This window comes from Phyllostomus discolor, chromosome 7 (assembly GCF_004126475.2).
Source record: "Phyllostomus discolor isolate MPI-MPIP mPhyDis1 chromosome 7, mPhyDis1.pri.v3, whole genome shotgun sequence".
NCBI lineage: Eukaryota > Metazoa > Chordata > Mammalia > Chiroptera > Phyllostomidae > Phyllostomus > Phyllostomus discolor.
In genome coordinates, this window is record NC_040909.2 from 108,607,334 (window position 1) to 108,679,422 (window position 72,089).

The following is a 72,089-nucleotide window of genomic DNA, read 5'->3' on the forward strand; positions in this document are numbered from 1 at the left end:
ACAGGTAGGAGTGATAGACCTGGCTCCCGGCCTCGGCATCTTTGTTCCCAGCTCCCAGGAACCTACATTTGTTTCCCCTACTTTCCCTCCCTCACTCACCCTGCCTGTGGTCCTTCCTCAGCCTGAGAACTTATCTTGGCTGTCAATAGGTAATGCCACTGCCAGTTTGGTCCTTTTAGCCGAGCTGGCTAGAGGCCAGAGTTTCATCAAGAAACTTTTCCCAGAGATTCACAGTACCTCAGCACCTGCAAAGCTTTTGTGGTCTGAATTGCTGGAATGGAGGAGAGTCGCCAGGTATACAGAAGGTGTTACAATGAAAAGCTTTCTTTGTCTTTAGTTATTAGCTCAATGAATTATGGCCTATTAAGAGAATATGAGTGGAATTCTTTCACTTTCTCTTTCATCTCCCTGACTCTGGCAACTACCTCTTCATATTTATACTCAACTGTTGAATAATTCTTTCAGATAGTTTATTATAGCTCTGTTCAGGAGCTGGCCCCTATCACCTCTCTGTGAAATATAAACACTTCAGCCCACTGTTTAAACTCCTCAGTTTTACTGTATCAAAGAACTTTACAACCAGCAAGTCTATTTCTCTGAAAAGACAACAGGTGGAAACCCAGAGAGGTGAAGTGCTTGCTCGAGGCCACACAGCTATAAATGATAAAGCTCTGGGGGGAGTGGAGGGAAGAGGTCAACCTCCCAGCCAAAGGATTGTTTTTTGTTTTTTTTCTCCCTGAAGCACATGTGCCTTCTCAATCATAGCCTAGTGAGCAGAATATGCAATGATACACAGTTATCATTGAGCTCTGTGTGTCTATGTTAGGATTTGGGGGTTGAAATTTGAATCTTGGAAGCTCGTGTTTATGCTGAGAATATAACCAAGTGGTTATGTCTATAGAACTTTGGGGTCAGAGAGGCTGTTGTTAATCCAAGATGTCATTTATTAGCTGTCTATACACTTAGACAAGTTGTTTAACCTCTCTGTTCCTCAAAATGTTCATCAGTGAGGTGGAGTTATAGCTTTCTTGAAAGAGCATTAGGATGACATTGCTAAATGAATAAAAAACTTATCCTAACAATGATCATTAAAATTATTTCACAATGCTTACATAACACTGCTGTCATCCAGGATGTGTTATCTCCCCTCACATGTCCTTTCTCTCTGAACTATTTGTAACTTTCCTCCTGTTTGCCTTTGAATATACCACACTCTCTTTCTTTTTCTACACATTAAGTTTCTCACTTCCCAATATCTCTGCTCTCCCCCAGTCTGGCTGCATTGTCTTGCTTGCTTCCTACATTATTTAGTAAAACCTTATTAAGCCAGAATCTTTGAAAGAGCATCATCATAGGAAGTCAATAAAGAAGATACCTATTGCTAGGTAGTTTGTTACCCATAAACCATGATTTCAGCAGTGTATCAACTAAGATTCTTTTAGTTTACTTATTTTTAAAAAGATTTTATTTATTTATTTTTAGAGAGGGGGGAAGAGAGGGAGAAAGAGAGGGAGCGAAACATCAATGTGTGGTTGCCTCTCATGTGCCCCCAACTGGGGACCTGGCCTGCAACCCAGGCATGTGCCTTGACAGGGAATTGAACCTGTGACCCTTTGGTTCACAGCCTATGCTCAATCTACTGAGCCATACCTGCCAGGGCTAGATTCTTTTAGTTTAATAATAGCAAAATTAACTCCACTCACCTAAATTTCTTTATTATATTAATTTATTATTTCTGCTGTAACAAATTTATGACAAATTTTAAAACAGTCCAACTTTATTCTTTTCATGTTCTAGGGGACAGAAGTCTGATAGGGGTCTCTTTGATCTAGACATATCGTGTCGGCAAGGCTGTGTTCCTTCTGTAGGCTCTAAAAGAGAATTCTATTCTTTATTTTCCTGCCTTTTCCAGCCTCTAAAGGCTGCCTGTATGCATTCACTCATGGCCCCATCCCTCTGTCTCCAAAGCCAGCGACAGTAGGTGAGTGATTCTTATGGTTCCATTTTCTGGTTTCCTCTCTTCTACCTCCTTCTTCACTTGTAAGGAATACTAATGATCACATTGGACCCACTCAGATAACCTAGATTAATCTCCCCATCTCAAGGTCAGCTGATTACAGTCTTAATTCCCCTTTTCCATGCAATCTAACATATTCACAGGTATAGGAGATTAGGACATGAACACCTTTGAGGCCCATTAACTATCCTGTCACATTTATATGTACTTTTTGGTTTTGCTTTCTACCTATTGGTTCTATTTTTAGGCAGGTAGTTGCAAAATGTCTTCTAGAAGCTCCTAAGTATGCATTTTTCTACTGTCATGTCCAAAAGAACATAGTGAATATGTTTGTCTTAACCATTCTCAGTAAAGGCATTGATGTTTACTTCAGTTAGGTCAGCAAAGGTCATGTGCCCAGCCATTACTATAGTTAGTAGAAAAGATATGTTGATTAACTTAGGCTTGAGTTACAAGTTCCACCCCTTTGGGTAAGAGAGTGGGCTCCTGATTAGACCTCAGAGCATGAGAAGAACAAATTAGTCACAACTGAACTGAGGAATTTGGTGAGAATTTAAAAAATGATTTATTTACAAATGTACAGGCAAGTGTATTGTAAGAAAACCAAAAGGAAGAGTACAGTGTCTTATGGCCAATAGGAGCAGAGTGGGGAAGTAGGAGAGTGGATCTGGAGATACAAAGAAAGAGACCCAGCTTAATCACCACACAAAAGTCAGAGCTGTCATTATTAGAAGAGAGACAGGTTATTGGGGAGGGTAATGACAACCCCCTTTATGGGTGAACAGAGGAATCTGAAAGCATTTGAATTCGGTAAAGGTGAAAGTGAATTAAGGCTTCATATAGCCATTTTCCATCCCACTAATTCAGTGCTGTTGATAGAGTTTATTGTAGAAATGTTCTTTGGATATTTGTTAAGAGGGTGACTGTTTATTGGGCCACCTTCACACGCTCACTGAACTCCACACACAACATGTACTCTTTAATGTACTCTTTAGCGACCAAAAGTACATTAAGAATATTCTAGAGCATGTCTGATAAGACTAAGGGAAGATTGTTCAATTAAATACGATAACTCTATTAAGCACTTGCTCTGTTCAAATCAATGTAGGAATTGACTGGGGGAGTTGGAGAAGGTTAGAGTTAGGGTTAGGGGCATCAAAGCTATCGGTGATAACAGTACAATGTAAACCCTTCCTTACTTCCAAGGCCTTTCCTCATTTTTTTTTTTACTTTTTTCCAGATGACCTTGACCTTTATATTCTTCATCATTCCAGACCCACCTCAACTGTCCCCTGTCCAGTTAGGATTTTTATGAGTGACTCCCACCTTAGCAAAGTAAAGAGTTCCTAAGTCTATATGCTACAATGTGATATAAACACAAAAATGATGACACATACATGTAATCTTGCCTAAGAGTGTATTTCCTAAATAGACTGGAAGCTCTTAAGGGTTAGAGTCTGTGACCTACTCTTCTCTCAGAGGAGTTCTATGGGTCACAGAGGACTTGGATGGATGGATGTTCTGAGGGGATTTCTGCTGAATGTGATGAGATAAAGTTTCTTAATAACAGAAATGTACTGGAATAATTTTCAAAAATATCAATCAACATTGCCCATGCTCTGAATATGTTTCCTCCATTTGTCCTTCACACTGATTCAAAAAGCATCTGACATATCTGTGATTATCAGCTTATTGATGAGAGTAAGGGGGATGTTACAAGCAAAAAGCAAGAGCTGGAGAAATGGAATCAGATGCTGAATCAGATGCTGAAACCTTCGGTGAGGTGCGGGGATGATCAGAATGTTGGTAGAGATAAAAAATTGGGTAAGGCTGAGATTGGGAGAGTGAGGTACCATTGGCCTCAGAGGCACAGCAATCTTATTTGAGAGTGGAGGAGTCATAGTTTTCAGGGAGCACTGGAAGGAAAAAGAAGGTCAAACTCATATTTCACTAGGTAAGCTTCTTGCCTATATTCATGTGTAAACAGCTTTCAACTTCCACTTGTGTTTCCATTTTCCTCTGTTCCAGTAGGTGCCTTGGGTGTTGAAATACATAGGAATATTTTCCCTTGTAAGTTTTCCAGTGGATACTTACATGTGATCTGTACTTTCCCACCATAAGTGTACACCAACATGAGACGACAGTGAGGAGGCTTCTCACTCTTCTGTTTTGCTATTACCCACAGGCCCGACAGAAGGAAGAAGAGTAGAGAGGAAAGCATTATTGTTCTCCTTGTTGGAAATTTTCACCCAACAAAAAGGGAAGAAAACTGGGCTATGCCTGCATGTTTTCTCCTTCCAAACTCATCAGTCCGTTGAGTTCTCCCTGCCAACCTCCACTAGTGAAGGGTAAGAGAAAACAGAGAATTGCCAAGAGTATCATTTTAACTTAGCTCCTTCACTGTGAAAGGAGGACTTCCTCCTGTAGTGGGTGCTGTGATACGCCACCCAATCTCCTGCAGGATGGAGGCACTATTCTCCCAGTGTTTAGCACTGTTGCTTGCTGAAGGACCATGGCTGGATCCATCTTCAGGAATTGTCTTTCTCTCTAAGGGAGTTGACACATCTAAGCTCATGCTTCCTCTCCAGGGCTGGCTTTCATCCAGTGGATGTTTCACGTAGAGGACAAAGGACTTGTCCTCTTACCTTGACTGAAGACAGATCTGCAGGGCTTCCTTGGAGTCGGAGTTCCTAATAGCACTGGCTTTGTTGCAACTGCACACCAGTTCAACTTCTATCTTTCTATGCTGCCATCAGTCCCTCACTATTTTCTGCTGAGTACATTCCTCAAAATGCTTTTGGCTTGCAAATCTCTACCTCAGAATCTGTTCTCAGAATCTAACCTCTGATATTTTTTATATTAATAGTTTTTATATCACAAAATGCAATTATCCTTTCAGTCTCTCTGCCCCATCTCTCTCTGTATCTGAGGTCAGAGCTCATTCAACTCTGTCTCTGGGTTTTCCATATTGAATGTAACCAAGACACTTTCATAGAACAAAACACTATGAGCTCTAGTTTCTCTTCCTCCTCCTCACATATCAGGGACTATCCCAAGTCAAAGCCCTATGATTTTTGGAGAAGGGAGAGTGTTCTATAATTACATCCTTGGGGAGAAGACAAGGAGTATTTGTAAACAAGTCTCTCTCCAGTTTCCATCTTTTTGTAGACATTGGTGTGTACACATTGGCTGGTAAGTGCATGATATCTGATGCCTGTAAGCTACTGTGAGGCCTGAGTGATCATTTTTCACGAGTTGGATTTATTTAATTGATACTGACACTCACAGCATGCCTCAGGACTTTTTGCTTCCAGCACAGACATATTTGCATCCCAAATTACCACATTAGTTCATGGGAAATTTCATTTTAATATTGCATATGAAAGTATAGGTTATACTTCAGTGTAAAAGACACATGTACCTAATACCCCTAAACCTTCCATTAGAGGTAGTTAATATGTTTGCCCAAAAATGATGTTAATATAAAGATAACTTGCAATCCACTCTGTAGCCATTAACTAAACCCTTTGCATTTTTGCCACCAACTCCTCTCTAGGTCCCATGAGGCCAGGAAAATGGAAATGGTGGGTGATCTGACACGGAGCTGCCCTGGAAGGTCATTGCTGTTTCCAGATGTTTTAAAGCATTCCCAGGATCCCAACCTCATGTCAACCTTCTCAACACCCTGGGTTTTCACAATAACGGAGCAGGGTGGGGCTTATATACCCAGGCAACCAGCTTTTTGAGGACCTCTAAAGGCTCCCCTCCCCCAAATGCCTGCTCTTGAAACTCTCAGTTGTCACAATGGCCCTTCATCAGCATTAACTGCTGGGACTTGGCTGGTGCCACCCCCTGCCTTGTTTCTCTCAAAGCATGCTTCCCCCTTACAGGAGTGAGCCTTGCCTTCTTCTTTCCTGTCCTTGGCTGATTCTGAGAACTGAAAACAGCAGCAATGGTGGCCAGATTCTGTCTGCTGAAGCTTAGAGAAAAAGTTTTCACTTATTATAGCTGTAATCTGCTCTGTATCTGCCCTACATTTTCTGACTTCAGTTTCTCTCTCTGGCAGTAGACTCTGCATTTCTAAACAGAAAACTATTTCCATGCCCTGTCAGCAATTAATTAAGAAATTAGTATAAGCTACCACTGTCTTTCAGAATTCTTAAGCCTGTTCTAGAGCACCAGTACAAAATTCCACCATCACTGATGGAGGGTCAGCTTTTATCCCAGATGCTGGCACCCTACTGACTTCCGGAATTTCTGGGACTCTGTTATCATTTTAATAATATCTTTGTTCCAGGTTCATATATGGCTGACAAATTATTAAAATGTCAAATAATTTTCATTACAATTAGTAAATGGATGATATCCTGTATCCCCTCCCCACCTTAGATATGCATTGCCTCCCTGGGAGCCTAAGCCCCTCTACTTACATAGCCCCACACCAGCTCTCACAATACAACTAAAGGGTTAATGCCTGGAACAGCAGAAGGTTGCTGAAAACCTATAAGTGCTATTGCTGGTATTCACTTGTAGTGAGTTAAATAATGACCCCAGCCACGTGCTAAATAAAAAATCATGTCTACCTGGAACCTCAGAATGTGACCTTATCTGGAAATAGGGTCTTTGCGGAAGTAATTAAGATAAGGTCACACTAGAATACGGTGGACCCTAAAATCAAAAAATTGGTGTACTTATGAGAAGGAGGGAAGACACAGAGAAACACACAAGGAAGAACTCCAAAGAAAGATGGAAACAGAGATTGGAGGTCAAGCCAAGGAATATTGGAAGTCAATAGAAGATAAGAAGAGGTAAGAAAGGATTCTTCTCTTGAGTCTTCAAGAGAAGGGTGATCCTGCCAACTTCTGGAAGGACTTCTACCTTCCAGAAATCTGAGAGGATGAGCTTTTGCTGTTTTTTTTTTTAAAGATTTTATTTATTTAGTTTTAGAGGAGAAGGGAAGGAGAAAGAGAGGGAGAGAAACACTAATGTTTGTTTGCCTCTCATGTGTCCCCAGCTGGGGACCTGGCTTGCAATCCAGGCATGTGCCCTGACTGAGAATTGAATTGGCGACCTCTTTGGTTCACAGACCTGCACTCGATCCACTGAGCCACACCAGCCAGGGTGAGTTTCTGCTGTTTTAAACTACTAAGTTTGTGGTGATTTGTTTTGGCAGCCTTAAGAAACTAATAAGCCATGTGAACTGATTAATGCCTATGCTATATCAGTTATACAATATTATAAATTTCAACTCAGGCTGTATGTTCTAGTCAACATGTCAGAATTCTTGTTTTTTCTCTTGGGCCAGTCTGCCATTTGGGCCAATAGCCTTCACATAACATTTCCTTTGGTTCACTACTTTGCTGCTATATCTAGCCCAGAACTGCACATTCTAACTTGTTCTAATGAGGTCACTTACCTACTTCCAGTCCCATCACGCCCAATAGGAATTCCAACCATTACCATTTTGTAGAATGGATTAATTTCTGTCTTGTTGTATCACTCTTCTAGCAACCTAATGTTCATCCTAAATAGATGTTAAAGGGATGAGAGAGAAATGTTGGCTCTAGACTACAGGCTCTACCAAGCTTATTGTGTAATGCACATTGCACCAGATTCTGAAATTCCTCACCTCATGAGCCCCAACCATAGTGAAGCTATGTTCTTCAGTATCTTGGCTCAGAGAAGATCTTCAGCTGACTCTGGTCAGCAGCTGAAAGAATCCCGAGGACTTTTATTTCCAACACTATTACTTCAGTAGTGTTAAAAGACTTATAGGTGTCCTAAGAAATCACAAAGGAATCATTTCTTCAGATGTGGATCTGGCATCACTTTTGTTTGATGATTACTGGAAAAGTCACAGGCATAGGCAAAGTATAGTCCTCACCAAGTACCTACATAAGGATCAGCTCACCCAGGCCCTAGAGCAGAGAGATGCTCAGTACAGAGGAGGCTGTGCTGATCAGGGTGCTGGCTCAGCTTCCCGTGGTGCATGGGTGCTCTGACAAGCCCCTCACAATAGCCCTTTGCTGAAACAATTCTTGTTTCTATCAAACAGCCCCCCACCTTTCTGCTCTCCTTACTTCCTCATGTGTTTCACCTTCTACCTTTTTGTAACCTACATCTGACAGGTAGGAAATCTCTCTCTCTCTCTCTCTCTCTCTCTCTCTCTCTCTCTCTCTTTCTACCCCCGCCCCCACAGATATTTCTCTCAAACATTTTACCTACCCTCAGACATTTTTTTCTTCCTTCAGTGGCTGAGGTTCCTGCAAATAGTGCCCAGAGAATCCTTTAGCTCTCCTCCTTGACACGTTTTCCCCTGAGTCCATGAGCCCAGAATGGCCTAGCTGTTTCTGCACAGAGAAAATAAAGTGAAAAATTGCTTTGGAAAAACAACCACTAAATTTGCAAAACCATTATCCTATACCATTGAAGATATTCTAAAAAACTTTTTATAATTAACCTACAATTTTCAAACATTGTTCCCCACATCTATGAAATACCTTCCAGATAGATGTATGAGTGACCTATGTACTGTAGAGACTAAAAACTTGTGGACCGTGAAGAGGTTCTAGATGTGACCTCTTCAGGCACACGAGTGGCATCTGTTTCATTAACTTGGGACAACACCCAACATGGGCGGGCTCTTAAAAATGCTTCCAGGTGTCTCTGGATTCCCTGGGCCTGTGTCCACAACAGAAAGGGATCTAGTTGCTCTTTTCATGGAAGATAAACAATGGTTTTGAGCCAGCTACAGCATTCTGAGCACACTGGGAATGGCAGCAGGAAATAAAGGTGAGTGAGGCACAGCTCATAACTTCTAAGAAGGGAAAATCTCCTTTGCTGTGACAATTTCATGTTTATCCCAGCCCAGTATGAAATCAGCTTCTTATTCCTTGACTTCGGTATGAGACATCTATCTCTGACACTCCAGGGATGTTGCTCTTTTCTCCACTGAGGTGGAAGGTAGGGTGTTTCTGGCACATAGATTATGGAGTCGTTAGTGATGGCTACTTGGCCTTGCAGCTGTGCAAGGCTTTTGTTGGTCTTCCCAACACACTTTCTTCCTGGGGTCCTGAATCTCTTCCTACTAGCCACTGAGGACCACATAGGCAGCCAAACGACTGAGTGGCAGTGACAGCCCCAGCTCCGTCAGGCCACATGTGGCCCATGTTCCTACACACAAAATTTCCATCCTAGACTGCAGGAAACTGCAGCTTTGCTGGGCCTTGCAAGTTGGAAAGGGGATTATAGAATCCTCTTTTATAACATCCTCTGAAATTATCTGGTATTTCAAAGAACGTAATTTTTGCCCAACACAACAAACACATGAATGTAAAAGAGGATTTTACATTGGCTCTGGCTTCTCTACTACTGAGGTCACTCTACCCCAGGTTTACATGGTATTTTACATTTGAACTCCATCCTCGACTCTTACTTTCAAAGAAAATTTATATTTAAAAAATCAGTGATCTTTTTTTATGAATTGTGTAGACAGGCTTGCTCAGCCGTTGTTTCCCTAATCCCTCTCAGAGTCCTTATTTCATCTTTGGGAAACGCTGCTTCCAGTGGTAAATCTGACAGTGTCTGCCCTTTGATGTCTGACACATCACTGCTAACATAGACCTCGGAAAAATGTAAGAGGTTTTCTCGTGCCGCTCCCTCCCCCTTCCAGTTGTTAATCCTCCAGCCGCTCTCTTTTCTGTCTTAGGCACTAAATTTAGTTTTCATATCTTTCAAGTATTCCTTTGGGTTAATGTTATCTTTTTTTTTAAGTGCAAAACCATTTTTATTATCCATAAACATCCTCCACTTAAAACAAAAATTTAACATTCTTATTAGGCAACCAGATACTGTGTGTGTCTGTTGTGACACATCACTCATGATGTGTTCAAGCCAAAAATGTTTAACTTGAATCCTTTAAGCCTTTAGCTGCGGCAAAACATTTCTGAGTCAGTGTCATAAAACACAGTGGGCGGGGCAAAGTGCTAGATGAGAAGAGGGAAAACAGACAAAACAACCCCGTGCCACTTGTAGTCTTGGATTGAACCTGGTCTGAACATCTCACTTCCAAAAACATTTTGGTACAACTGGGCAAAATAAAAATTAGATTAGTAATTAGATGAAATAAATGTTTGCTGGTATGGAAAGGTAGAGATTGGTAAATGAAAAAGTAGATTCCAATACAGCATGTGTGATGTGATCAAATTTTAAGTTAAAAATACACAGGTATTTTAATACCCATGTGTATATATAAATATATGTATGTACATATAATATGCATAAAAGATCTGTAAGATATACAATGTTTAGTGTTAGTGTGTTAGTGTAAATACCTTGTATTTTTATTTCAATATTCTTTTCGATCTATATTTTTAACTTTTTAGAAGACATTATTTTGCAAAATTATACTAATCAATCAATTAATAATTAATAAAGTAAGAAATTTCATTAGTAATGATGTGATAACATATACTGCTTTTGGTGAGATATCAAAGAGTTGTGAGGATTTTAATAAATGTGGTAATTCAATTACTTTCATTATTGTGATTCTTGAGCATTAGGGGAAGATAATTCTTCTGGAACTCAGGTCTTCGTTATTGCTACCCTTGGCCCCTTAATTAGTCTTCTGAACATTTATATGATTGATTAAAGAGGAGTGAAAAGTGTAATCACTGATAAAAATAGCCCAAATCCATATGTCTGAAGTTTTATTGTCATTCACACATCTCTCCTTTTGTCAGAACAACTATTTACCACAGCTTTTTTATCCACACATTTGTTGATGGGCACATGGGCTGCTTTCAAATCTTGGTTATTGTAAATAACATTGCAATGAGCATAGGGGTGCATGTATTCTTTTGAATTAATGCTTTGGGTTTCTTCAGATAAATTCCCAGAAGTGGAATCACTGCGTCATAAATCAGTTCTATTTTTACTTTTTAAGGTAACCCCACTCTACTTTCCAGAGTGGCTGTACCTATCTGCATTTTTACCAACAGTGCAAAAGGGTTCCCTTTTCCCCACATCCTTGCCAACACTGCTGTTTGTTGATTTATTGCTGATGGCCATTCTGACAGGTATGAAATGATACCTGATTGTGGTTGTAATTTGCATTTCTCTGATGGTTAGTGACATTGAGCATCATTTCAGATGTCTATTGACCATCTGTATGTCCTCTTTGGAGAAGTGTCTATTCAGATCCTTTTCCCATTTTTTAATTGGATTTTTTTTCTGGTGTTGAGTTGTATAAGTTCTTTATAAATTTTGGATACTTGGCTATAAAAATGAAGGAAATATTACCTTTTGCAACAGCATGGATGGGCCTGGAGAGTATTACAACAATGAACTAAGCCAGTCAGATAAAAGACAAATACCATATGATTTCATTTATATTGTGGAATCTAATGAACAATATAAACTAACAAAACAGAATCAGACTCATAGATACAGAGAACAGACTGACAGCTGTCAGAAGGAAGGGGTTTTGAGGGGCTGGGTAAAAAAATGAAGGGAGTAAGCCAAAAACTAAAACCCCTCATAGACACAGACAACAGTATGGTGGTTAGCAGAGGGGAAGGGGATACGGGAAGGTAGAAGAGGGTGAAGGGGGGATAAATGATGATGAAAGGAGACTTGATTTTGGGTGGTGAACACACAATACAGTGTACAGATGAATATTATAGACTTGTACATTTGAAGCCTGTATAATTTTATTCACCAATGTCACCTTAAGAAATGTAATAAAAATAAAAGTAAAATGTAGAGCAACAGGTGTTAGGGAGGCTGCCTGGCTACCTGAGAAAAAAGCACAGAGGGCAGATGACTTCTAAATGACAGAGGTGGAACTCTTAATTTTCAAACTTGGGTTATACATTTTTTTAGGTTTAAAGGAAAAAAGAACTAGGTAAATACTGTAGTCTCAGCCCTAACTGCTAAATTATGATCAATAATAATCTCATCTGTCTCATTCAGCAGACTTTTTTGAAATACAGAATCATACACATATGCCTTTAAACTGTGCCACATTTATCTCATTGTGTTAAGGGTTTTTTGCATTCATTATGCAAAAATCCATGCAATGTTATAATCTTTTCAAAGCTTCTGCTCATTTACAGCTATGATCAGTATGTCGTTAATAAAATTCTTGGTGACATTTGGTTGAAGAAAGAGCCCTACTGTGTGTTATGAGAAGCCTTTATACAAGGAGAGTGCAAAAACAGTCATTAAACAAGTTATGAATCCACCTAACTATTCACATTTCTTGTTTTGTCTTCAAAGATGCCTTGAGACATTGTTGAAAAGCTCACTAAAATCCAGATGCTCTGTGCTACGTGTTCCCTTAATTTATTATTCTAGAAATCCTGTGACAAAATGACTTACCCTGAGAAAACTCTTTCCAATGATATATTATCGAATCTTGCTTGTGTCTCATTGATCTATGTTTTTTAAAATCAATATTGTTCATCATTTTGAAAATACTTGAATTCTTCTTAGTACTCTACTAAGTGTACTAAGTGATGCCACATCACTAAGTGATGTCAGTTGTCAGTGACAACTGACAGAAGTTAGCTGCTCTCCTCTTACTGTCTGTGATTCAGTTATTTCCAGTTAGGATCTTTGAACTCATCTCGAGCATCTAGGTTCTTACCTATAAGCACCAGGACTACAGCAAGCTTCAATTCCACTTTTCCCAGCATCAGTTTCATCCTTTCTAATGGAAAGATCAATTGTTTTGGCAGAGGAGATGGATGTCTCACAAGTTTTGCTACCTTTCTGTTACTTATAAAATTACAGTTAAAGCCTTGCTTTATGATTCTTTCCCCCAATATTAAAAAGTGCTTTTGGTGTTTCTTTTCAAATTTGCAAGTCTCAGTTTATTCCCAGCATTAACTTTTTGGAATTCATGCTGCATTCTTTTGTTGATCCCTAGTTATTTGCCTTTATTTCTATTATTGTGTGTTTTTTTTCTGCTTTAAGCTACTTGGAATGTTCTCTGTGTAGCCATTAATTTTTAGGCATCTTTGCCCATTTCTCCTCATTGGAAACACTTGCAGTTGCCTAATCAGAATTATGGTTTGGAGGACAACCTGACCCACTAGAACAACATTTACATCATTTCATGGAACTGAATGATTCATTCTGATATTCATGAAGTCCACTGTCCCCAGGACCTATGGCTGTGATAATAGACATTGGATTTAGCACTTTCATGCCTCACTTTTGTGCCCATGGGCAGCATTTCAAATCAATCCAGATCTTCTTTCCCACGGGCTGCCTGCTTCCACCGAGTTCTCAACACTGGGCTCTATAGCTGCTGCCACGTGACCTGACTTGACACTTGATTTTCTATCCATGCCCTAGGGCACCTGATTCTTATAACGCTCCAATGTTCTTTTTATTCCCACTTCAGTAATATATTCCTCCAAATAAATCAGATTTAAGAGATATGAAGTATAAGGAACATAACTCAAGAAAGTAATTACATAAATAATAAATAGCATGGATTACACTAACAATCCAAGTAGGTTTACCTCTTTACATGTCTAATTAATTTCTTAATCAATTTATAGAACATTTCAGATGCTTTATTACTCCTTATATTCCCAGAAGTCTGGATTCTTTAAAGATGTGATTCTCCATTATATATAGCACTCAAATCTATCCCCTGGTCTTGTCCTCTAGTGTGAGTTCCTAATTCTCATTTTCCAGGGGCTGAATCCAGGCATATACTATAACAAGCTGTTCATAGTGGCTATCTGTGTGTTCAGTAACTCTTCTGGTTATCTGTTACTGCATAGTGAATCACACTATTTATTTTTTTATGAGTCTGTAATTTAGATAAGACTTGCAAGGATGAAGCCTTCTCTGCTCCATGCAGCATTAGCTGGGGCAGCTCTACTGGGAGCTTGTAGATCCATTTCAAAATAGTGCAAAATAGTTCACTAATAAGACTGCTAAACTGATGCTGGTTCTCAGCTGCAAGTTCAACCAGGGCTTGGCCAAGGGTCCTTAAGCCCTTTCTTTATGAGCTTTCTGCAAGTTGCTTGCATTTCCTCATAGCAATATTTCTTGGTTTTAAACATGTCACAAGAAGAATGAAGTTTATGATTTTTTAAGACCTAACCTTGCAAGTCACATGGTGTCTCTTCTGTTGTACTCTATTGGTCAAGGTAGTAGACTAAACTGACCCAGTTTCAAAGACAAAAGACATATACTCCATCTGTGGATGGGGGATAGAAAGGGTCTAGAAGAACATGTGGTTCAGGAGGTATTATTGAGACCATGTTTGAAACATATTATCTGCTACACTAGCAAAGTAAGTCTGTCAGTGCTCATTGTCTCTTAATAAATCATAAGTTGAATGGCATGGCTACCCCATATGGCATCAACACCATGATTTGGAGAATGTGTCTTTAGTTTCCCTCACTCATTTAACACACAGATATTGACAGCCAACTATGTGTCAACACTGTTAGATGCTCTAGTGACTCTTAAAGTCTTATTTGAATTTAGAGAAGTTAATTTTTATCATTCCCTCACCCTTAAATATTTTATAGGAATTTAGTACTTTGTTTTATTCTCATATAGCAAGAATTTTTAAGGAATCTTTAGTCTTTGGTCTGGAGCTAAGAACAGATTTTCTGCAGCTGTAGTGTACCACTGCCTACTTATTAACAGACCAACATTCAAGATAATTGACAACTGTTCTGGCTCAGGCACTTACCAATCAGCATGGGTGCTAACCAATGAGATCTGAAATTGACCTTCAACAACTGATATATCCTAATGTTAACAGTAGATATAACAACTGAATACCTGTCTATTATTATTGAGTCTTATTTTTATTTTTCCCTCTCCATTCAAGTCAATGAAAAAAATGCCAAACACGTGCTGTGTACAAGTGCCTGGGTTTGACATTGAGGAAACAGAAAACAAATAAGTACATTCTGTGTGTCTGGTCTTCATTGGATTTAAGAGGCACTTGAAAAAACCATGTCCTCTGCCTAGAATGCTCTTTCTCCAGATATCCACAGGGATTACTCTATTACTTTCTTCACTCATCTGTTCAAATCTTACCATATCAGAGAATTCTTTCTTGTTCACCCTAAATAAAATAGCACCATTTTCATCCTTAATGTATTTTTTCATAGCACATATAAACACCCAGAATATTGTAAATGAAAAGTTGTTTCTTTCATAAGAACTAAAGTACATGAAATCATGTTCCTAGAACTAGAAAATACCTGGCATACAATAAGTGTTCATTCAGCAAATATGTTTTGAAATGAACTGAATACTTGTTGAGATGTGGAAATGGAGGCAGATGGCAGAGACAAAGATAATTGACATTTAAACCAGGGAGTCAGCAGGGATAGTGATGCAATACACAGAAGTAGGGATGACATGGAATAGAAATATTTTCATTGTAGTTGCTGTATTTGCTCTGTATCCAAAGATTTGTCTCTTTGGAGGCACAAATTAGCTTGCATTCTGATATACTCCACAGATATAAAACCAGTCAGCTAAATGTTCCAAAGTATTTCCTGATAAGCATGATACTTTGTTAGCTATTTGGTCTGATGTTGCTTTACCTTCCAACATCTTCTGGGACATCTTTACTATAGAAAACGTTACTCCAACTGTCTTCAGATGACCAGTCCTTATGTTAATTAATCAAAGAAAAATGATAGTGACTCCTGTTAGCCTTTTATCCTTTGGCACAACTGTTTCCTAGAAGAAATATACAAACATGATAAGGTGTAGAATCTCAGTTGCCTAGCCTAAAGAAGGTTAATGTTGGTCTCAGTTCCCACACAGGTATATAGGGTGAGGGAGATAATGCAAAAGGGCTGGGAATCCCAGACACAAACAGGACCTTGGGGGTCAAGGAGCGAGTGCTCCTCAAAATACCTGTTCAAGAGCCAGGGCCTTTCAGGGTGTGAGTTGGTGGACATCAATAGCACACATGGCACTCAAGTGAGAACAGAAGTGAATGATTTGGCAGTTGTTCCCTGACTGTATAAAACTATAAAAAATACTCTATTAACATAAAGCTAGAAGGGACTTTTGCAGCTGTAATGTGACTACATTTCACATATTAATCCTTGAGGCATAGAAAGATGTGGATTCTAGGTGGCTTTATTTTGCATGAAGCCCTGAAAGGAAGCCGTAACTATGGTTCCAATGATTTTGCAACTTCAGTGATCCTGAAGGTGTGGAAGGCTTCCAGGAGTGTCTGCTGGGGAAGGCCAAAGGGGGAAGATAATAAACTGTAATGAGTTTTCTCTGCCAACACCAACCTGGGTCTCCTGAACAGTTGTTCTTAAGCCTTGCTGAATATCACTTGGCAAAGCTTTAAAAATGCCTATTCTCAGGCTGTTCTTGAGATCAAATGAATCATAATCTTGGGCTTGTGCCTGACATGTAATTTTTAAAAGTTGCTAGTGCATTAGTTTCTTTCTTTCTTTTTTAATTGACCTTTTTAAATTGTATTTTTTCCATTACCATTTATCCCCCCATACCTTCTTCTACCTCCACCCCCAACCCCATGTGCAATCACCACACTAGGTGTATTAGTTTCTTAGGGCTTCCATTAAAAAGTAGTACAGATTGGATGACTTTAATAACCTCAATTTATTGTCTCACAGTTCTAGAGGATAGGAGTCTGATATCAAGATGTCAGCATGGTTGGTTCTGAGGGGCATGAAAGTCTATTCCCTGTCTCTCTCCTAGTTTCTTATAGCCTCAGGAGATCCTTGGCTTGTAGATGGACTTTTTTGTGTGTCTTTATGTCATCTTTTACCTGTAGGATCTGCCTCTGTGTCCAAATGTCCCATTTTTATAAGAACATCAGCCATATTGGATTAGGGCGCATCCTGCTGACTTTATCCTAACTTGATCATCTGAAAGACCCTAGTTCCAAATAAGGTCACATTCACAGGCACTGGAGGTGCAAATTTCAACATCTTTTTGGGAGATCCAATTTGACCTACACACCAGGTTTTCTACTGTACAGCCAATGAAATCCCTGATTGAAATTTGATTTGGGCTTCCCTCCACACAGCCACTCTGAGAAAATGAGAAAAAGGAGGCAAAAGAAGAGAAGGACAATGTGAAAGGAAAGTCTAGAGCAGCTCATACTTGGTCATATGTGAGGCAGTAGAAGGACTGCTTTTCCTCCTGCCTCTCACAACTCCTCCTCCCAAGAGATGATCTCTTCCTGAAGACGAGCACTCTACGACTTCAGCCTCTTCCACTTATTCTGACCACATCAACCCAATATTTCCTACAAGACTGAAGCAGGAATTTCTTCTGGTCAGTGGCTTTTGGTACAAAATAAACATCAAGATAAACTGGAGAACTTTTAAATAAAACACCAAAGCTTGGGCCCAATGTCTAGCAAGTAAGTTAGAATCTCTGGGGATATAGCCTGGTCATAGAGATAATTTTTAAAGTACCTTAAGTTTCTATCCATAATGTGGTGATTGGAACTGGACTTTTCCTTTGCTGTAAAAAGTTAGAAAACTTGACAAAATATGTGCAATAATAGTTTTCAGATACTGAACAACATGAAACACACAGCTATGATCTTTGAGAGCAGGGAAACTGAAGAGATGAATACTCTACTTTCCCAGCTCTCTCCCTCAAACACAGGAGACTCGGGATTTAAGGGGAGTGTGAAGCACAGCACACCTAGTTAAGGAGATAGAAATCAGTGTTTGGGGAAGCTGAAGCATCCAAACTTGTAGGGCAAAGTGTCAGAGAGGAAGGGGCCATATAGAACTACTGTAAAAGTTTTTTTTTCTTTGAGCATTACTAGATATGAAATCATAAATGTGTAGGGAGAAACTCTACAATTCCAAGGATGACCTGCCAAGTAGCAGCAATCTGAATAGTTCCTAGAGCGCTTAAAGGCTTAGAGATACCCAGTTCTGACCAGCCAGAATGGAGAGTCCTTATTGAACACCCAAGACATTCCATAGAAACTCCAGGTGGGATATGCTTCAAACATAGTGCTAGCCCTAGAGTTAGAGATACTGCACCTACCACAAGAAAGCTTAAAAACAAGCCACAAAAGGATCAAGCTGATCCATAAATAACTTCTGTGGACCACTGTTGCACACTTAAAAAATATGGTGATTACTTTCATCCAGACTTTTTTCACTTTTTTTCAAAAGCAAAGATTCTTATGTGTCTATTCCTCACTTTATCATTGTGTTGAAATAAATAGTTGCTTGAAAAGTATAAAAGATGATTGATAAATTATGTTCTATGCTAACATGTCAAATTTTAATTATATCCAATACAAAACTCTTTTTAAAATAATTTTAAAAGATTTTATTTTATTTATTTTCAAAGAGAGGGAAAGGAGGGAGAAAGAGAGGGAAAGAAACATAAATGTGTGGTTGTCTATTACATGTCCCCTACTGGGGACATGGCCCGCAACCCAGGCATGTGCCCTGACTGGGAATTGAACCAGTGAGCCTTGGTTCACAAGTTGGCACTCAGTGCACTAAGCCACACCAACCAGGGCCCAATACCAAACTCTTTATAATAAAAAAACTAAAATTCAAGAACTACAATCAACATGTATTTAAAAAGTGATCACAATATTTTATAATCCATTAATTTCTGTTCTTATATTTTAGATATTATAATAGAAAATATTCTAGAGAAATAGAAATAACTTTTAATTATTCTATCCATTTATTTCAGGTTTTATGTTTTCTGTAGATCTTTGATTTTTTTCCTGGTATTTTTCTTTGGGGTGTGTGTGTGTGTGTGTGTGTGTTAGTTGACCAGGTAAAGAACAAAACAATAGAATGCTGTTTTGTATCACACTTGATTCAAATGTGAATCAAATTTACCTTGTTTGCTTAAAATAAAAACCTAATAAAGGAAGACAATTGAATCCATTACTCAACAATTTAAAATATACAATAAATGTATCCAATCAAAAATTTATAGATGTGTGAAGAAGCATGAACATGTGACCCAAAATGAGGGAAAAAATTAGTAGAAACATCCTCAGAAATGACAGATAAGAACTTGATGACAGCTACTATAAATATGGTCACAGAGTTAAGTAAAAAAGAATATAATAAAGAGAGGAATTAACCATAGTTGGTGTGGCTCAGTGGGTTGAGTGCCTGCCTGTGAACCAAAGGGTTGCTGATTTGATTCCCACTCAGGACACATGCCTGGGTTGCAGGCCAGGTACCCAGTAGAAGGCATGTGAGAGGCAACCACACATTGATGTTTCTCTCCCTGTCTTTCTCCCTTCCTTCTCCTCTTTAAAAATAAATAAATAAAATCTTTAAAGAAATAAAGAGAGGACTTAAAATAAAGTTACCCCAGATGATTATAAAATGCAACTAAAGCTAGAGGAGCTGTTACATGTTCTGTCCTAAGGCAAAGTATGTAAAAACAAATTATTTTTGGAGGAGCTTGGGGGAGACATTGAACAGGGTAGATAACAAATACTGCCATGGTCCATTTATCACCCAGCTCAAGCATTGTGAAGTTTGCATATAAATGCACTTGATAAAGGGATATTAACTCTTTGACTAATAGTTATCATGTACAAATGCTCCCAGATTTCTGTGTGTTTGTATATTCCTAACTAACAATGTGTTGTATCTAACATGAAATTATGACAATGAATTTTAGTTCTGTAAAAAGATTAAACATTTTTATATTTGGCATAGTATTATAACCACTTTAAATCCATTTACAGAAAATGAAATGTGAACATCTGAAGACCCCATTCATGGGTTCTCTCTGGAATCTTTATAGATACATAAAACTTGAGTCTCTGATGAGAACATCACAATCACATGCACTTAAGAGAAAAAATGCAGCAGTACCCTAAAGAGGGTCCCCAGGAAAGAATATGCTCTAAGTAGCTTCTTAAATCCTTATCTGGGTGTAGAGATGGGAAAGTTGGCTGTTTGAGAATATATTTCCCACAGAATACAGGAGTTAAGTCTAACTTTAGAAATGAAACTAACTTTAGAAATGAAAACACTGAGTGATTTGAAAAAGCAGTGGCTGTGCAAATAAGTGACTAAAATTATTATTGAAGAATCAAATTAAAACCACAATGAGATATCAGCTCACATGTGACATAAGTCAACAAATAACAAGTGCTGGAAAGGATGTGGAGAAAAGGGAACCCTAGTGCACTGTGGTTGCAATGCAGACTGGTGCAGCCACTGTGGAAAACAGCATGGAATTTCCTCAAAAAAATAAAAATGGAACTGCCTTATGACCCAGCGATTCTACTGCTGGGATTGTACCCTAAGAATCCTGAAACACCAATTCAAAAGAACTTACGCACCCCAATGTTCCTAGCAGTGCTATATATAGTAGCCAAGTGCCCAGCCCCAGTGCCCATCAGTAGATGAGTGGATTAAAAGATTTGGTACATTTACACAATGAAATACTACATAACAGAATAAAGAAGGAATTCTTACCTTTTGGGACAACGTGGATGGAACTGGAGACTATTATGCTAAGTGAAATAAGCCAGTTGGTAAAAGACAAATACCATATGACCTCACTGATAACTGGAATTTAATGAACATATAAACTAACAAGAAAATAGAACCAGAGACATGGAAACAGGGAACAGACTGATAGCTGTAGGAGGGGAGGAGGAAGAGGGGAATGGTGGAAGGAAGGGGAAGGGATTAATTAAAGAATGTGTATGAATGGCCCATGGACATGGACAATGGAGAGGGGATTGCCTAGAGGAGAGAGGTAGGTTGGGTGGAGGGAGGCAAAAGGGAAAAAAATGGGACAACTGTGATAGAATAAACAATAAAAAAGAATCAAATCATGATGTGTGATTTTTACCTCAGATTTGTTCTTGAAATCCCCAAACTAATCAATGAAGCAGTGTGTAAAGAGCTTATATTTAACTTAAAAATTACCCAAATAGATGAATGGCTTGTTCTAAAAGCTGTGATTTTTTAAATATGGATCAAACATTCTGCCTGTATAGTTGATTAGAATTACACTCTTGTATCACTTAGATTGGTAACATGAGTGAGGATGTTTTTAAATCAAGTAAAACCAACATTAGCTATATTGATAATCTGAAGTTAAAAACCCAGTGACTCATGTAAAAATTGTTAATCATAACAGAGTGATTGTTATGCTATTTAAAATAGTTACATACGACATAAGGCTTGAGTTCATGCAGCTCCCTGCCTGGAATGTTTTAAAAGGTCTGGTGATTTTTCCCAGACTCCAAGAGAAAAATGCTGAATTGGAAAATATTCAATGAATAACACTGAGATTAATCGTCCCCCCAAAAAATCATGCCATAAAGAATATTTATATATGAACAATGAGGAGCCAGCTTCTGCCTTAAAATAATATCATGCAAAATCCACTGAAGTCCACTGGTCTCCAAATTCTGAACCCACACTTTTTGGGGGAGGTGGAGGTGGGGCAGGGGATGTTGGGAAATAATGATGAAACTGAACCTCAGATGATGAATTCCTTTCATGGGAAAAATGTGATCCCCAGAAATATTTTTATCTGATACGGATAATAAGACAAATAGATATTCAGAAACAAACTAGAAAATTAAAAGCAGCTATCAGGAAGTAGTACTAAACCAACAAATCACAAGGTTGTGAGAAAGATTATTATGGAAGAGGGCTAAGTGGTAGTGGGAGGAAAGAGAGAGAGAGAGAGAGAGAGAGAAAGGCATCATAGAAACAATCTGAAGACAGCATAGACCATGTGAGACATGTACAGCCTTTTGAAATGCCATTTCTTACTGTTAATTTTTCATGTCTTGAGCTCTTACTTTCAATAGGTATCTGATGGATTTAGTCATACCCTATCTGTTTACCTTCTCTTCCCATCACTTTGTGGAAATGTCACTTATTGCCCTGCAAGACTTGCCTAGAAGTTATCTGTGAATGAGCAAAGATAATATGCATCCTTAGCTGTAAAAGCACAAATAAAGGGTTTTACTAACACTTTATTATTAGGCAAATTCCATCTTTTTCTCCTTTAAGCCTGATAGCTAGTATACTGAAATCAATTTTTGAACACAGTAGAGAAGCTTCAGTATAATTTTTATTAGTCCTGCTTATTAATAAAACCTCACAAGAGTTATTGACTTGCCCCAATAATATATGAAAAGTCTGTGTCCAGACACATACAATGGGAATTCTGTTCAAGAATGTTTGTATTTCTGGCTCTTTAGTTTGTTCTTCATCTTTGCTGTCTGACTCTGTACCTGTGTGAGCAAGTTCATAGCTCTTCATGTATTCAGTAGTCACAGCACATGCACCAGCTATTTCACTCCACTGGGTGTGATGCAGGCCTTGGTAGAGGGGGTATCCTCTGGATTCTCCCAAGGATATAGTGAGGGTGAGTGGGCACCAAATCTGGGATGTAAGGGGGCTGAGGCACCTGGGGGATTTGATGTTTTGCCAAAAAGCTGCATGAGACATGATGCATGAGTGGGCTCATTGTCGCAATGAAGCTGCTGATCACCAGTTGCCCATAGCTGCAGCCTTCTGAATCATCCAAATAGTTTCTGCAGAGGAATGTTCAAACTTAATGTAAAATTTGATGCAGATTCATTGCTCTACATGCTCAGTCATTTTGAATGCGACAACCACATGGTACATATGCACATTCAGCAGTGTCTACTGTCCCCACTGTCTAGTACAGTGAAGTTGTCATTGTTCACACATGCGCATTCCAGTTTGCTCTCCTTGGCTGCCAGGTCACATCAATGTTGTGCAAACTATTCTCGTTACATTCTCAATGACTCAACTTTTTTTTAGACAGACCTCAAGACATATATACATGTATATCTCTATACATACACAAATCTAGAAACATACACATGTATATTTATATATACACACATATATGTTTACACATACATAAACTATATATATATATGACTACAGTTAATATTTATTGAACATATTTCTGGAAATTAGGTTACATGCTTTACATGGGGCTTTTTGTTCGAGTCTCTCTAAAACACTTTAAGGGTAGATGCTAGGATTGTCCCTATTGGAGGGTAAAGAAAAGAGGCCTGAAAAAATTAGAAGGTTTCTCTGAGATCACAGATGAGTAAAGACATAGGTAAGAACTGAACCCAGACAAGACTGTGGCAGGTCATGCTATGCCTCTTCTCCATCAGTGCTTCTTCTTGCTTGTGTGACAACAGTGAGTGGTGTGAAAGAGTCTACTATATTCCAGACCTTGTGCACAGAACACCATGAGGATTTTAAAACAAATAACTTCTTTGCATCTCCAGGCTTTAAGAATTACACTATTTTTTCATGCAAGATTGATAATATAATTTCTCATGTTTGATGACAGGAAGACAATTTATTTCTGGAGTCTTCTCCATAAGGTCCATACATTATCTTGGTTTCTTTTGTTCCTTCAGGCTTGGGTCTGAACCATGGCCTCATGTCAGTGGGTGTCCCCTTTCCACCTGGAAATCAGCTTTTCTCATGCTGCTGTGTCCCCCCCCCCCCACCTTTTAGCCCCAAATGTGCACATAGACTTGAGCCTTAATTCCCCAGGACAAAACAACTATGGCTAAGCTCTATTGTTTAAGAAAAAATTATTAAAAAGTTGAAACAACAAATGGAGTTATAATACAGGAAACCATAGATGGGTCAAGTTCTTTCTTAGAAGTTCCATTTTTAATTTAGTATCCCTAGCCAACTGTCAGGTTGCAGGGGGCAGGACACATTTTTTTTTTTCTGGGAATGCCCTCCAGCCACTTTCCTCTATTTCAATCCAAATTTTCTTAATTCTAAGAGTGCCACAAAAAAAAAAATACACACATTCTGTATACATAGACTATAAGCCTCTGAGATGCAGCTCTGTCTATTAAGATGACAATATTTAAGCTTATTATGTAAGTAGCTGAGCTACTTAGTTCCTCCAATCTTTCCACCTCAGAATAAGAATGTTTATCTTTGCACAAATATAGCCTCAGCAAAGGGACCACTCTCACAATTAAAATACAGTCAGCCCTAGAGGTAAATCTTCTAGAAACAAAATCTCCTGTCTTGAAAGAAAAAAACTATTCATAATTAAAAAATTGTAGCCTCTTAAAGATAGATTTTGACCATCATAGCTCTCCTTAATTAAAAATTTCAATAGGCTTCCGAGAATTAGCATAGCTGCAGAATGCTGTCATTGGGTTTGGTTTAGAGTCAGACCACGTCTCATCCAGTAGGCGTTAATCCAGCCATGTTGGGTTTAGCCGCGCTGTTTTTGTAATTGCTGATGTCCATTATGTTTGGTCAATTGTTCATTCTGATGGACCAGTTCAGTACTGCACCAGTTGTTACTAAGTTAACCCCCAAAGTGATAGTATTAGGAGGTGGGGTATATGAGAAGTGATTGGGTCATGAAGATGGAGTCCTCATGAATGGGATTAGTGACTGTATAAAAGAGACCCAAGAAAGCTCCTTGGCTCCTTCTGGCCCATGAGGGTATAGTGATAAGATGATTGTCAATAAGAAGCATGGGCCCTTACCAAACACTGAATCTACCGGAGTTATGATCTTGTACTTCTCAGCTTCCAGAACATTGATACATAAATTCCTATTGTTTGTAAGCCACCCAGTTTATAGAATTTTTGTTGTAGCATCCATCCTAAATGAGCTATGACACTGGATCTGGCTGGACATGGCTCCACAGTCCTTATCACAGTTTTCCACGCAGCCCCTGTGACATGATTGCTCTTGGCATGCAGAGTATGTATTTGTCCTTTCAGATGAGATTTTCAACAGAGAAAAAAATGGCTCTTCTGAAATGTAGTTGGTGACAAAGTTGGGAGAGTGAGCAAATATAAACATATGCTGTGCCACATAGTAGGCATATTAAATGTTGGCTTTCTTCTTCAAAACCCACATCTTTATGATATTTCTGGCATGTAAACCTGCATTTTATAGGATTTGGTTTATTAATTCCTTTCTCCTCTGATTTCTTTAGGAAAGGGGAATATATATGCATATATATGTAAAAGTCACTGTTACATATTCAAGCATGCCCTGCTTTCTATGTGGATCCATTGTGATTTCTCTTTTAATTCTGTCCCAAGCCTCTCTGGAGGCTGTCAAGTGAGCTAACTTGTACAAACTAGGTTGGTGAATGTTCTTTGTGAATACATTCAGTCTGGGACAAAGTACAACACTCATTTCTTAGATGGAAATCGATCTGCCAAAATAATTTCTTTACTGCTTTAATTAATATGTCTAATTTATTCAAATATGGAAATACCAGTGTATAAATCATTGTTCAGAAATTGCTTTTTCCATTATGTATTCCAATAAGTTGTTTTCCAATTTTTGAAATCAATGACAAAGACTTTTCAAGTGTAAGAACCTGAAAACTTAGCTTACATTTTGTTCATGGGCACCTTAAATGGAAGATGAAAACTTTGTGGTTGGAATCTTTAACCTTGGGAGGGGTGTTGATTATGCATAACTGTTATTTCTCCCACTCATTCTGTAGAAAATTTACAGAAATATTCTCACAAAAGGGAGAATGTTCAAATCACAGAGCAGAGATCCAATGAGCTGTGTGCAAAGTCTGAGGTCAAGAGAACCTGTAAATATACTTGTAGAAGCTGCTCCTGAGCTGCTGCCATATATTTTAAAAAGTTTGTCACTGATATATATTTTAAAATTTCACTTACTTATTTTTGGAGAGAGGGGAAGGGAGGGAGAAAGAGAGAGAAACATCAAAGTCTGTTGCCTCTCATGTGCCCTCAACTGGGGACCTGGCCTGCAACCCAGGCATGTGCCCTGACTGGGAATCAAACCAATGACCCTTTGGTTTGCAGGCTGGCACTCAATCCACTGAGCCACACCAGCCAGGGCTACTGCCATATTTTGATCTAGTTTACTGAACTGAAATGGTACAGATAGTTCCAAAGCAATGGGAATTGGGTTCGATGCAGCTTGCTGATAAACAGATCCAGCCCCAGCTCTATCCTATAGGATAGTTATTTTAAATTTACTGCCTGATAATTCCAACATCTATGTCATTTCTGAATCTGGTTCTGATAATTACTTTGTCTCTTCAGAAATGTTACTGGCATGTCGTGTGATTTTTTTTGTTGTTGATAGCTGGACATATTGTGTAGGACAATAGATAATGAGATAAATAGGCCCGTAGTGTGAGGATTTATGTCAAGCAGACCAGGATTTGAGGTGTTTGATGTTTGTCACATTCACTGATGTCAGAGGGTTCAGATTCTTCTAGTGGCTTTATTCTGTCTCCCTTCTTTTCTTTGGGGTTTCCTTTTGTGTTGCTTCTCTGAGAGCATCTGCTTCCTGCAGCTCTGTCAGCTGTATCTACTGCTATTATTATTGGAGGTTTATTTGTGTGGGAGTAGGGTATGTGGGGGGAGGGGCCATTCTGTAATGATTAAGTCTCAGTTATTCGAATGCACAGTGAACATGTGTCTCAGGGGTGTGGTCTTTGCAGGTATTTCTGTCCCTCTTCTAGGGATAGAGGTATTTTTTTTTTACCCCTAATCTCTTTCTAGTTGCAGTGTATATTCTCCAGTCTTCCCAATTCAGTACTTTGAAGTCTTCTGCCCTATAGACATGGATTTGTTTGTTTAGGTAGACTATAGGGGAATAGAATTACCCAACTCTAGCTAAAATGGAATTTCATTACTGCCTTGTGGAAATCTTCCCTGGAGATTAAGCCTAAGAAAGAAGGGTCTTAGTGATTTCTTCAGGGCTACTCTTCCTCTCTCCTACCATGCTTCAAGGAGAACTTTCTCCAGATTCTCCCTGATCCAACCAATGTCAGCCTTGTGGGGTTCCTCAAAGAAAGGCTGCTTATGTACAGAGGCCCCCAGGAGCTTCTCAATCTGAACCTATCCCACACTTGACTTCCAGCAAGTCATCAGAGTTTCTAGTTTAATGTTCCAGAGGCATCTGCTTCAGGTAGGCAAATGCTCAGATCCTCTGTCTCCCCGCAGGTACCTCTCCGGAGGTTGGCAGGTAGTTTGTTCTGTGATCTCAGTTCTCTAATGGGTCTAAGAAAAGTCATCACTTTTCCCCCCACAGCTTTTTCTTGTTATAAGCCTGGGAATGACAACTTCTAAGCTCTTTCTATATCTTAACTCAAACTAGAATCCCTTCCTTTCCCACACACATTTTTTTTTTGTAAGTCCCATTTTGATCTACTTTTAGTGGTTTCATTGCATTTAGATTCAGCTGCAGGTGACACAAAACCTAAAATAACAGTGGCTTCAACAATATGGAAGTTTATTTCTGTTTCAATAAAAGGTCATCTATGGAAGCTCTGATGTCCATGGGTCAGGGACTCAGACTCCCCCTTATTATGTTGCTCCACTAACCTTAGCAAGTAGAATCCACACAATGGCCCCATGCAATGCTAACCTCCAGCCATCATACCTGCATTGAAGCCAGCAGGAAGGAAAGAGTGGTAAAAGAAGGTTCTCCTTTTAAGATTTTCTGGAAGCATGTGACACGATTGCCTACGTCCCATCAAGTAGCTTATTCACATGGCCATAGGGCCATGCCTGGCTACAAAGAACACCTGGAAATGGAATAAATGTCTTTATTCTCAGTGCCTTATGTGCCCAGCTAAAAAGTAAAAGTTTTCTTACTAAGGGAGAAGGCAAGAATGGATACTGAAAAACAATGAGCAGCTTAGATGAATGTTTATGTATATCTGTGTGTGTGTGTGTGTGTGTGTATTATATATAACTTTGGAACACACTTTGATCTGGGGTATATTTTCAATAACTGAGTTCCCAATTTTCCTTTTTACCACCAACATTTGACCAAGTCTGTATATGCATTTCTGCTTTTTTTGGAAAGCAGAGGCTGGGTTTTCATATCCGAGACAGTGTTTCTGATAAATGGTGTGCAGCGTGTTGTCAATTAAACCTAAATAAGGGTTCTGGTGACAAGTACAAGTAAGCAACAGTGTAAAGCAACTGGCTTAGGGATTAGGAAGCACAAGTTTGTGAACCAGGTTATGACTTCCAGAGGAACAGCCTATTGGTTGCTTCTACATCAACTTAGACTCAATCAAAACAAATGACCAACAAGAAATTAATTGTGGATTTACTGTGTTTCCAGTTAAGAGCTAAATGTAAAAAACAGGCATGGTCCCTTTCCTCAAGGAACAAAGGCTAACCAATAAAGCAAAATGATGCAGTGAATAGCATTTATCTGTGTGTACAGATGATAATTCTTACAGTAGTTGTGGAAACGGGGCGATCAGTGCAGGCGGGACATTCGGGAATGCATGGCTTGCCCCACTCCTGAGTGGGCAATGATGGGTCTGTGATGTTAGGGTAAAGATCCTCTCACTCTCTACCAGACAGGATAAAATAAAGCATTATACAAGGCATAGGATAGTTTTATAAAATACAAAATAAAGTATAAATAAGAAGAGATTATCATGATTATCTAAAAGCTATGAAGGTCATTGTTTTCTTCACATTTGTTCTAAATTCTAGAACAGACAAGGAGTTAAACCACATGGCAATTAATAGTTATGTCTAAAAATAGTTACTAATTATAATAGGCTCTTATTCAGAAAAGGAAAATATCAAGACAATCACTCACTGAAGGAAAATTATTATCTCAGTTTCCATTAAGTGCTTTTTCCTTTAAAAAAAGAAAGAACCTTGCAGTTGGGCTATGGGCTTCCTGCCTTGGTAGGCTCCACTTCTTTGAGTCACTCTGCTGTTTCTAACATCTCTTACTAATCACAGTCACAGAAATGACAGGTCCAAACTGGACAGCTGTTTTTTGAAAATAAAATGTCTAATGGCAAAAACGGTTGCCTTTGCCAATGAAAAAGCAAAGGCATCTGTATTTCTCAACTGAAAGGGGCTGTTTCTTGGTTTTTCGGTTCCTTTGTAGTTTCAGTCCACATTAGATGAATCTGTTTTGCTAAAATACTGAATTTTCCAGTGAAATTGGTTGTGTATTAGCCTTTTGTCAGGAATAAATAACAGAATCACGACACGTTTAAATCTCCATGATGCTTAGTGTAACGGTAATGTAGTTTGTTTCAGTTTTCTTAAATTCTAAGGGAAACAAGATATTACAGTCTGATTGTTCAGAACAGTTTTGAAGCCAACAAATAACCTTCATTACCATTCATCTGTTTCTATAATGAAGTTTGACGTGTTTCAGCTTACACGGTACTGCAGAGGAGCTGAATTGGAGTAGCCAAAACCATGGTAGAGAGCATACCCAGGGGCAATCAGAAACTACATATGTAAAGAGCACTGTGATTTCAGTTTTACTAATGATAAGATTTAGACTATTCCACTTTTTTTTTAAAAGATTTTATTTAATTATTTTTAGAGAGGGACGGGAGGGAGATAGAGATAGAGGTAGAGAGATAGAGAGAAACATTGATGTGTGGTTGCTGGGGGTTATGGCCTGCAGCCCAGGAATGTACCCTGGCTGGGAATTGAACCTGGGACACTTTGGTTCGCAGCTCGCGCTCAATCCACTGAGCTACGCCAGCCAGGGCGACTATTCCACTTCTAAATTAAGATTAAGAAACATACAAGTCTAAAAGTACCATAAATCATCATCATTATCATCATCACAATGGCCTAGATTTTCCATTTTAGGACAATTAAAAAAAACTAATAGGAAGAGAGAGACAAAAAGAAAACAAAGTAGAAAAGCTGAAGATAAAAGAAAAATTACCAACTCCCCCTCCCCAAACAAACCATTAATGCGGGTCCAAAAGATACTTTCATGGAGCAATTGCCCCAAGATGTGGCTTTTTAAAATTTTTGTTGCTAAAGACTTTTATAACTCCATGTGTTTTTTGTTACTATTGTTTTGATGACAGCAATAGTATTATCTTTTTATATTTATCTCTTCTCAATGAAGTACTTTGAGTTATCGGAAATTCCTCATCCAGGCCTACAGTTTTTAGTACATTCTGTCTTACAAAGTGCTTTGAAACTATATGAAATAATACATAGGAGTTAATGTAAAGGCGTTCAGGTTGTTATAGAAATGTCTTTTTGCCCTTCAGCCTTCCAAACACATCAAGGAGGCTAAAAGATAAAGCAAACAAAGCTATATAAACAATAATAGTGTTTTAGACATGATGGGATTCAGTGTTATTCCAGCACAATACTTTCCTTTTGCAGACAAATATACCAGATTCCCTCAAAATTAAAATTACTTATTCAAGCATTATAAAGGTAAATGGTGGTATGGAACCCAAGTCACAGCTCTTATTTTTTATTTTCTTGCCTTTACATAGATAAAAAGGTTATGGCATGCAGATAGCTCCACAGAGTTTCTCACTACATTCCACATTCTCCCTAAAGAGACACCCTGAATAACTGAGCCAGAAGCCTAGTAGATGACAAAACTATGCTTGCTTTTCCTAAAACTTCTGAATTAAAGATATCAATTATTTTTGGATATAGTTTCTTGTCAAATGTCTATAATAACTAGAATTTCTTCTTATTTCTTCTTACAACAAAATTCAAAAAACTAGAATTTTTATTTTTACTATAGCATTTTAAAGAATTGGATGAGGAAAATGAACGTGTCCTTTCCTTTTTCTTTGGGACCTGCAACATCAGCTTACATCTGGACCACCACCAGGATAAATAAGGAGTGACTGTCAAACAGCTGAGATGCACGGGTCAAGTCTGGTGTCATGCACGTACTGCAGTCAAATATACATATTAAACTGCAAACATTCTTTTATTGGAACACTCAGAACACATAATCAACAATGTCATTTTTCAATAAGCTGACTTCCAGTTAGTTGAGGAATCCACTTTTTTTTTTTTTTTTTTTAAGATTTTATTTATTTATTTTTAGAGAGAGAGAGAGACAGAGAGAGAGAGAGACAGAGACATCAATGTGCGGTTGCTGGGGGCCATGGCCTGCAACCCAGGAATGTACCCTGGCTGGGAATCGAACCTGGGACACTTTGATTCCCAGCCCGCGCTCAATCCACTGAGCTATGCCAGCCAGGGGAGGAATCCACTTTTAATTTCATACTACATTCATAGTAAAACATTTTAGCTTAACATAATTGTTCATCAATAAGATAGGTATGACTTGAATTTACCTCACTTGATGTTGGAACAATCAATGAATGACAAATTCATTGCTCTGATAATCTTGGTCTGTACTCATATGCTAGATACTATGACTGAGGTGTGAGCCACTTTTTAGTTCATTAAATTCTGATTCCATTAAGATCATTTAAATTGATTGCTGAAGCTTCCCCTAAATTTAATGACATGTTGTCACTTATGTACAATTGATACATTATTAGAAGGTAAACTTATAAATAAATATCCTTGTACACAGTCTCTTGTTCCCAAAGTTCCAAATAGTTAGGAGATGAAATGTAAGTATTAATATTCTACAAGAATTTATGAAAACAGTTTCCCCTTTGAATTTGTTATTTTATAAGAGTACATCATATTATCCATAATCTTGGAAAACTATGGATTTTCTAATGATCAAATAAAACAGCATATGGAATCATCACTTCACGTTAACATTTAACATTGTGAAATGCATTTGAAGAGTGATGTGTAACATAATCGGTGGGACACTGACCATCACAGTAAGAAAGTACTGGTGGTCCATCTTGTATTACATTTTTCTCTTCAAAAATGGAAATTGGAATTCACCTATTAAAAGAGAAACTACAAAGTATTTTCATTTGCAGAACTATCAAGACATGGAAAATTAAAACCTTAAATTTCTAATTGTGAGCAACTTCAAAAGTTTGACAGGCACCATTTCTAAGTATCTAAGAGTTGTTAAGTATCCAAGAGTTGCTAATAAAGTGACATTTCTACTGCACATTTTGGACTTCTGGACCTTTGTATTGTTTATTTAAATCTGCATTAGAAATTATACCAATGGGCAAAAAGAAATTTAGAGTTAGCAATTATAGAGGTTAGCTATAGAGGTTAGAACTTAGGCCAACTGAATAATTCATTCAATTTCTAAAATGATATCTGGTTTAACTATGTATATTTTTTAACACATGTGAACTAAAACTAAAACTACATTTCTATTTTTTTGCTTTGGGAACAAAATTTTGATAAATCCTTCTAAGTGAGAATGCAGGACTCATTAAAATGTAATTAAATTTACCTAAAATTATTTTCCTTTTGGTATACTTTATGGTATAAGATAGCAATAGCATGTGAGAAATTGGAATGCGTTTGCTTATTGTATGAGCATTTCAACATTCGGTGCACACATCTAAAATACAAAGTTTGATTAAATTCACTTATCAAACTACATATTCCACTAAAACACATTGGGATTGTAAAAGCCAAGGGTAAGATCAGTCTATAGAGAGAAACCTGAAATTTCATTTGTCTACTAACACTAAAAAGAAGATTCATCTTTATATTTATATTTTTCATTTAATCTAGGATTAATAAAAGCCCATCAACTCTGATATTGTACAGAGTGTCAGCAGAAATTTTCTTTATACTCTTCATATTTTCCTCCATTCTTTCATCTAGCTATATATTCCACACAGTATTTAAAAGACCTCTACTTGCCATATTGAAACTCCCACAAGTTCATCTCTGATGAAGATATTTTAATTCTTAGAGGAACAAACCCTAAACAAATAGGAAGAGAAATAGTGTTTTAACTGTCTTAGAATTTACAAGTCTGTCTGTCTGCAATGAAAGTGATTCAGGGCAGGGGAGAGTAATTGGGGAAAATGGGGACAACTGTAACTGAACAACAATAAAATAAAATAAAACCTAAGAAAAGTGATTCTTCATATTAGTATGAAAAACTATTTCATTTCCTTCATTCCCACCTTTTCCTAATTTTAAATTTTATTTTTACCTCTTTCTACTTTCAAATTTTACTTCTTGGGCCTGACAGTTGTAAAAATAGACCCTTTGCTGAGTTGGTTAACTATTATGAGATAATCCCTTAGATACACAAAGATCGGAAAAGCTTTGAAATGATCAATTTTAGGGATTCCATTAAAGTTTTAGCTAAGGCCTGGCTACCCTCAGCTAGGAGTTGAATGGGGTTAGGAGCATTAAAATGGCAAAATGAAACAATAGTTTTATTCTCCCACTTTCTTGTACTTCGCTTAACAAATATTTACTAATTTCCTAATTTGTGTCCAACACCATTTGAGGACCCAGATGGTCATTTCCATCAAGTCCTCCTCATTGACCAAGCCCATAAAAAATTTCTGATTTCCCCCAGATTCCACTTTAGTTCTTCTTTTTCTCACTAGATGTGGACTTCTCAGTCTTTTTACTGGATTTAATACTACTGTTCTTGTCTCTCACTATACATAATCAATTGGTCTGTAACTTTAAAAGGTCAGATAAATAATTAATATAAAGAGGTTATTAGTTGAACAATTTTATGTGTTTTCTCCTGAAAGCATAAGAAGTTTTACTAATAGATAAATATATGTAAATATGTGTAGATAATAATAAATACATGTTCATAAATACATGTAATGGAGGCACACACACATATTACATGTACATATGTAGCTCCGTTATATACAGAATGGTGTGATTTTAGGTCCTGGCTGTGTAACTGAAGGAAGAGAACTTTCTGCACCAGAGAGGTTTAAAAGTCTTGTCCTTGCAACACACAACATTTAGGCCTTCTTCTCTAGTGGGTGAAGTGGGACTATTTCCCCAAACCTCCTTCTGGAGATAGAGTAGTTTAGAAGGAGGTAGATTTCTTTTTACAGAAAAAGTCCCACCAGCCTCTGAACAGTAGCTCCACTACTGTGTAGAAACATTAGCAACCTGTTTATTTAAGAAAGTCACACAAGGGCTCCTATTTATAACAATATCTTCCCATTGCACAACCCTTTCTTTCTACTGTTTCCTGTGGTAAATTTGTTGTTGGATTACAGAAAAAGAAATAACTTGAGAGAAACTAAGATTTCTAGATAAGATTGGAAGAACTCAGACTCCCTCTCTAAGGAGAAAATGCCTCTTTAGAGTAGAGCGGAGGAAATTGGCCTGACTTTGAAAGGTCCCTGGCCCATAGGGGAGGACATGGTGCCCTGATGGGGTCGGGTCAGCGCCGTTGTCTCCTTAGGCACCTTACCATCCAGGACTTTTGAGGCTGCAGGTGGATGCCTGTGGCTGATGACGTGACTCAGAAGCAGTGGCCAAAATTCCATGAATCTGTTCTCTCTGGCAGGTGGTCGAGGTATTGAAAGGGCTGGGCCTTGACAGCAGGAAAACTTGGGCCAAAACCTGGAAGAGTCTTAGCATGGAAAAGCTGACACTTGGCCTAGAAATCAAATTCCAGGCACATGTGGCAATGTGGTTGCTGTTTTACAAGAATGCTCAGGAAAAAGTCTCAGAAGCTGCCAGGCCCAGGTCATATGCGTCCTGACCCGGATCAGCCAAGGGTCACAGGCTGGAGAGCGCTGAGTTTTTCACCCCTAAATGCCTAGTGCCCTCCTCTGGCAGAGTTCACCCTGCTTTAGTCCCTCCGCTGCCCACCCCCACCACTGCCCGAGTCCCCTTAGTGCAGGAATTCATTTTGGGCCATGGATCCCCCTTTGTAGTTGCTCAAGTTCAGGGGCTTGTTCTTCAAATAATGTTTTAGGTACAACAAATAAAAAACAGGATTATAAAAGAAAACAATTTTATCAGAGTTATCAAAACATTGTTTAATATCACTAATCATCAGGGAAATGCAAACCAAAAATGCAATGAGATACCATCTCATATCTGTCAGAATGGCTGTTATCAAAAAGTCAACAAATAGCAAGTGCTGGTGAGGATGTGGAGAAAAGGGGGCCCTCACGCACTGTTGGTGGGACTGTAAAGTGGTGTAGCCATAATGAAATACAGTATGGAGATTCCTTAAAAAATTAAAAATGAAACTACCATATGATTCAGCAATTCTACATCTGGGTATTTATCAAAAAGAAAATTAAAACACTAATTTAAAAATATGTACATACTCCCATCTTCACTGCAGCATTATTTACAGTAGCCAAGTTATGGAAACAACTTAGGTGTCCATCAGTAGATGAATAAAGAAGATGTAGTATATATGCAATGAAATGTTACTCATTCACGAAAGAGTATAAAATTTTTTCATTTACAACAATGTGGATGAACCTGGTGGGAATTATTCTAAGTTACATAAGTCAGACACAGAAAGAAAAATACCACATGATTTCACTTATATGTGGAATCTAAGAAACCAAAACAAACAAACAAAACAAAACAAAAATGGACTCATAGATACAAAGAAAAAACTGATGGTTGCCGTAGGGGAGAGAGGGGTAAGGGGATGGGTTTAAAGAAAAAGGGGAATAGGAAGTACAAACTTGCAATTATAAAATAAATAAACCACATGAGGTAGTGTATAGCACAGGGAGTATCATTAATATCATAATATTATTGCATGGTGACAGCTGGTTAATAGACTGATTGTGGTGATCACATAGTAAGGTATATAAATGTCAAACCACTATGTTTTGCACCTGAAACTAATATAATATTTTATTTCAACTATACTTTAATAAAACTTTTTAAAAAGAAATGCTTGTGGTCAACTCATTACCTTTTAGAAATTGTTGTTTTGCCCAGTCATTGACAGTTATCTAATTGGGACATAGAGACTGAGAGAAAGTCTGTTGGAGGCTCTTGGAATCCAAGATGAGAATAGTTTCTGTACTCATTTCCAGAGTTTGATGTTCAAAAATAAGACACCTGGAGCTGCCCTAGCCAATTGTGATCATGAGTGCTAGCTTAAGAATGGCAGAGCAGGAAGTTAAAATAATAGGGTTTCCTAATGAATTTGTGGAACCTTTGAATTAACCTTCTCCACCCTCCCTGCAGACATTTTATGTGACATAATAAGGGACTTAATGTTTGAAATATACATGGCTTTCTGGTTTTTTACTCCTGAAAGCCTGATGTGTTCTCTAACCTATTGTTGTTTACACTTTTTTCTTTAGCTAAATCATTCTTTATGTGTCACACTTACTCTTTACCTGATCAATTTCTTCATAGATAAGTACTGAATTTCCCACCCTCCCTCACTGCTGGTGGCAGCTATATGAAAGCAGGGTGAATTAAATAAAATCCAGAATTAGTCGAGAAGTTTTGAACTACAAAACTTCTGACAAAAAACATAGTTGACTTTCCTGGTCCTTCTTTCGGTCTTCTTCTTGTCCTGCTTATAGAAATATCGTTTGAAGCTGTAGTTATATGGTGACTTTAAGATGAGATGCTTTGGGGAAATGCCAAAGAACTTTTACAGGCATCATCAACACTGACATGACTGAACTGCTGAAACAATTTTAGTAATTGTCTAACTCTTATCTTCTTATTAAGTGAGCAGGTGAAACCTTTGTTTGTAGCCAGATTTTCTGTTATGGTCAAAGGTATTCTTTATTGATAGAAAAGTACTCAGTAAATTTGTATTGAGCACTTGATTAAACATAATGCATCAAGTCTTTTAAGAAACTTCTACCTTCAAATAAGATCAAGTAGGTAGTAGCAGGTCCGTTATGATGAACATAAGAACTAAAATTTTAAAGAGTGGAGAACTGCTCAGAGTTTTAATGAGAATCACAAGCCATTTTCCCCCTTGAGACAATTTGTTGATATTGGGTGCAAACTGAGAATCAGGACCTCTTCTTGGGGAAACAACTCACAAGGCTTTCTTGGTCATTCAGTAACAAATTGGAATCTTGAAGTTTTTTCACATGGGCCATTTCTTTAGCTGCGAGGCTATGCAAAGGTTATAAGCTAAGACAAAAACAAAAATACAATATCCTGCAGTCTTTTAGAATTTAAGATATGAAGAATCTCTCTCAGGATGAAATCTATTTTAAGTATCCTGCTGGCCTTCTCTTTAAACTTGCAATATTTGGAGGCTGATTAAAGTCGAAGGCAAAAGAGCTAAGATAGAAAACATTGAGGGCCAGGGCTCCAACAATCATATAGATCTGAGAAGATGGACAACTACTAGGTTCTCAATGAAATCCCTGAGAAGTCCACTCCATAAAAACATAGACAAGTCAGAGAAAGATAGAACCTTAACAAAATTGAGTTTTAGACCCATTTAGCTCACTCCTTAAGCCTATCTACCTAATAGGGGGAAAAGAAAACCATCTTGAGTAGATCCTCTAGAATGGTGCAATGTCCAGAATAAAATAAAAATTATAAGACAGAGAAGAGGAAAAAATATGGTTGATAATTAAAGAATAAGAAAAAATAGAAGCAGATATTACAGCTAGCCAACAATGGCTTTAAAATAATGTTTATTATATGTATAATGAAAAAGAAAAAAATAGATGAAAGAAAAAAATGTAATCAAAGAGTGGATTTATATTACAAAATAAGTAAATAGACACTATAGAACTGAAAAACTGCAGTATCTGAAATTAAAAACTCACAACATGAATTTAGCAACATATTGGTCACAGCAGATGGAAAGGATTAGTGGCCTAGAAGTTAGGTCAATAAAATATACCCAAACAGAAGCACAGAAAATTATCACATGAGAGACATGTGGGAAATGCTTAAGTAGCATTATGTATAAATGATGTTCCCAAATTAGAGAGAGAGAGAATTCAAAAGTAATGACTAAGAATTTTCCAAAATTAAAGAAATACATAAATCCATAAAAGAAATACATAAATACACAGATTCAAAAAACTCATCAAACCTGAAATAGTACAAACACATAGATAACCAACATAGTCACATGATTATCAAACTTCTAAAATTAAATTAAAGACAGAAAGGAAATTTTAGAAGTATGCATAAAATAAAGAAAAACAAATTAAGTTAAAAAAAACCTAGAAATGATTTACATCTGATTTCACAGAGGAAATGATGAAAGGCAGAAGAAAATGGAATATTTTCTTTAAAGGGCCAAACAGGGAGTGGAGGTAGGGTGAGGAAATACTCTTCAAAGATGAAGGTGGAATAAATATGTTTTCATTTAAAAAAAACAAAGAAAATTAATGACTAGTGGAACTTTCATACAAGAAATACTCAAGAGATTTCTTCAGCCAAAATAGAATTACCCCAGGTAGGTAAATGGGAGGGCAGGAGTCAAAAAGAGAGTACCTGAAAGGACATGTACAGGTAAACAAGCAAATACTATATCTAAATATCTACATGGGCATATAAGTAAATTTTGAATGTAAGAAACAGTTACTATGTTAGCTTTTGAAGTTTTAAATGAGTATACAAGTAAATACAATATATGACAACAATAATGCAAAAGGAGGGGAAAGAGGAAATTTGAGTTTAAAAGGTTTAAGTGTACCCAGGAAGTATCAAATGTATAAATTTTATTAGAATCCAATAAACCATGCCATAACCTCTAGAATAACCACTCAAAGAAAGTAAAAGAATATACAAGCAACAAATTGGAGAAAGGAAGCTGGAATAATAAGTAAATGTCTGATTGACCAACAAGGAGACAAGAAAAAAGTGAAGTAACATAAAACAGATGGCCTAAATACAAAAAAAAACCCACCCTGGCAAGATGGTAGATACAAGCCCTACTACATTAGTAATTACATTAGATATAAATACTGTAAACAAAATAAGATCGTCAGGCGGGATAAAAACAGAAGTTTACAACATGCTGTTAACAAAGGAAGCATTTTAAATGCAAAAACAAGAAAAGGGTGGAAATGGGTACACGATGCAAGAGTTAACCAAATGAGATTGAGTAGCTACACTTGCATCAGATAATGAGGACTTAGAGGAAAGAGGCATTATTGAGGATAAGCAGACATTTTATAACGGTAAAGGAATTAATATGAAGTGAAATAATCATGATTTTAAATCTGTATACCCAATTACACAGATTCAAAATATATGAAGCAATAAGTGACATAAATAAAAGAATCCACAGACAAGTCCACAGTCATAGGGGGACTGTGATGGGTGCTGGTATATATTGTAAGCCCTGAAGCAGGGAAGACACAAGTTTTCTGTCAAGGGACAGACAAAGTACTTTTGTTTTGCAGGCCATATATTTTCTGTCACAAGGACTCAATTCTGGTATTATGGTGTAAAAGCAGCCATTGATATTAATAAATAAGTAAGTGTGGCTTATTCCAATAAAGCTTTATTTATAAAAACAGGCAGTGGAATTGATTTGGGCTGCAGGCCTTCATCCTTTTTCCTAAATGAACCACTTAAGTTAACTAAAGAACACAAAAATATTAATAAGCCAATATTAATGGCTTATTAATTAATTAATTAATTAATTCCATTATTAATGGAATCATGAAGTACTCTCAATTGATCAAAAAGAAGTAAAAAAAAGAACACATGTGACCCAAAGCAAAACTGAATAAAAGAAAAAGAACTACCTGCTTACTAATGAAAGTGACATTCTGAGCTCCATTTTCATATCTCTTATGTTTATCTCTCAATTATGTCTGACACATAGTAGGGAAAAGAGAAACATTTATTGACTTCCTAAAAGCACTAAAACGTGTCAACTTCTAAACTGAACTCTGCTCTGTATTTTTTTTCTCTCTCTCTCTCTCTCTCTCCTTCTCTTTCTCTCTCTCTCTCTCTCTCTCACACACACACACACACACACACACACACATACACCCCCTACTCACGGAAGCCTCTGTCTGTACACAAAAGTTTACAGAATGTTTGGGGAAATGAAGAGGTTTTACATCACAGGCACTCAAGGACTTTAAATTGCATATTAGACATGATCATTCTTTGAAGTTCTCCTTCCAGCTAGGATGGCTTAAATCTTGGAGGCTACGTACCTTAGTGAAGAACTAAAAATATTAAATAAATTACAACAATTTTATATTTGAGGGGCTGGCAAACCATACCCTGCAGACCAAATCCAGTCATGCTTATTTTGGTTGTGCTATGACAGAATAATTAAACAGTTGTGACAAAGACCACATGACCTGCAAAACCAACAGTATTTACTATCTAGTCTTGACAGGACAGTTTGCTGTTATATTAAAGGTGCCAGAGTGCTTCAGAAGTATTGAAGACAACAGGGAGTAAAACTGATGAGAAAAAGGAAATCTTCAGAGAAAAGCTTAGGAACTACAGCTGTACTGGGGGCATTATTGATTCTTGGTGAAGACTGGAGTCTGAGAACATAGATTTGGCTTGGACAGAAGGCCATGAATGGGGGACAAAGAAAGCCAAGAGCAATTTTGGTGGTTGAGTGGGACAGAAGCAACAAAACTGGAGAGTTGAGGGAACTTTTCTGTGAATTCTAAAGCTGCATGGGACAAAGGGCTACAAACTAAGGCAAAAACTTCTGCAAAGGTCCAACTGAAGAAAGGAACTATCTGACAACTGATGAAATTCTGAAGCCCTAGATTAATTAATAGTCCATTGACATTCATGATCCCAACCCACAGTTCTTTTACCTATGGTAGGGAAGCTTGCTCACCAGGGGCATCAGGAGTGGAGAATCCAGGCCTTCCTCGGTGGAGGATTGTTACTAGGCAACAGAGAAACAAAACATCCAACCATCAATACCTCCCTTGATAGGGTAAATACCAGAAGGGAACAAAATAGGGGAGAGGTATTGATAATATTTTTATTTCATAGTGTAGATATGTTTATTTTCTAAAACTTCATTGAGTTGTACACTTTGGATTCATGCACTTTAGTGTATGTACATGATATTTCAATTAAATTTTCCAAAAAATTAAGTCCTTCAGCTAACCATCCCTAACTCTTCCCCAATGCATAAATTCTATTAGTTTCCAAGCTAGAACAATTTACTCTTTTGCTTACTTGACTCCAAATAACCCATGCGTTCAGGAGCGCACATCTACCTCAAGCTACTTATTAGTTCAATTTCCTTGAGAGTTTCTTTCTTTAAATAATTCTAACTTAAGTTATGAAAACCATTTATTTTTACCTCTCCTCAGAGATAATAGCCACATTGCATTCTGTATGGGTCAGATAGCAGAGCACCACATTTGAAAGAGAGCACAGACAGACTGGACCGTAATGGTATACAGTAAGTCTTCAAAAAGGGGCGCAAGTGAGATAAAATAAATACATGGGAATTATGTTGTCTGTGGAACATTTGAAAGGACTGGGGATTTTCAAACTGAAAAACAACAGGAGGGAGTCAGTGGAGTAGTGCAATCTCTACTTTCAAATCTATAACATATTTTGTGGGAAAAGGATCTGTTTTATTCTAAGAATTTTGAAGGCAGAACAGGGAGAAAGTGTTGAGCCTTAAGGGAAGTGAGTTTCCTTTGAATGTTCAATTACTTAGATCTCTAGTCATGAAAAAAATGCATGTTCTTCAATAACTCATTTCACAAACATTTATTGAAATATATATAAAACACTCAGTTGCCAAGGAGCGCATAGTCTAGTGCCAAAGACAGGTATATACAACTATAAAACTAGGTGAAGATCCAAATCATGCCATCATAAGATGGTGCTGGGGCTCAGGGGAGAGAGGAATGGGTGAGGAGCAGGAAGCAAGGAGGTGAGTTGCAAAGCAAAAGTCAGTCTTCTCACTCCTAGCTCCCCATCCCATAGTCTTCATGGAAATGAACAGCACTGCCATCCACTCAGTTACTCAAGCTGAGAACCCACCACAACCTCACCCATCCCTACATCCTCAAACCCAAACTCAGTCAGCCTCTCACTTCCATCAGTCTTGACACAAAACATTTCTCAAACAGATCTCTCCGTTCTTGTTACCATGTTCCGTTTAGACTCTCATATCTCTTGCCTGAATAATTTGATAAGATCCTAACTGTTCTGCCACCATCCCTGGCCCCTTCAAATCTGACATTACTCAGGACTTAAGATTACTTTTCTAAAATAAAAATGGGTCATGCAAATGTCCTGTGTAAAGTCCTTCATACACTAAAGGCAGGTAGAAAAGACCTCATTCTGTGGCACAGGATGTGCCCTTCCCTCTTTGGCTCCTGCTCACCAATCCAGCTCATCTCAGAATAGCTTCCTGTTTGTATCTGCCCTACATTTTGGTGGTCACTGACTCAGTTTAGTGACCCTGTCACTCCACACTGTTGCACACATCCACATTTGTGTTCATCATGTTCCTTTCCTCTGAAACTCTGGTTCTCAGCTCATCCCTCTGGAAATGCTATTCACCTCCCATGCATCAGATTTAACATCAATGCTATGAAGTCTTCCCTGACCCCAATATGTGAAAAATAGATAACCTCTTCACTAGTGCATTTACTTTCTTTCTGCAGACCTCTAAGATAATCTGGTTTTGCCTCTCTTCTCACCAGGCTATGAGCTCCTGAGGACCATGAACAAAGTTGTACAACAACTCCAAAGTCAGGCTGCCTGGGTTTAATTCTGGCTCCATTTCCTATCTACATATCTTTGTTTTTTTTCTCTTTGACTCTCAGTTTCTTCATCTGAGAAGTGGAGGTAATGGAACCTACCTCACAGGATTGTTGTAGGAACAAATGAGATACTTCCTGTAAAGTAATTAAAGCAGAGACTGGAACATAGTAATTCCTTAGCAATGTGACCTGTTATTACTACTGTTACTACTATTATCTCTACATGGGAGCTGCATAGCTCAGAAGATGGTATGTAGTAGACCTTTGATAAATACTTAATGTATTTTTCCAACTGTTTCAAGAAACCTTAACATTGGAGTAAACACACACACACATGGTGCTCTAAGAACCAGAATCTGAGAAGTTTACTTGTCACAAGTATTACTTATAATGATCCATTTCTGGTCCTCAAAAGGAAACATTTTCCTCACAGCCCAGTCTCCCAGTTTTGCAGTCTTCTTGTTGCCCTGCACAGGGCATTTCTGAAGAAATTCAGTGCTTTAAACTAAAGCTCCTTCAGCAACATTAATCTATAAAGTAATAGTAGTAGGAAGGAACTTGGAGATGAAAATCTTAATCCACGGACAGCCTTTTGACTGGTCTGATTAGCAGTAAATTTTCATATAACTTACACTAAATCATGTTTATGCTCCAATCTGAAATATAAAAGCTGTCATTCAAGCAAAAACCAGTAACCATGAGCTTTCATAATATTAGAATTTTATACAAAGGGTCATATAATGCAATCTTTGTAATGGCACCACTCATTGCTGGCTGTTGTCACCTTGCCACACCAAGACCTTCAAAGTCTAATTAATGGTAAGGTGATTAAAAAAAATTCCTGGATTCCGAAAAATTTTGTTTGAGGCACAGGGTGTTTTTTTTCTTTATATTTCTAAGGAAACTTTCATAACATGATGGCCAAATTATTTGAAAAATGCTTTCCTGTGATGATGTCATTGTGAAGGAAAAACATACTTGGGATCTGAAGTATTCTCATCAGAAATCTCCAAGATCTTACATCTGCACTCTTAACCCCAAGAGGTTATCAAATGATAGTAGATGATTGTAAAAGGGATGACTTCTAATGGGGTGTTGGCAGGCAGGATGGCCAACAGTCATAGGTCACTGCACAAATATTTATAGAGGAAGAGAGGGCTTCATTTTTGCTTTCACTATCAGACAGCTTTCACAAATGTACAAAGAAAGACTAATACTCAGGATTAAGATACCCTGTGCATGAGAGAAATCCATATACCAAAAGCCCTGTTGGCAGATTCTTATGAGGTGTCAAATGCCAACCTATAATGATATAGTATGGGCTGCCTAAAAGGTTTCCTCAGTGAAAGCAAAAATATCCCAGATAAATAAGGAAAGCCAGGCCAAGAAGTTCAAAGAAAGATGCATCATTTACCAAAATAGAACATGAAGAAGCTTTTCAGAAAGTGTAGGCATTGATTATAAACTGTGTAAAATATTTATTCACTGATGATGTTAAGATGCTTACCAATAGAGAGAAACATTTTTATTCCCCCCAGGCCAAAGGCATATTGTGGCAGGTCTCCTGATTAGCTCTGCATTCACAGAGCAAGATGTATATGCTCAGAAATACTTTTAGGTGACAAAAATGGAAAAGAAAAATAGGTAATTTGGTTTTAGGTGGTCCTTTGTTTAGCTCATTGTGGAAGCAACATGGAATCATGGCTAGGGTAGAGATGTTAAAGCAAGAAAGACTCAAGTCAGGAGTCTTTTCTGCTCCTTGTTAGCTCTGCCTTACCCGAGCCCCTGAGCTTCTCCATTTTCCTCTTCTGTAAAATGGAGACAGTCTAAGGGGCCTTTGTGAGAATTAAATGAAACCACAATGATTAAATCTTTGTCATGTGTCCTGACATTCAAACATTATTACAAAATGTTGTATATGGAATCAGTGACTAGAGAAAGAAGTCACCCTCTATTTTGTTTAGTTCACAAAGTCAAACTTGATTTTCCTGATAGTGTTGACAAGCTTCTCAGGAACGGGTGTCAATGTTTTCAAGCTCAATGGGAGAACGAGAACCCAGATACAAGGTTTCTCAGCTATAAAGTAGGAGAAAGGGTTATTAAAGTCAATAGCAAAAGCTGTTAGTCGGACTTACCAAACAGTGTATGTTGATTCATTGATTCATTGCTATGGGTGATGACTACTGCAAGAAGTACAGGGCCAAGGTAATGGCAGCAGAAACGAGAGTTCTGAGATGAGTCACAGAATAATCACGATATGAGCTAGCATTGCACAGCCCTGCTGGACTGCTGACATTTTTCATTGTACAGACTGAAAGACTATAGCTGAGCATTTATTAATCTAATTCCAAGTATCAAAGAGAACACAATCAATATGGTAAGGCTTACAGCTGATTAGCAACCCATGAATCTCTGGTTTTGATAGTGTTAGAAGAACCACAAAATACAAACTGTATGGAGCAAACTCTTTTACACTCACCCACTGGGAAAATCTATGGCAAATACTTTCTCCATATATATCACAATTAGCTGACAACAACAGAAGTAAACTGTTACCTGGGTACTCTCTAACTTTAGAAAAACTCAAATTTTACTACAACCAAGCATTCCCTAATATTCAACTCTACTTGCTAATTTTATCTTGAATTGGGTATTTTTATAAAAAATGACAACTTGGACATGTGTTGTTTATTAATAAGTATATTATATGTGCCTCACCCCACCCAATAAATACACACTGTGCCCATGTAGCATTAATTACCTGAAGTTTTCAAAGGACTAGACCAAAACCAGGTTCTGCTCTTTATATTAAATGTGTAAAATTAGTTGCCTTCATCTACTAATGATCCAAAACATGCGACGAGTATGCAGCAAACTCAGATAAGCCTTTCTCTCAGAGTACTCTTAAAGAGCAATCCACTGTGTCATGATTGCAGCTATGAGCACATATATGCATTATAAATGCATGTGCACACATGTGTGCATAACTGGAAGGAAAATGCAAAACAACTTACAGCACACAGCAAAGCTAGGTTTATAGCATGTGGGAAATAATGCAGTAATTAATGAAAGAGTAAACTCTGTGTTTCATGTACTCACAACTGTACACCTACTTTTGCCATATGCTGTATTATGATAAGTAGTGACATTTTAAGCAGGTCATTTGTCCATATAACAACATTGTCATTATGTTGCTTTTACATTTAAAATAATATAAAATGAAATGCATTGCTCCAATTTTCTGTCTGAGTAAACAGAATATAGTGACCTCTCTTTCAGACAATTTAGGATTATGTAGAGAATCACAGTTAACATCCTGAGCGTACACATTCACATGGAAAATGGAAGAGAGGGAAAGACAATAAATTATAGTGATCTCAGAATATGATGTCCCCTGTGGCTGTTGTAACAAATTGCCATAAACAGAGGGGCTTAAAGCAGCAGAAATGTATTCTCTTTCAGCTTTGGAAGCCAGAAACTCAAAATCAAGTTGTCAACAAGAGTTGGCTTCTTCTGGAGGCCTTGAGGGAGAATCTGTCTTATTCCTCTCCCCTAGCTTCTGGTAATTGCTAGCGATCCTTGGTGTGTCTTCTCTAGTGATGTTTCACTCCAACCCTGCCTCTATCTTTACTTAGAGTTCTCCTCTGTGTGTCTTTATCTCTTATTTTTTCTTATATGGGCACATCATTGACTTAAGGTCCATCCTAACCCCATATGATCTCAATTCAATATCCTTAACTTCATCCCGTCTGCAAAGACCTTTCTTCTAAATATGGTTAGATACAGAGGTTCTGAGTGAACATTCCTTTTGCTAGTTCACTATTCAACCACTATAATAGGTGATTTTGGATTAAACCCATTACACCACTCTCTAAGCAGATGGCTGTCACAAATAAAACAAGTCTAGATTATCGGCCTGATTTCCTCTTAATGTTGACTACCCAGGAGTGTTTAGATAATTTAGAGTGCCACCTGAGTTTCCATGAAAAGTCACGATAGAATGCTTCTATTGAACTCGCTCCTGGTTCCACTTTGTGGCCATGATTGTGTTTCTCTTCTTTTTCCCGTTTTGAATTTATGCAATTTTTGCTGGACTCTTGGGAGCCAATTTAAAACCTTTCTCAAAAAAGGCAGGATATAATATATGTGCCTGTTATATGCTGAATTTTGTACCCCCCTCCACTTCATAGTTTGAAGTCCTAACCTTCAGTACCTCAAAATGTAATCATGTTTGGGGATAAGGCTTTTAAGGAGGTAATTAAGTTAAAGTGGGTTCATTAGGGCGCACCCTGCTCCAGTATGATTAGTTTCCTTATAAGAAGAGAAGATCAGAACACAGGGTGACAACCATGTGAAAAACAATGAGAAAAGGGCCATCGGTAAACCAAGCAGAGAGGCCTCCGAAGAAAACAAATGAACACTTACACTCGGATGTCCATCCTTCGGAACTGTGAGAAAATAAGTATCTGCTGTTTATAGTCTATAGTATTTGTTATGGCAGCCTTCACGGATTCATACAATGCTTAAGTATAAGGAAGTCTTTTTTTTTTCCCCAAAAGTAGTATTCAGAAAGGAAGAACTTGCCTTATAGTCAAGACCTTAGAATATTATAGGGCACTCTGTGAAGTATTTTTTATTAGACAATGAAGTACAGTTTGGGGGAAATTAGCCTTAAATGACTATAATTAATGCTATTTAGGATGTTTTCTGAAGGTCACCTGACAAAATTAATAAAAGGAATAATAAGAAAATGAGATGAATTATTTCACAACTATGTACTAGTGTATAACTTCATAATTACAAATGTTAAATGTTATTTTAAACAATGTTTTAAAAGAACCCTCTAAAACCAACACATTAATTAAAGTATATATGTCTTCTCCTGTCAAGATGGCAGTGTAGGTAAATGTGGTACTCAAATCCTCCCACAACCACATCAAAATTACAACTACACTACAGAACAGCCATCATTCAGAACCAATTGAAATCTAGCTGAACAGAAGTCCTGCAACTAAGGATATAAAAAAGAAGACGCATTAAGACTGGTTGGAGGGGCAGAGATGTGGAAGGAGCTGGCCCCACACCCACATGTGACAGATAAAAATCAGGAGAGATATCTCACTGCAGAGGTCTCCCTTGAAAAATGAGGGGGCCCAGTCTCACACCAGGACCCCCAGCCCTGGGTTCCAGTGCCAGGAAGTGAAGTACCCATAACTTCTGGCTGTAAAAACCACCATGGATTGTGGCTGAGTAAGAGGGAAGGCTGTGGGAGTCCCAGGAAATTAGAGTTTTGACATAAATTCTTGGGGGACAGAAACATTCAGCTCATGGCAGATAACTAACACAGATTTTGGTATCCAGAGGTGGGGTAGAACCAAGAATGAGAGAGAGTATATTTATATCAGGTAGTAGCAGTAAACTTTTCAAGATTTTGAAAATAATGTTAGTGAAAGCCTAATGTTTCTTGAAGACACTGTTATTAGAAGCTTGCTGTCCTTTGAAGAGTTTAAAGGAATGCAAGGTTAGCATACTAGAAATGTTTAATAACTGCAGGAAAGGAGATTCCTGCAGTTTTTGTGTACTGGCAGAGTTTAGCCACACTGACATCAGTAAGAACATGGAAGAAGAAAATATAACTAAAGAACCATATGATTTAGATAAGATTTGCACATAGAGTAATGAAGCTGGTACCCAGTTTCTTTGTGTTGCTAAAAGCAAAGTACAGGAGAAGAGTAAAGGGTACAACGTTAAATGAAAAGAACCAATGACTTGTTTATAAAACTCCCAGTCTTTCTGAAGTTCGGTGATGTTAAAATTAGTAATTCCTAGGAAAAGATCAAATCTAGAGCCTTGCTGAGAAAATGTTTTAATAATAAAGCTTTTGGTATGCCTGTAAAAATCCTTCATTAAGGCTTCAGAAGAATTTAATATGGTGCTTTAGAGAATTGTTCGAACAAACAAGTCTTGTAGAAAGATCAGAAATTTCGTCAGAAGCCAAGGTTTAGGACCACTTATCTTCAAGAGATCTGTGGATGTGTTTTTTGTTTAATGAGTAAACAAAAATATGGATTCATAGAAGACTCACAAAGATTTTAAGAGACTAGCAACACCACTAGCTTGCATTAGAAAAGATGGGAACAGTAAGAAATAAAAGGGGGCCTTTGGACCACCAAATTTCTACAGGCTGCGAATGGATTGAAAAAGGTACTTATATGAAAACATAGTTTACCTTCAGGGAAGAAATATTTAAAAAGATGGAACCAAAAGCTCAGAGGACGGAGCCAAGAGTCATGACAAATAATTCCTAAGAAGAGGTAGGATAGAATTCTAACTAAGGAACTTGCAACATAATAAATAATAAATAATAAAGGAAGGCAGCAGCTAAATTTATATTATTACTATTACCTAGTATCATTTTTCTGTTTAGCTTTTCAATCTCTGTTAAATGTTTCTTATTAGAGTTTAAATAATCCAAAATGTTTTTACATATACATGTAAATATATGTAAATATATATATTTATATACAGGCTAAGGTCAGTCTGGAAAAAGTCCAGACATTGTTAATGTAACAGGAAAGGTTTGTGCAACATCAATATAACCTGGCAGCCAAAGAGAGTGAACTGTAATGCGCATGCATAAACAATGATGACTTCACTGTACTAGTCAGTGGGGGCAGTACACACCACTGAGTGAGCATGCGTGTGGCTGTCGAATTCAAAATGACTAGGCTAGTAGAGCAATGAACCTGCATCAAATTTTGTGCTAAGTTTGAATATTCCTCCTTAGAAACTATTTGGATGATTCAGAAGGCTGCAGCTATGGACAAATGATTGGCAGCTTCATGAAAACATGGTGCCCAATCATACATCACATCTCCTGCAGAGTTTTTTTGTGAAACATCAAATCACCCAGGTGACTCAGCCCCTCTACAGCCCAGATTTGGTGCCTTGAGACTTCTGGCTTTTCCCAAAACTAAAATCACCTTTGAAAGGGAAGAGATTTCAGACCATCAATGAGATTCAGGAAAACATGACAGAGCAGCAGATGGCAATTGGGAGAACTGTGTGAGGTCCCAAGCCTACACATTGCTGCCTACTTAAAGGAGCACTGAGGCATCATTGTCCTATGTACCATATTTGTTGTATCTTGTGTGTTCTTCAATAAATGTCTCTATTTTTCATGTTACATGGCAGGATACCTCTGGAGAGACCTTGTATCTCCAACTGTATTTCATAATTGTATAGATTAGTGACCCTTGTGTGCGTCTTTTACTCTCACTTTTTGAGGAGGTATGTCTATAGCAATGTAACATATGTAACATTGCTTGGTGTATAGGGAGATAACCTGTCTCTTTAGCTCAGATTGAGAGGAACTGTATTTGAGGAGCTGTACTGAATGAGGTATACCCAAAATGAGGTATGACTCACTGCTTATGGACCACATTTAGGTTCCCACATTATGGGAATCCCACATTATGGGAATCTATACTTTGAAATGATTCTGTAACAAGGGATGAGACTCATAGGTAAGAGTCCTATTAGGTGTTTGTGTGTTGATGAAGTTTCTTTTCCACAGCATCATTCGGGGACTCAGGTTGATCAAGGCTCTGCCATCTTCAACATATTACTTTTAGGGTCACTTTGCATATTGAAATCCCACTGGCAGAGAGATAAATGTTGAAGATGTAAAAAGATGCAATAAAATTGTTTTATTAAGAATGGTATGACCATGGAATAAAACATTTCTCAATTTCCACATGTACCTATGTACAAATCAATTAAGAAATTAACTATTGTAAATTTAAAGCTGATTATTTTAATTTCATTCTCTAAAAATGGTCTTTTACAGACTTGAACAAAATAATTATTTTTTAGATATTGTCATTGGGAAAATGAAAGATTGCTTTATGGGTGGCATCATCTACTCAGTGTACACCAAAAAAATTTTTTAAGTCATTAATTCACAGTGCTTCTCAAAATGTGTTCTGAAGGACAGTATTCCTTGATTTACTCAAAAAAGGCTCGTTTCTTCATCAGGTAAGTTTAGGGAAAGCTGTGCACAACTGTGTCTCTCCTAGGGAATCCAGTGCCTATCAGCATATTAGCGGCTCTGGAAGTTCTTTTAAGAAACTGGTTTAATTTCATTTGAGCCAGCATCTTCTGATCATGATTTATTCAAAAGACACCCCTCTCCAGTTTTTAAAAATAGGCTTTATTTTAGAGCACTTTTATATTTACAGGAAGATTGCCTAGAAAGTACAGAGAGTTCCCATATGCCCCATCCCCCCTGCACACAATTTCTCCTATTATTAACATCTTTCTTGCATTATTATGGTGCATTTGTTATCATTGATAGATCAATATTGATACATTATTATTACTTAAAATCAACAGTTTACATTAGGTTTCAGTCTTCATGGCGTTTGAACAATCCTCCCCATCCCCAAGGCCCACATAGAGGCAAACATTCTCCTGATTTCTTTTATCACAGCTCAGGTTTGCCTCTTACTGACCTGCCTATAAATGGAGTTGCACATCCTGTACTGTTCTGTGTTTCATTCTCACCCAAGGTGATGTTTTTGAGATTCATCTGTAACGTTATGCCTGTCAGTAGATCATCCATTTTTAAAAAGATTTTATTTATTTGTTTAGAGAGAGGGGAAGGGAAGGAGAAAGAGAGGGAGAGAAACATCAGTGTGTTGTTGCCCATCATGTGTCCCCAAATGGGGACCTGGCCTGCAACCCAGGCATGTGCCCTGAGAATCTAACCGGAAACCCTTTGGTTTGCAGGCAGGTGTTCAACCGTCCACTTTTATTACTGAGTAGTATTATACCACAATTTGTTAGTCCACTCTCCTGTTTATAAACATTTGGGTTATTTCCAGTGTGACATGGTCATGACTAAAGCTGAAAGGGACATTATTCTAGAAATACTTTTTGGACATATGTTTGCATTGTGGTGTTTGTTTGAGGGGGTATAAATATCTAGAAGTACAATTTCTCAGTGATGGGTAGATGTGTTTTGAGGTTTATGAGCTTTATGAGTTTTCAAGGATGGTTATACCATTTCAATTTCCATCATCAGTGTATGAGCATCCCGGTTCCACATCCTCAACATTTGCTATTATCAGTGTTTTAATTTTTTATTAATTCTAATAAAATAAAAAATTATTGTGGTTTGCTTTCCATTTTCTTGATGATTAATAGTAATCATTTGTATGTCATCTTTTGTGAAATATCTGTTCAAGTCTTTTGCCCATTTTTTAGAGATTATAGAATTTCTTTTATTATGTTAGATCCTAGTACAGTGTCAATTATATGTGTTACAAATATTTCTCCCAGTCCATGAACTTACCTCTTCATTTTATTAAGGACTATGTATTCATGAAAAAATAATTGTAATTTTGTAAACTTGTATTTTTTTGAGTTTTTCTATGAGGGTTTTGTTAGGCCCATAAAAAATTAGGTAATAGGCTCCCATCTACTATTTTCTGTTCAGAACTGAAATAATTTTTTCTTAATTGTTTAGATCTCTCCAGTGAAGTCATCTGGACCTGGAGGTACCTTTAGGGAAAGCTTTTTAATTTTAAAAATCAGTTTATTTAAGAGATACAGGGCTATTCCTATTTTCTGTACTTCCCTGTGTTTATTGTGTTTCTCTAGGAAACAGTCACTTTTACCTTTGTGAAATTTATTGGCAGAGTTTTTCATAATATTTCTCTATTGTTTTTAAATTGCAGTAGCATCAGTAGTGATGTCTTATATTTTTACTCTTGATATTGCTTGCTAGTTTGGAGTCACCAAAGAATTTGAGAGGAAATTTTATACATGACAAATCCATTTCAAGGTATTCCCTTTAACTCCCAGCTGTGCTGGCTTCCCAAAACTCAACCTGGGACTTCTTAGTCCAATCAGACTGATTCTTCCTGTTTGAGCTCTATCCCTTATTCTCATGCAAATGAGGGAGTTCCCTTAGGAGAAAAGCTGGGTAAATTGGAATCTAACCTAATTTGCAACCTGTCTCTCAAAGGCTGTATCTCCTCTGGTGTCTGCCTGCTTTGGGTTTATCTCTATTGCTTTCCAAGATACTTTTTTTCCCCCTAAAGTTTATAGCTATCATCAGCAAGAGGGTCAGCCCAATATAGTGTACTCTGTATTATGAGAACTGGAACTCCCTAATTACCTGGTTGTTATTTAAAACACACTTTGCAAATAAATAAATGAGAAGGCTTATTCAGGAGTTAGCTCTAATACTACAATTGTGGTTCTTGGTTTATTTTTTAACACGTCTCTGTAAACATTACATAACTTCCTCTGAGTCATTTCAAATCATTAAAAATCTCACAATGAAGTGTAAACACAAATCCATTTTGAAGAAGTGCAGAACCTCATTCAATATGTCAGCCCTGGTTGCCCTGAGTTCAGTTTATGTATTAAGGGAAACAAGAGCAATTTTCCCATTGACTGGGAAGGCTCCACCATCATATGCCTTAGCGTGTAGATTTTGCAAACCTCTTAGGCACATACACATGTCCATAGTTTATCCTACACTTACCCCCTTATTAACATTTCCACAAAGCACAGGCAATCCATGTTATCTGTTCTTTTCCAGAAAGTTCCATTTTTGCATAACTTTTTTAAAATCCAAAAAATGAATTCATCTTTTAAAGCTTAGTCTCATAGCCTGAGTCTAGGCCATCCCAGAAAGGACAGGCAGAGGAAAAACATCTTGGGGATGAGAATGTTGCTCTTCGTGTCTCCACTGGCTTCTGCTTCTCACCTTGGCCATTTTAGATTTTAAAATTTCATTAGTGCAGAGAGTTATGAATTTGTGATTCTCCATTCCAGGAACTAAAGTATTTATACCTGTTAATATATTTCATCCTTACAACAGATGCATTTTACAGTTGAGAAAGTGGGTACAGAGATTCCTTTATTTCCCCAAGGTCACACCCAAGTGTGATCATAACCAAGTCTGTTATTTCACTGGAGATCAAAGGGCCAAGCTGTGATTTGAATCAATGGTCTGTTCTCCTTCTACCTATTGGAATTTACTGCTTCTCATGCCCTTTTAATGCCCTTACTCCATGTGTAATGTTGAGAGTGGACAAATGACCACATCAAAGCTTACTTCCTCTATGACTGTTACACTTTCTTCCTCGGTGTGACACTTTGCATGGTCATTCTGCTAGACTTCAGTTTTTCTCATGATCATTTCCTTCATCTTAAGTGTTTCCTCTATGACAGGCATTATCAAGCTATTGGATATAGAATAAGATTGCTTCTGCCTTGAGAATCTCAGGGTCTAGTGGGAAAGAAATATATGTAAATGTACATGGCCAGATAATAAAACTCTATGGTAGATACAATACATGAGCAAAGAGCCAGAGATCACAGAAGAAGCAGCAACTAATTCTGCAACTAACCCTATCTGAGGAGTTTTGAGAAGGTTTCATTAAAAAGTGTTTTATAAGCTGAGTCTTGGGGCATGCATGGAAATAAGTTATGTAGATAAGGCAAAGAAGAGTATTTCACACAGAGGGAACAGCATGGTCACAGTTATAAGGCAGGACTGAGCGCGACTTCCTGGAGGATGCTGAGAAGGTCAGCCTAATGAGTAGGGAGGAAAAGAAAGGATAAAGCTGTGCTAGCAAGCAGGAGACAGATTATGAATGCATTTGAATTTTATCCTACAGGAAGCGGTAATATAATTATGAGTAATCTACAGCTTGATTTCATTCCAGTTCTTTGAGCAAACCCTACCTACTCTTCACATCTCAGGCACACACAGGTAGCATTCTTTCAGTCCCCTCCTTCTGCCCCATATAAGTGCACAACATGATGAGAATGCGTGTATTTCTCTAGTCCTGCTGAATTTAAGAATCTTACTTTGAAAAATGTTTCATAATTTTTCTATTATGAAAAATAGATGGATTTGCTAAGGATTTCAGGGGAAATCAAAATGAACAGAAAATTAAAAGGCTCAGAAAAATATAGTTCATTATTTTCCTTTCCCATTTTATCTTCCTGCTTACATTTTCAAAAATAAAATAACCTGTGGCTCATGCTCATTCAGTCTGGGCATAATTTATCTCTGTATTTTATTTAATCTGTTGAGAAATAGGGTGTCAGTTTCAACTAGCTATTGTCTTTTTTCTTTACACTATTTATAAAGCCATCTGCCCTTTGCCACAACTGAAAGGCCGAATTAGGCCTTTTGACTTCCTACCTTCCCAGATGTGTAGCTTCAGATTAGACTGAGGTCCAGAATAAATGTTGTTATAGGCTCTCTCTTCACGTCTCATCCTTTTTTTCCAGAAGCTAATAAATTCTGAAAGTGTTGCCATAGCTGTTTCTGAAGTCAGTTTCTGAAAAAAGACCTGGTGTGCCTGACTTCTCATTTGACCACTGTAATCATAGAATAGAGAAATAAAAAGAAAGGGCAATGTCTGACTCATCCCATCTCCTTCTTCCCTATGTTGCCTTCCTTCATTCCTCCCTCCGTCTTCCCTTCCTTCCTTCCTAACTTTCATCTGGCCTCCCTCCCTTCCTCTCTTATTCTCTCCCTCCTTCCCTACCTCCTTTTCTTTCCTTATTCCTTTTTTTCTTACATTGTTGTTCAAGTACAGTTTTCTGCCTCTTTCCTAATGTCTTATCTTTTGCTCTGATCTCTTTTATTCTTCCTTTCAAATTTCTTTCTTGCATTTCAAAATATGGCTTCTTTATTAAAAATAAGATGAATGTTTACAATGTGCCAGCCTCTGCAGTTAGCAGTGAGGTTTTAAAAAAAATGGAGCAAAATAGAATTACAGCTTCCAGGGAGCTTCCAATTTAGTGCAGGGCAGTGACATGCCAATTAATAAGAATAGTAGATCAAAAAACTATAGTACATTTACACAATGGAATACTACACAGCAGAAAGAAAGAAGGAGGTTCTACCCTTCGTGACAGCATGGATGGAACTGGTGAGCATTATGCTAAGTGAAATAAACCAGGTGCTGAAAGACAAATACTGCATGATCTCACCTGTAAGTAGAACTTAACCAACAAAAAAACAAGCAAATGAAATACAACTGGAAGCATGGAAATAAAGAACAAGCTAACAGTAACCAGTGGGGGATAACGGGGCAAAGAAGGAGAAGGGTCATAAAGGAACATGTGTAAAGGACCCATGGACAAAGACAATGGAGAGGAGGATTTAATGTGGGGGGTTGGGGGTAGGTAGGGCAGGGGAGAGTAATGGGGGAAAATGGGGACAACTGTAATTAAACAGCAATAAAAATAATAAATAATATTATTAAAAATTCAGATTTTAGACTTATTGTGAGGAGTTATATAAATGTCTAACCACTATGCTATGTAACAAATGAATATAATATTGAATGTCAACTGTAATTGCAAAAATGTATAAATTAATATAAGTAAATAAATAGGTTCAGAACGCTCATAGCCTAAGGAGGGTTGCTTGCTCCAAAACAGACTGCAAAATGATTGGACCACATATGGGAATGGCTCAAGTTGCCCTTCCCAAAGCTGTCAAGGCTTCTGTCTCTCTTTGGGTTCTTGCTCTCTGACTATAGCCTCTGGATTTATCTCATTGTTATGGCAAACTAAGTGGCATTTTGTAACTCCAACTTGAAACGAGTCACTGGACAGTGGTAATGGAGGCAATGAAACTTCCCGTGTAAAGCTCAGAAACAGCCCTATGTCTGCAAAGCTAAGGAATCACCACTGTTTACGTACCCCATGAGCACTCATGTGTAAGCTACGCAAACTACTAGAAGGGGAAATGGGGTCTGGAAATTCTTTTGCAACACGTGCATTACCTAGTTTGTTATTAGCACCTGAAAGCCCTCTCAACCAATATGCATTTCTTTGAAACTTTTCAGTTGAAAAGTGTAAGTTCCTCTGAGTGTTTAATTTTTTAAATTAATATATATTTAAATTGAAAATAAATCATTTTTAAAAATAAAAAATATCTTTTATTGAGGCTGTGGACTTGGTGTTAACCGTGTGAGCTTCAGATTTCTCTTGTATGAAAGAGGGTAGATCAACAATTCTCCTGCTAATGTGGGTAACCTAGAGACAGTAAGTGTAGGAGGCCGATGTGCAATGAGGAAGAGGGTAGTTTTGGAACAATGTAAACCTACCTCGTGAAGAAACGTTTCTTCCCGAGAGTGAAAGGAAAAGGCTTGGTGCTTGCAGCCAAAAGGAGAGAGTGAGTGTGAAGGAACCTGTCTAAACACTTGGGGTATTTTTTGCTGTCATTCATGACTCTCTCTGACCTTCCCCTCTCCCTGCTCTTATGGCTCTAAACTCAGTGACTTGACTGTTTTACTTCTCAACAAGTTATGTTGTGTTATGTAGAGACGGCCTTAATTAAAGTTTGCATGTGGTGAGTGAGAAAGAGAAGGGCATTTAAACGCATTGAGTCAGGCCCTGTTACAGAAAAAAAAAGAGTGTCAGAATGACACAAGGAAAAGAAGGGAGGTGCAAAAAGCCATTTGCTTTGAGCTCCTTTAATTCAGGCCAGGGAAGAAGTAATGCTGAGGCCCGAGGGGGTGAATTAAGGACAGGCTTTTCTGCCTTCACTCTCGACGTGCTCGATTTTATTAGTTTAGGCCAGGCGGCTGCTAACATTATTTTAGTATCTATTTTGTGAGTGATTATGTTGTATGCATGGGCAGGAGGTCAGGCAGGTCAAGTCTTTCTGCTCCAGACCATCTCTGCATGAGCCTTTCGCCTTTAGATCTCGCTGAAACTTGCCACCTGTAAAAGCAGACAACCTAATGGGAAAAAGAGCAGCACTTAAAATGCTGTTTTTTCTCCACCGCTCTCTAGTGTAAAGAACGTTGTAAAAATATTTCAAACTGGATTTTTTGTTTTGGTTGTGTTAACTCTTTGTTTGACCGTCCTCACCATTTTCCCACAAAATTTACTTTCGGTAACCAGAGATGTTTTGGAGAAACTGAATATTATGTCTGCAAACAGAGGGAAGCAGTTGGAGAAACCCAAAGGGAGGCTTGCTAATGCTCTGATTGCTTAAACTCATCTGTTGTATCACACACAATGACCACAAAGTTAGCAAATCAGTCTACTTTTTAGGGGCTCTCTTTCATTCCTGTTTGAACAAAACATCCATGAAACTTGGACCAACTCCAAGCACAATGTTTTTGATAGCCAACACTCCAAAGAAGGGAAGTAGTCTAGATTTGAATCCCAATTTCTTGTCCAACTGCTGGTATGACCTTGGGCTCATCATTATACCTAAGTGACTCTGTTTAGTTATTAAAACAGTCTGCTTGCCCCAGTGTTTGGGAGATTGAACTCACTTATTCATTGTCAATAACTTAGGTTATTAGGCAGGAATCATCAGCCTACAAGGGGGCAAAGGGGCTTTGGGATAAATGGACCCATGTGTTTCTGTTCTCCAGATCTTGGTTTCGCCCAGCAAAGATTTCACTGTAACCAGCAGGGGTCCAGGTCTGGTATAGAACAGCAGTGTGGGAGATGCTCATTTAGTAACAAGAGCTACTGGCCTCACTCTTTCTAGGTTGGATCTGCATCCTGATGCTCTGAAACCACCTCAGCCTTCCATCTAAACCTTGTGGAAAGCTATCCAGGTATTTATTTATTTGTTTGTTTATTTATTTCTCACTCAACAAAGACCTGTGAAAACCTATTCTGTTCCAGGCATTGTGCTAAGGTGTTCTGGTACCCAACACCAAATGCCCACTCTCATGAACATTCTATTCAGTGAAGACATCATGCATGCTCAATAAATGAATACATAAATATACAGCCTGTCACACCGTGATAAGTGCTATGAAGGAAAGTTCAGCAGAATAAAAGCATGAAAAAGTATGTCACCCCTAATGAGGGAATAATGAGCAGAGTCTTAGAATCTAAGTAACAGAATGAGCCATGCAGCTATCTGGGGAAGAGCACTGCGGGCAGCAGGAAGAACAAGCACAAAAGCCATGAGGTGGAAGATATTTGGAATGTCCAGACAGCAGGGGGTCCTAGACCAGCAGAGTGAGTGGGTGGGGTGGGGCTGGGGGATAGAGAGAGCGAATGGGGTTAGGGAGAAGAATAGAAAGCAGTTGGTGTGGGGTGTGTGGGACAAATTAAGCACTTTGAATTTTATTTTGAGTGAGTCGGGGGAAACCAATTGACTGTCCTGATCAGAGAAGTGTTATGCTCTGACTTGGAAAAAGGACCACCTGCTGGTCTGTAGAGATTAGAGAGGCCACGAGTGGAAGCTCTGGGACTAGTTAGGAGTCTATGTCGGCGGAACAGGTGAGTGATAACAGGGATGTGAGTCAGGGTAAAAATACTAAACACAGTGTAACAAATGGTCTGATTTGTCATGCATTTCAAATGTGGAGGTGAAAGGACTGGTGATATTTTCAATGTGGGATATAAGAAAGAGAAGTTATGAGTGATTCCTGAGCAAGTAGATGAATTATGATGTCATTACAGAAAAAGAACATCACAAAGGAAAGAACATGGAGGGACAGGTAGCCTGGGGGCTTCAGAGGCTACTGGGAAAATCCAAAACTGTGTTTCAGGTGTGATTTGTAGAAATCTGTCTGAAAATCAGAGTGCCTGGTTTTTAAGACAAAGCTAATTCATAGCAGATAAAGGGCTAAGGATGGTTTCATGTGGGCCAGAGGTGAAATGGCTTATTTTATAGGGAGGAAGCCACATCTAGGCTGTGACTCTTGGATAGAGTGATGTCATGATGAGGCAAATACCTTTCTTTGGCCAGTGTAACCAATACTGACCTCTGAACACCAAAGGTTATTGGGTCGGATAAAGGTGGGCCTCTGGTTAGAGTGTTAGGGTGTTTCCTGTCCGGGGTTTCAGATGTCATTCCAAAATCAGCTTGTTTGGAGGTGAGATAGGCAAAGAGCAAAACCTAGAGGCCCTCCACCATCTGCTTTACACCCTCCTCCCCAAATCCCCTGTTGCTCCCTCCCCAGAAAAGTGGCAATGAGCACTCCGAAGATATAGCTGCAAAGTAGGGGGAATGGAAAGGGCAGAAAAGCCCATAGTAGGCAGCACTCAGGAGTTTGGCAGCATAATAGATAAAGATCCAAGCAGGTAAATTTCCAAGTGGAATGGTTCTATCATGGGATTAAATTATAGCAGGATTTTAAAGAACTTTACTTCTTTTTTCTTTCTCCCTTCACCTCTTTTATTTTCTTGCTTTTATTTCTCTATCTTCTGTCTCTATCTCTTTCCCTTTTATCTCTTCCATCCCTTCCGTCCCCACCATCCCTTCCATCCTTTGCATTGAATGTTCCTGCCTTCAGCAAACATTTATTCAATGCCTGCTGTATACCAGTTACTGAGCTAGGTCTTCAGGACATCCAGAAAAAAAAATATACGCTGAGCCTCCCTGAAGCTAACAATTGAATAGGGGGATTCCCCAAATTCTTTTCTGGGTCAATGTAACAGACAAGAGTTGAGATCAGGGGCCATGGGGGGTCATCTAACCACACACATATTTGTAGTCTGTTTTCAATGTAAAATACAAAACCACCCTGCTCTATGCTTTCTTTGTTCTCTTTTATTTTTTTTTTTCAGCAAATGGTAGACCTTTCTTTCTAGCAAGTTCATTCAAAATCTTATGCACACTATTCTGATACTCCATTTTCATAGCAGAAGTTGACATTATATGAAATGATATATCATTGCCTTTATATCTTACAAGGAAATCTTCCATTTGTTTTCACTGAAATAAGTATTTTTATTGCCATCTTAGGCAAGAAAGCACAGTGCTCAAGAGAATGGGTTCTGAACTTGAAAAGATCTGGACTGAACTAGACTTGGACATATAACAGCTGTGTGACCTTGGACAATTTACCTGGACTTTCTTCTTTTTTTTAAAAGTTTCCAATCCTCAATTATCTTTATTTTTTCTTCTATTTTTTTAAGATTTTTATTTATTTATTTTTAGAGAGGGAAGGGAGGGAGAAAGAGAGAGAGAGAAACATCAATGTGCGGTTGTTGGGGGTCGTGGCCTGCAACCCAGGCATGTGCCCTGACTGGGAATCGAACCTGCAATGCTTTGGTTCGCAGCCCACGCTCAATCCACTGAGCTACACCAGCCAGGGCTACTTGGACTTTCTTAGCCTTGATATTTTCATCTGTAAAATGTAAATAATAATTTTACCTAATTCATAGAGTTGTCACAGACACTAAAAAAGATGGTGTAGATGAAGCATTCAGTACATAATTAACACTCAGTGAATAGCTGTTATGAGTTATCAAGTGTCAAATCCACAAATGCTAGCTTTTTCTCCTTTGTTTACCTGTGCTGCTGTGTCCCTTACCTCCCCACGTGTTTATTTAACATCAGTTGCTCAATAAACTCATCATGTGTGCCCAAAGTGTATTATGTCATCTCACAGAACAATCACTCCAGGAAAAAAGATGCAAGATGCATCTTGAAAACCACTGTAAGCACAGGATTAACATCCAAATATACATTAAATTCCATTGCAGGGACATAATCAGGAATAGCAATTTGGGGAACACTGTTTATTGACTACCCTCAGAAGGGAAACCGAGGGCAACTGCCCCAAAGGCATTAAAAGTAAGAGTTAGTTTATAGTATATAGAGTCACTTAAGAACAGAGGTCCTCAAAAATTCAACTGGAAGCTTAAAAAATACATATTTTTTTGCATGACACATTTGGATGTTGTTGAAGCAAAAATACTTTAATAGATTTGCAATGGCAAATGGAGTTCTTGAAATGTGCTGATTTTAGCTGATTGGGAGTAGTTATCAGGAGAGCTGCGATGAAAGCCTGAGGTTTCACACTGGATACATGACAAAGAATGTAGTGACCTATTAGCAATATCTTACATGGACACAGGCATGAGGGATGTTGGTATGAGTATTCCGTGGTCGTCATTCCTAACGTGCATCCCTGCTAACCTGAGACATTTCTAGTTTTAATGATACTCAAGATGAAATAAAGCATCTATTCATCCTAAACTCTTGTTAGGTTCTATTATTTTGGATGTTTTGTTTTGTTTTGTTTTGTCGTGTTTTTGGATAGACTTACCCCTTTAACAGAAAATGCTTTTGAAACTATGTTCTGTTGTAATCTAGAATTGATTCAATTCCAAAGAGCATGTGAGAACATTTACAAGTAATTTGGAGGCATGTACAGATGAAGCAAAGCAGGAATAAAAGATGGTTACCCTGGAGCAGGGGTGGCCAACCTTTTGGTGTCTCTTGGCCACACATTAAGTACACAAATTCTGACAAAAACTGATGAGCAAAAAGAAAGGTCCGTGCATAATTTCTGTGATATCTGCCACCACAGATAAGCAAGACAGTCCTCACATAGTAACCCCAATTATGCAGCAGACCTTTTGATAATCTTTAAAAATCATCAAGCAGTTCCCAAGTTTGTTTCACTAATACAGAAAATGTATATATGTAAGTTATAAAACTTAGTAATGTCTTAAGTAAATTTACAATTTTGTATCCGGCAGCATTCATAGTCATCGTGGGCCGCATGCAGACACCCCTGCTCTAGAGGAGAAGGGGACTGGTGATCCAACGGAAAGAAAACTGAAGCTGAGAAGAGTGAGGGCTGCAATGGTGTAGAAGAGCATACTAGATGTGGAGGACAGAACACAGAGCTCAGCTCAGGGGTAGAGGTGTTTTCAGGGAAGAAACCGAAACAATTAAAGAGAAGTCACAGTCAAAACTCTCACAACAGGGAAACGAGTTGGAAAAGAAAAGAATTTGAATCTCAAGGTCAAAGTATATTGCTTTGGGAAAATTACCAGTCTTAAGTGGAAATATCATGATCCTCTTTATATTTTTATGTGTGTTAGTTGATACTCTAACACGTCTCATGAAATAAATCAGCAGAATTATTAAGGCATTTGAGTAAGTATGTGAATCCCCCAAAATAAGTAAGTAAATAGATCATTTTTTTTTACAAAAAGAAAGAATGCACTGCAAATGTCAAATAAAAAGTCAAAAAAATTAGAAAACTTACATAGACATTACACAGATATTTTTGTTTGATTGTTTCATTTTTAACTTTCCCATCCACCAATAACCATAAACTAGATATGAATTTGATTGGGATATTATTAAATAAACCATGAAGGTAAAAACTTCCTCCTACTATTCCTGAGAATTTGAAGTGATAACACTGGGCTGCCTCACATTGAGTGCTTATTTATACTAAAAACTCTCCACAGTTGGCTCATTTGTCCTTTACAGTAAGCCAATCAAATTAGTGTTATAATCTGCCTGGCTGGAATAGCGCAGTGGATCGAGTGTGGGCCTCTGAATCTAAGGGCCACCAGTTCGATTCCCAGTCTAGGGCACATGCCTGGGTTGTAGGCCAGGTCCCCAGTAGGGGGCACTTGAGAGGCAACCACACATTGATGTTTCTCCCCCTCTCTTTCTCCCTTCCTTCCCCTCTCTCTAAAAATAAATAAATTAAATCTTTAAAAAATGGTAGTGTTATAATCTCCATTTTTAAATACAGGCAGGAAGGCTTTGAGAATGTAAGTATGGGAGCCAGAATTCAAACTTCAGTTTGACTCTGAAGCCCGTGTAGTTCTAACCCAATATAGCTCTCCAACTGGAGGGTCCCCCAAGCTAAGACAGAGGATCCCTGGTGGCATGAACCACAAGAAAACCAGGGGATTATCCTTCGGCACCATAGTACAATGTGAAAGCCCCCCTCATTGAACCCAACCACTTTTGCCAGCACTGAACTAACAATGAGGATGGCCAGTTGGGCGTGCTGAGGAAAGAGCTTACGACTTTATCGTGTAGCTCTCAGAAAAATAGGCACTCTTTACCAGCAGCTTGGTGGAAGGTACGGCTATACCTTCTGTCTCTGGGTTCTCTCACTGGGAGTGCAAAGGAATCTCTTCAAAACTCCCGCAAGCACGGACCCTCCAGGCTGCGCAGAGCGTTCACTCTGACGCCACCATCCACAGAGCCATTCATTTAGAACCGATTTTCTGCCGTGGAGGAACTGAGTCAACTCTCAGCCTTATTAGTATTTTGTCTCCTCAGACACTGCTGGATCTGCAGATTTACAGAATCTCTGTACGATGTCTCTGTGACTTCCACATTTATATAGACTTTTATCTTTCGTACCAGACACACCAGTCCTTTAATTTGTTAGAGCATGTAGCTCGATTAAATACAATAACATCTTATATGAAGAATTTTTAAAATGCATGTTGACTGTGAGAAGAAGAGGGACCGGTAAACACTTTTATATAGTTTTTAATAACATTCTACTTTCTTAACTCACCCCTCCCCCACCTTGATTTCACAGTGGCTTTGGAAAGAATTTAAATCTGATACCAAATCACAGTATTAAATTTCCCAAGTCCCCAAATTCACCTTTAAATTCCTTTCATCCTTCTCCGCTGGATGATGACTTTCATCCAAGAGTCCCCCCACAGCTCTGTGGTCCCAGAATCAAGAAAATTCCTCTTTACGTTGGACTGATCTCTTGGCCAGTAAAATAAAATTGCCTGGTTATTCTTCCCCAATCATACTGTTATGATTAGTTTGAAATGGAAAGGACCACCCTTCATTTGGACTACAAGAGAAACATTCTCTTTTTTTAAAAAAAAATAATGAAAACAAACAAAATCGAACGGAATAAGGGGGAGTCCCGTCCTGGCCTGTGTTCATAGGACACAAAGACAGACGCTGAAAATCAGGGCTGAGGGCTGATGGGGAACAAATAGTACATCAGTTTTGCTTCAGTTCTGCCAAAGAATTGGTTTTAATCATTTTAATGTGGTTTTGGCTTCGTATAGACACAGTTCTAGTGATATTTTCTGAGCACACGAAGTATTTACTAAGAGCCAATTGAGTGTCCTGTCAGCAGTTTATCCAACAAATATTTATTGAACCCCTGCTATACATCAGAAGAATATTATGCTAAGTCCTGGGGAATATCTCGATAACTATAGACCTGCTCTATATTATGATGGGCACTTATACTGCATTTCTCATTAACTAACTGCTTTGCTCTGTAGAGGAAAAAAATAATTTTTCATGCATGGCTATCATTTTTAATAAATAATAGTTTTAAATACACCTGATTTATAACAAGGAGATGACCAGTATCTTAGTGAGCTCTGATGTTAAAATACCCAACAGCTGAAGAAAAATGAGTTTTTAAGACTCAGCTCCCATCCAGTGTGTTTCACAAGAGACGGGCAACTCCCACCGATTTGCGCAAAAGGAGAGCAACTGAGATGTGGCTAAGAGAATGGCAAATAATAACCACAAAACCCCACACCACATTTTGTGCTTTCACACCTGCATTTACATCTGGGTGCTTGTTAGTGTCTAGGAATGCATTTCCAGTGGAACTCTGTAGTCACCCTGTGAAGATGTGACTCAGAAGAGGCTGGCAGGCTTCCAGTTTCCTACTCCTGCCCCAGCTCGGCATCACCTCCGACCACATCCACCCCAGCGCTACTCCATCCCCTCCCTGATTAAGACCAAGTGCCCGTGTTACAAATCTTTCCTGGAGTAGGAAGTCACTTAAAAGTCTCATTTTCAAAGGCTTGCTGAGCAAGCAAAGTAAACAGAGAAGTTTATTGAATTAGTAAGGTTGAAATTAAGCAAATTAGTTCCCAACTTTTAATAGTAGCTGCCCACGATGTCAAAGCGAGGGTCAGTGTCAGTAACACTGAAGCAAGGCTGGCGGAGCGCACGCACCACAACGCACAGAACCCCGACAGAGTAAACTGCCTCCGAGCTCCTGGGTGCTTCACGTCTCCATGAAAGACAGTGGTGGTTTTTTATTTAATCTTCCTCTCTGCGGGTAATCTAGGTTGGAAACTGGGAAAAGTATTGCTATTAAATAATATTAAAAAGAATATTGATAATGATGATGACAATGATTTCTCTGTCCGATCTGGTGTCGGCGGAGAAACACACGGAGTGTTTGCTTTGCTAACTTCCCCAGTCCCATGGGTTTCCTTCCACCCACATTTTTGCTGTGAGCAAACAGGTATTCTACACAAGAAATAATTTTCACGCACACAGTGTGTAATTCCATCCATAAAGAAGCCCAGCTCCCTGCAGAAGCCTGGGTTTACCATGGTTGAGATGTACTGATGACGCCTCAGATTGTACCCTCTCTCTTGATTGAAAGCAGAAGGACCTCCCCTCCTGCCTGGCCTTCTTACTTATGAACAGTGTTGATCCATTTCCTGTTCCCCTCTGTTAATTCATACCAGGACAGACACAAGATCAGAATGACGGACCCTGCATTTCGGCACCTCCTCGGAGCAGTGTTGATGGGAATAAGTGTTTGCAGACTGCAGGTTCCTGTTCAGGCTACCAGAGGATGACTTTTCAATTCTTTTTAACCAGTTCCAGCCCAGAAAATGGCCACTGTACACCAGCACCCTTCAATATTGTTGTTGTTTTAGTTCTCCCCTTGAAGTAATGACCACCCAACCATTATCACTCCCAATTTAGAATGAAATATGGAGCACCTCATCTGAGTTTCAAATGAGATGCAATTGTCCCTTTGTTCTGCTGAAATCAATCAGAATCCTGCCCAAATGGGGGGTTTCAGGTTACCACAAGGAATGTGTTTGCAGGGGTGTTAGCTCTGAAATAAAAAAATGTGATAATCATTACATGGAGAGCCAATAATTATAAGCATTTCCTCTTGGAATCACAAAGAAAAAAATGCAAGGAACATATTAACCTCAAGAAAAAGTATCACTGAATTTCTGTCTCCTATATTAAGGCACCTGGTTGGGACCTATAGCCACATTTCCTTTGAATGCTGCTGCATTTTAACATCATTGTAGCCCTGATTGAATCTGCCACACTGTTTTGCTAAACGTAGTGCTGAATTTGTCGACTTTTTTTTCCCCTTAAAGTGGAACACTCTTTAGCCAAAACGTAGCTGAAATTATTTGTCAAAAGTGCAACATTATATTTTGTCAAATACATTTTAACCTGTAAATAACCATTGATTCTAGTTCTAAGAAATGTCAAGATTCAATAGAAAAATGAGCTCCCTGTGGGCAATTACAGGCACATTGTATGGATGATCCTGTGTATCATACAATCTGGACTTAAAAGCACCACACACCTAGTAATTCAGAGACAAATCTTTCAAAATTAGTAGGTTATTTTTCGCTGCACGTTCTTGTCTTTTTCACTAGGTCCAAGCACATGGCCTCAAAGGTCAGGCGGATTTAATCTGCTCGACTCAAAAAAAATTTTGTTTTTCTATTGCTGCTTTATGCCTACCACATAAATATATTACAGACCAAGTGAAATTCCTAAACAAAGCCTGTTTGCCTGCCAAGCTGGGGTGCTCTAAAATGCTGCTAATTCTACCTTTAGGTTCCACTCCCTGAATCTCTGCCCACCTTCAAAGGGATTAATCAGGCAAAAGGGATCAGGCTCGTTGTCCAAGTTGGCACGCTCCAGAGGGTAGCAGAACATGAAGGTTGCTTGTAGAGCAATTAACTTCCACAGTTGTGCCCTGGCTGTTCCGCCACAAGCTCACACATCTGAATTAAACCTTCAAAACTCCCCAGGACCCTGCTCTAGAGATACCCAGCACATTGTTTTGGATTCTCAGAAGGAAAAAGTCACACCTACCTTTCTCTGCCTACTTTCGCCCTCACCTTTGACTAAGCACAGATGACTCCTGCGTGGTGTAACTGGTAGGCCCTGCTAGGACACCCACATCAGTGAAAATCAAGCTTAGGATGTGCAATGGGAGGAAGGAAAGATAACTAACACGACTGCACATTCCTATGTGTGTTTGGCCCTTCATGGGCTCTCTCGTGATATCCTCAGAAAAACTCAAAAGGAAGTATTATAATTCTCACTTTGAAAGCATAGAAACCGAGATTGGAGAAGGAAAGCACCTTTCTTCCCCCCGGCTTAAGTTAGTGGCATTTATCTTTCTTTGTCCCACTTCACAGGCACGCCCTTCCCTCCATCCAGGCAGTCACTCAATTCACGGCATCTAGAGGAGTCCACGAAGGAAGCGGCCCACGACATCTAGTAGAGCCCACGGGTTGGGGCCTGAGAAATTGGAGGCTTAGGCAACTCCTCTAGGGCCAGCAGACTTAACACCAGATGTAGTTGACCTTGCCATGTCACTAAGCAGATGGTGCCATTTAAGGCCAAATGTGGTTTTAAGCAATGTGTCCTGCTAACCCCAAGTGTGCTCACACCCCACTTTTCTGAATGCTGCTAAAATTTCCAACTGCCTTATATCTATGGGCTTATTTTTCCTTCATTAATGAACTTGATAGTTATGGTCAGTGAGAATTTCCATAACACTCTCTCCATAGTTAGAACCTGAGGCTTTTGAAAGGGAATACTTGTGGTACATTATTGTAATGTACCTGTAGGAATATTTTCTTTGAAAGTCGGTCATGATGATGATCACTTATGTGGCATTTATGTAGCAATCCTCTTGGCTGTATGAAGAGTCTACAATGTTTCTGTACTTGTCTCCCCCTAAAACTCCTTGGTACCCATTATCTTATTTTATCACCCAAAAGAACCTAGGAGGAAAACAACTGCAACAAGACAAACCTTGGTATTCATGCCACTTTTGTGGGTTTTAAATTTCTCTTTTAAGTGGACTTCCGGCAAGATGGAGGAATAGGTGGACGCACCGTACCTCCTCGTACAACCAAGATTAGAAAACCAATAATTTACAACAATAATTTACTATCAGAATAACACCCAGATCCGGCAGAGGATTTATCTGAATGGAAGTCGGGCAGCCAAGAAGCTGAAGTAGACGCGTTCATCCGGACTGGTAGGAGAAGACGAGCCGGGCAGGCGCGGGGCTGGCTCGGGTCGGCAGTGCGCGGAGGTCGGGGGAAGGTTTGGCGCGAAATCGGCGCAAAAGCCATTCGTCGCGCAAGAAGGCAGCAGTGATCCCTGAGTACGCAAGCTGCGGCCGGCAGACCCAGAGGGGCAGCGATTGTGGACCAGGGCAGAACTCGCGGCCCAGAAGCCCAGACAAGGGTCTGAGTCCAGGGGAACGGAACTACCGCCATTGCTTTCTCCCGCCCTGCTCCCGCTCCCGCCCCCGCCCCACCCCCACATATAACGTCACAATCTAGCGACTGGGGTGCCCAGCCCCGGTGAGCACCTAAGGCCCCGCCCCCCACCGTAACAAGAGCAACCAGACCGGAAAAAAAAAAGGAGAGATGGGGAAAAAAAAAAAAAAAAACCATGTTTTCAACAGAGCAGATCAGTCCCCCAGGACTCATCCTTTTGAGTGACCAAGAATTAGCCAATCTATCAGATGCGCAGTTCAAAACACTGGTGATCAGAAAGCTCACGGAACTGGTGGATTTTGGACGAAATTTAGATGAAAGAATGCAGATTACCATAAAACAGATGCAGGAAGACATGCGGAGGAGAGCCAATAGTGAAAGGAAGGAATCTGAGTCTCAAAACAATACAGTGGACCAGAAGGAAGATAGAATCAACCAAGCAGGAAAGCATGATGAAATAAGAATTCAAAAAATTGAGGAAAAGATTAAGAGCATCCAAGACACCTTTAAACGTTCCAATATCCGAATTATAGGGGTACCAGAATCGGAAGGGGAAAAGCAACAGATTGAGCACGTATTTGAACAAATAATAAAGGAGAACTTCCCCAATCTGGCAAAGGGAACAGTCTTCCAAGAAATCCAAGAAGCTCAGAGAGCCCCAAAGAAGTTGGACCCAAGAAGAAACACACCAAGGCACATCATAATTACATTAGCCAAGGTAAAAACGAAGGAGAGAATCCTAGAAGCAGCAAGAGGTAAGCGGACAGTAACCTACAAAGGAGTTCCTATCAGACTGTCAGCTGATTTCTCCAAAGAGACCTTACAGGCAAGAAGGGGCTGGAAAGAAATATTCCAAGCCATGAAAGACAAGGACCTACATCCCAGATTGCTCTATCCAGCAAAGCTCTCATTTAGAATGGAAGGGCAGATGAAGTGCTTCTCAGATAAGGTCAAGTTAAAGGAGTTCATCATCACCAAGCCCTTATTTTATGAAATGCTAAAGGGACTTATCTAAGAAAAGAAGATAAAGAAAAGACATGTATAGTAAAAGGACAGCAAACTCACAAATATTGACAACCACACCCAAAGCAAAACCAAAAGAAACTAAGTAAACAACTAGAACAGGAACAGAACCACAGAAATGGAGGGCACATGGAGGGCTAGCAGCAGGAGGGTGGGAGGAGGAGAGAGGGGGAAAAGGTATAGAGAATAAGTAGCATAGAATGTAGGTTGAAAATAGATAGGGGGAGGGCAAGAATAGTACGGGAAATGTAGAAACTAAAGAACTCATAAGTATGACACATGGACATGAACTAAAGGGGGAAATGTGGGTGGGAGGGGGGTACAGGGTGGAGGGGAGAGAAGGGGGGAAATGGGACAACTGTAATAGCATAATCAATAAAATATATTTAAAAAAAATTTCTCTTTTAATTTGATAATATAATGTGGAATCTGCTAAAAGTAGGAGAGCAAAGGAAAATGCTTAGAACAGAGGGAGGAGAGGAGAGATGGACAGCAGATCTAAGTAGATATTTGAATGAGAATTTGCATACAGGAGAACTAGACCCCAAGCTTATTCCTGATAAATATCAGAATTTAGTAAACTCATGGGAGGAGAACCGAGGGCCAAATGGAGGAGATCAAATATGCCTCAGGAAGACAGAGAGGCAGGTGGGACGGATAGAGCCATCACAGTCACGCAGCACAAACAACTCGGTTCCTTAGGAGCTACATGCAGTGGTAGCTCGCAAGGGTCTCTGGGGTCCTTTCTGTGCTCACATGCCAAGAGTGCCCTCTGTTGTCTATCAGGAACCCTGAGGAGTGTCAGGACACCGTCGCCTGCTAGAGCTTTTACTTCTTTGCTCACAGAGGTTTTATTCCCCACACCTGGCGATGGGTCTTGCCTGAGAATGAGGGTGTAATGAACCCATTGCAGACTATTCGAGTTGAAAGAAACCTTGACAATTCTTATATGATTCTTCATATGTGGTTGGGGAGAGGGATGCTGTAAATGGGGGAATATCTTAGGAGAACGTTGAGTGAGTGACAGACCCAGGGCTCCAAGTACAGTGACATGCCTTACCCCGCCTCCTGACCCTGACTTTGTCCTCCTCGATCCTCTTCAAAAATGGGTGATAACTTTGTGAAACAGAATAATACACTCATGAAATGCTCGACTAGAAGGAACCTCAGAGGCCGTATCTCAAACATCCATATCTTACTAAGAGGAAGCTGGACCCCAGATTATCTCCTGACAAATACCAGAATTTAGTAAACTCATGGGAGGACCCAGGCCCAAACAGAGGCTTGGCCACTTACTAAGGCCTCTTAAGGAGGAGGGTGGACTCAGGATTCCAAGTTCAATCACTTTCCTGCAAAACTATGATGGGAAATAAGAAGATCTGGGTAAAATACACTCACTTCTCATTTAAAGATGAGGTCCTTCCACCCACTTCCCTGTGTATGTCCCCCACTCACCTCCTTCATTCTTGATTCTCAGGCTCATGCAGTCAGGTGTGCCCTTGAAAAGCCTAGTGGGATTTCAGGCTGAAACCAAGAGTTGATGGCCTGGAACCCTGGGGTGAAGATGGTGGGGTGGAGAGTGGGGACAGTGGCTGTCATTCAGTGTGGGATGGCAACAGTTGATGGGGCCTGGCTGCTGTGTTTAAGGTAGCAGCCCAGGCAGGTGGGGGCCATCCTGCCTGCAATGAATATCAGAGTACTCCTCTCTCAGCTGTTGCACAAAGTGGTGGCAGAAAAGCAAAATGATTAGCTCTTGTTGCCCTAAATACATTTCTGAGCACCAATGTCCCATGCTTTGCCAGAACAAGCAAGTGAGGAGGTCCTCAGGTGGCTGCTGCTCAGAGCTGCCTTTGTGCATCACTCGGCCTTGTGTCTGAATTACTCAGATCAACCAATTACTACTCATTTTCTTTTGCTAGGCAGTGGGGTAATGTCGCTGTAGAACTGGCTCTTCCTGAAGAGAATGAGAATAGGAATGGATTTGAGTAAGATTTCTTCAGGCTTACAGTATTCCAGGCACTGGGGTATGTTTCCTATGCATGAGTCCTTTGAATCATTTTTCAAGCCGTTTTCCTGACTGTACAGATGATGACATATGCAGTAGGGTAAATGACCTTGCCGCAAGTTCTATAGATGCATTTGAAGTATAGCTTTTATTTGAATCCAGTCCTTCTAAAATCTAAGTCATCTCTTTCTCTTACAGTGAAGACAAGTGGAGGCTGGTTAGCAAAGTCACAGTTGAGTCTATGTGGCCCTCGCACAGTCTCTGTCTCTAACCTTCTCGTGCCCCCTGGCTTCTGACCACCTTCATAGTCCAGGGGCCCTCTGACTATGCGGACAGAGGATGTTGTGCTCATCTACTTCTGAATTGTGTAGCTGGGCTTGGGTCTATGGTTTTTCCAACTATGTGATAAGGTTGACCTCCTCTTCCTCCAATCCTTTCTTATCTGGCTGACACCTTGAGCCAGTTTCTTTTACTAAATGGCCAAAAGCCCGGAGGTTTCTCTGCCACCCATAAGTCAGTGCAATCACTGAGAAGGGAATCACTGGGTATGGTGGTGGGTGGCCCTGGACTATGAGGTTAAGGGAGAGC